This window comes from Littorina saxatilis, linkage group LG2, assembly GCF_037325665.1.
Source record: "Littorina saxatilis isolate snail1 linkage group LG2, US_GU_Lsax_2.0, whole genome shotgun sequence".
NCBI lineage: Eukaryota > Metazoa > Mollusca > Gastropoda > Littorinimorpha > Littorinidae > Littorina > Littorina saxatilis.
Genome location: NC_090246.1, coordinates 77,983,203 through 78,046,392, shown reverse-complemented (window position 1 = coordinate 78,046,392; position 63,190 = coordinate 77,983,203). Strand labels below are relative to the sequence as shown.

Genomic DNA, 63,190 nt, shown 5'->3' with positions numbered 1-63,190 from the left:
TCATACACGTACAAATCCACTCGTGCAAAAACATGAGTGAACATGGGTGTTTCAGCCCATGAACGGAGAAGAAGAAGAAGAAGAAGAAGAAGAAGAAGAAGAAGAAGAAGTGCTTCCAGGGTCCAAGAATGAATTCATTATGATCGCCTAAAAAGCTTATAGCAACAACAACAACAACAACAACAACAACAACAACAACAACAACAACAACAACAACAACCAATGAAAACATTCTTTTGCTCAAAAACTTCACTGAACGGCACAACAGGGCGGATGCCGAATTTTCACACACTCGTGGAGACAGACGCGACAAAACTGCGGCATCTCACCAACCCCATGAGCAACATTGCCATCGTTGACGGGAGGCAGGCAGTACTTCAGGTAAATGGAGAGTTTCTAATAGAGAAGAAAGCAACAACAATCTCTTCAGTAATATACAAAGAAACTCACATGAAGGAATAGTTACTAACATCATTGGTGCACTGGGCAGGTTCTCAATCTCTGTTTTGTCATCAGTCAAGTGAAGTTCTTCATCGTTGCTCTCGTCATCACCATAAACGTTATTATTTTATTTTATTTGTATATACCTTGATTTTCTTTCACTGATTCTTTTCCTTCAATTGCTTTCTCCCGTTGTTAACAGAACTCCTAATTTAACAAAACTCATAATTCAATCAAGGGAGTCTGGCGCAGGAAATGAAATTGTCTCGGGCAGGTAGTTACGTGTTTTGAAAACTGAGGTTAACCACTTTTAATCTTGCACTCAGAAGTACAAATCTGACAACTCCTACTCTTTGCAGGGAACAATTTTTCAAGAGAGGGAACAATTTTCCAGGAGAAAGCCCCCCGACACAGGTAACAGTAGGAAGTTGGATGAGACAGGCTGGTAAGGTAGGTAGGCCAAGGTGGTTTGACGTCAGCGCCAGGGGTCGATGATTTATCGGTGCTGCCGACACGGAGGTGGGCACACGGCGTGCTTGCTGACATCAAAGGGGCCGACGAGTGAGACCGTAGCGGGAGAAATTGGCTGTCAAGAAGCTGCTGAATGGGGAGGGGACTGAGGTTGGTGGAGAGGAACAACTTCCAGCTCCTCCGCCACAACTGCCGTCCCGGTGAGGGGAGGTTGCTGGATTGGAACAGAACAGTGGTTCTCTGCACAACTGCAGTCAGGTATATGAAGAGGTTGCATGCTGGATTGCTGGATTTCAATAGAACAGCGGCATCTCTGCACGACTGCAGACCCAGTTTAGCACGTCTGTATTACGGCTTACCAGCGCCACAAAACCTTGGGCTACCAATTTCACGTGAACATTTCAATTATCACGTGTTCTGTGTAATGTACAGCTAACATGTTCACCGACAGTGTTAACTACTAATTTTCAGTTGTGGCCTCGGGGTACTCGCGCCAAAAGCATAATTAAACATGATCACCCGACAATTACAATGTTTACGTTTAAATAAAAATGTACAGTTCGATTCCTGACGAATTGCTAGAGCCAAAACTAAATATCACACATGATCTTACGAAGAAAATGGTAATTTTCAGTGATATTTGTAATTATCTCATGAAAATTAAAATGTTCACGTGAACATTTTCAGTATCTGGCTTTGGCGATAGTAAACCTTCATTCCTCTGATGTACCTTCCGTCAGACGTGCTCATCAGTACTTTTTGCGTATGCCAGAACTGAACAGTGGTAGGTACATTTTACGTGCGCCTAAAACTTTCCTTTTTGCATACTACGAGTATTTTTTGCGTCCCCCAGAACTACCTCATGTGCCCTGAAGTTGTTTTGTTTTTGTGTTTTCTCGCGAACGTTAAAACTGTAAATTGGTAGGTTTTACGTTTGCCAAAACTATACTACTGACCATGAGGAATTTCTCCTACGCTAGAACTGACTCCGAATTACGTTCGCAAAACAAACAAACACACTTCTATGCACTTATGAATATTTTGACTACCTCCATTGGTCGCTGGGTCTTACGCAGGACAACACTTCTATGTTCATGAGTATCTTTGCGTGCGCAAGAATTACCTATAGTAAGGTTTACTACCTCTATAAAAAAAAAAATATATAAAAAAAAATCCCCCCCCCCCCTCCCTCTTCCTTGTCACAAGAACAGTCTCGAGTCTACGCTAACAATAGGCTTCTTCTTTCAATAAGCTCATGCTGCGTGCGTATGCGCGTGTGTTTGTGTACGTGCTCGCATATGTGTGTGTGTGAGTGTTTGTGTGTGTGTGTGTGTGTGCGTGCTTGCGTGCGTGCGTGCGTGTGTGTGTGTGTGTGAGTGTGAGTGTGTGTGTGCTGTCTTTTTTTCGAGCAGAAACCTCCTGCAAAGAAGATCAAGCGCAGAAATAGGTTGGATTGTTTCCAAGAAACAAAGTTACTGATAAAAAGAAAATTGAAAAAAACACCACCACACAAAACAACACGATCGATCAGCCGACTATGAAGGACACACCCACGTTCTATGTTAAGTGGTTTGTATTTATTATGGTCTTCTTGCCAAATATTCCTCTCCATATGTGAATGCATTTTTATAATTATATAAGTGTGCAGACACACCCCACGGAGCCTTTTTAAATGTCGGTAGTCGTTCGTTTCCTCTCATGACTTGCAAATTAAGAGCTTTAGTGATCCTAGTTGATACGCTGATGCATAATTATGTCTCTTAGCCTCTGCGGCGAATTCATCTTTCTACCATTAAGGTCAACGTCACAAATAAGCCTTGAATATTTTCCCCCCAGATGTATCGTATCTTTAACTTCTGAACGAATAAATAAGATTTAGTGAATCGAACTTGAGATTTCAATATAAACTCAGATCAAACATGAAATTGAACATATACACGAGTGCATCAAAACAGAATGAAAGTGTAAAGTTTGAATCAAGGCAATTGAGACAATCTTGCAAAGTCATCGACCCTTTCCATTAAGAAGACCGGAGTACAAAAAGTTGTGTTTGCACTAGCTCAGCAGTAAAGTCACTAGTAAATGCCTTTCTCGCGCACTTGAGTTTTTTCTTCTTCTCCTATGCTACTTTACTCCATGAAAGCGGTGGTATACTACATATAATACAGTGTTCCATTTCAAGTAAATTGCAGTACATTCTGTAAAATGGGCAACCCATTAAAAAAACCAAAGAAGAATAAATTAAGGAATGAATAATTAAAGTGACCATCTCAGGTCTGCTGCAACTGTGTTTTGTAAGAGCATTCAGGATCTCGCACAGCAGCCCAGCCTAAATCACATTCTGACCAGCACGTTACATTCGGAGGTTGTTTCAATAAAAGAACCCGAAACAAACGTCTTTACCCTGGACACGGCTTGACTCATGGTCATCTCCCGAACCTCAGTGTGGTGCATGCAGGCTTCATACATCACGAAGAGGACAAGGACTCAGCATGAGTGTGTTAAAAGAGGATAGTGGCTGTCAAGGGGGTGATGAAGGAGTGGTGTGGGGAGATGAGATGAGATGGGGGAGAGGGGGGTGGGCAAGTGGAGTGGAAAGCATGGCGGTCCAGGAGAGGAGCGCAAGAAGGCCATCAATTACCTCAAGTAGATGCCTGTAGTTCTTAACGCGGGCCGATAGACATGTAGCTCCACTCGTCAAGTCGTCCCAAGCAGCGGCTCAGTGCGGGTTAATGCGGGGCAGTTTAGGGCACTGCAGCAAGCTCCAGCCAGGGGGTTAAGCACGAGTCAGGTCGTTGGGTCAAGACGGATGAGCTACCGCGGTTCAATGAACGCCACCCAGGCCGACTCTTGACCCGCGCCTCTGCGGTCACAGCCGCTGACTGCCTCAGTCCGGCACGCGACATGAGGAGAAGAAATGAGCGTCTCGTGCTGACTTGTGTCACCTTCAGTTATTGGTTTAAACATAAGTTTATTTTAACAAAGTTTACAATCATGCCATGTATACAAAGTTCACAGAAACAGCAACAAGCTAGAAGCTTATAGTGGTGTTCCTGCATGACAGTACAACATAAGGCGGTAACGGCTGAACAATTTGTCTAAATAAACCAAATCTATTAATAACGTAATGAACGTTGCATAATGATTATAAAGAAAGACAGTAAAAGGAAGGAGGGGGGGGGGGGAGAAGATGAATAAAAGAAGAGGGATGGGTAGGAGATGTGCAGAAGTTAAAGTTGTTGTCCGGCTTGTAGAGCATTTATTCTGGTTTGCCCAAAGCGGCCTGAACGTTCAATGAACGAGTGTACGGTGGAAAAAATGTTCCTGTTCAAATCTAAAGAATACTGTCTGTCTCCGTTTAAAAGGTGGGGGAGGTGAATTGTGTGGTTAGGGAGGGTATGTATAGTTTCTTGACGTGCTTCGCGATGATTTGGACAATCGAGTATGAAGTGTTTTACGGATTCGGACGGGAATCCGCAGTCACAAGATGCATCTGTAGCAACGTGACGTCTCACTAGATCGTTATTAAGATCACTTTTATATAACCTGAGCTTACAGTGAATTATTTGTGACATGCGATCTCCAGAATAAAAATAACACGGCGGACTTAAATCGTTTTTTGACAAAAAGTGCTTAAATTCACTTAGGGAGTCACTAAGTTTTATATAGTCTGGTAAAGAATTCCAGAGTTGTGTAGTAGATGGGAGAAATGAGTTTCTGTATAATTCAGTTTTAAACGATGGAACTTTCCTGTCTAGAGGTCTGCGCCGGTGATATGGGTTATTAGTTGATAATTATCAATGGTGGCAATATCGCAAATAAGTAGTTTGGCACCTTGCGGTGAACGATCTTGTGAAATAATATCAATTTATGACGTTTACGCCTCTCTAGTAATGAAATAAAGCCTGACTCATCGTACAATTTTTGATGGCTTGTACCGCGGACTGCTCCAACAATGGTTCGAATTGCATCTAAGTGAATACGTTCGAGCTCGGTGGCTAACTCCTTAGGGCAGTTATCCCAGCTAGAGAACATCAGCATAATCAAAATGTGCCAATATGAAGGATTTGTACATTATTTCTAAAGCTTTTCTGCCTAGTCTATATTTATAAGATCGTAAGCAAGCTACTAGTGTACGGCATTTTGCTATAACAGATTTAATATGTAACTCCCACTTACCGTTATTCTGAATAATAATACCAAGATGTTTATGACTTTCAGTTTCTTGTAAAATTGTGCCACCGAAGTTTAAAGGGATGTAACCTTCAGTTATTGCTGTGCAGCTACGCTCAGCGAGCTACACCGGACCCCCCTATTAAGGCCTCTCGATTTAAGACTTTAGTCTTTTAAGACCCTGCTTCCTAAGACTTCCTGTCATCTTTATTGGTGCGCATCCAAGGACAAAGAGTTAAAGTGGAGCAGTGCATACCCCCCCCCCCCCCACCACCACCATCCCTTGCCTCGCCCCCCCCCCCCCCCTCCCACTCGGCCTCACCCATGTGAGACTTCCAAGAAACAGTTTTTATGTTTTACCTTTAAGTTGTTCGTGCGCGAACAGTGTGCTTACATGTAACTGTTTCCTTTCCGCGAGCATGATACGGGCATACAACCTTTTGAACTGATTTTCACACCAACATATTGTATGAAGCACAATTTTATAAATGTATTTGTATCTTCTGACGAACATGATCCTGCCAACATCAGCGGCCTGCCCCCCCCCCCCCCCCCCCTCCCTCCAAAAAAATTCGAAGCAAAGAGAGAAAAGCCGAAAACCAAAATCAAAGCCGATGCTCGAATGTCAAGTTTACAGCATTAACAAACTGAAACGACAAAAACCATAAATACAGCCAGTTCTTCTTAGAATTTGGCAAGGGAATGGGGACCGCGCACTTGGCTCGGAGTTCCTTCTTTTGAGAATATACTTGTACATAACGTTCTGTGCTTTATATTTTCCGCTTCATTTAAGTTTGAAAATGTTCCATGAAACCGCATGCTCCATTTTTTGTAACCATGTCATAACAGTTTGTTGAAATAGTTGAAAAAAAATGACAAAGTTTTGTCCTTTTATTGTTGTTGTTGTTGTTGTTATTATTGTTGTTGTTACAGCAGCTGTTGTTGTTGATAATCCAGTTGGTAATCTTTAAACAAGACGAAAGGTGTACATTCCGATGTTTGCTCATCCACCAAGCTATTCAGTCCCAGTAAAGACTTTATTGTGGGGCCGATCGAGCAACTTGGAAATATTAATTATTTTACATCAATGTGGCCTGATGCAAATATGGGTGGTTAGTTTCGTCCGCTCCGCTCTGTTCCAATTTCATCAAAACCTGATGCGTGGCCTCACGAATCGGAGTGACGGATAGTAAGACAGAAGGGGTCTATGTCGACCAAATATGGGTGCAGTCCCTGTAGTAGGAGCCTTTCCGGGTGCATTTCCTTTAGGAAAATAAGACACTGCTCAATCTCGCGCCAAGCGCGTGATTCATCTCAGCGTTGCTTCCCTTGTTACATCCAAAATGCAGTATAGGCTATATACCACACGAGGATTTGGTGGATTTTCTCATTTCTTCATTCAAACTGAATTGCAACACTGAATCGAAGCTACTTTGAAAAAAAAAAAAGGATCGAAAAATATCAAATGTTACCGATGTGGCTATATAAGCATCACGTGACTCTCAGTAGGCTAAGATCGGCGAAACGCTACAGGAAAAGCACCCGGGTGCATTCCCTGTATGCAGGAAAAACGCCCACAGGGAATACATCCACTTTTGGTCGACATAGACCCCTTCTGCGATAGTTAGGTGGAACAGTCGTGACCGGTCCTGCCTTGTCTTTTCTACCGGACCGCGGGACACAGAGACGCCAACAGATTCACCCAAGACCTAAATCCAGTTCACTGACAGGTCGCAAGGCCGGGCGACAAGCAGGATTGATGACAAGACATAACTGAGTGCTGGTCAGTTGAGCAGCGCTCTTTCGCTGGCAGCAGGGCGGCGACCATGGGGGTCTGCATAATGACCCTGGAGCATGAACGGCGCTCCAGAACTGGCAACGGCTAACTGGGGTCAGACTTGTGACCGCCACGTCCAATCTAGCATGATTTACAGCTCTCCATCTGCCCGGCACGGCGTGGGACAAAAGCCACCATCGATCCTCCCCACTTCGCTTACCGGTGTAACACGAGAAAATTACTCCCACGAGATTTGTACTCCGGAGTAAATATTTCGTACGAAAATGTTACTCCCTTTACGAAAAAAGTACTCCCCCATTACACGAGAAAATTACTCCCCACGACAGGTGAGTTCCGAGTAAACATTTCGTACAAAAATGTTACTCCTCTGACGAATAAATAACGAATAAATTACTTCACCTTAACACGAGCAATTTAACTTCCCACGCCAGGTGTACGAAATGTTTACTCCCTTGTCCCCTGTTAGTCTTGGTGGTGGAAGGGGTGGAGGGAGGGTAGCGCAACATTCGTTTGCGCGAGAACACATATTGGCATTATCCCTTCGCCCGCATCCCATTTTCGCGTACGAGATTTTTACTGGAAGTAAAAAAAAATGGGGAGTAAAAATTTCGTGGAGGGAGTAATTTTTTCGTGCCTTGGGGAGTTCTTTTCTCGTACGAAAGGTGTACTCGGAGTAAGAATTTCGTACGAAATGTTTACTCCGGAGTAAATTTTTCGTGGAGTAAAAATTTCGTGTTACACCGGATCTGTTCGAAAACCATGGGCTGAGTTTAGCAACACAGGCAGCTAACATTAGCCACAACCGGACGTGCGTCGTGGTGACGGTTGAGCGCCGGGGGCTTTGTTCCTGTTTTGTACTTTTTATCTTCCATGGATCGGATGGAACCGAAAAATAGCTAGCGCACTGTCCGGCACGGTCACTGACTGAGTTGTACTATTATAGTCTATATATATATATATATATACGACTAGTGTCTGTCTGTCTGTCTGTCTGTCTGTGTGTCTGTGCGCGATGCGCGGCCAAGGTTCTCGATGGATCTGCTTCAAATTTGGTGGGCTTATTCAGAGAGACCCCGGACACAACCTCATCGATGAGATATTTCAACAAGTGCTCTCAGCGCGCAGCGCGGAACCGATTTTGGTTCCACCTCAGCTATTTTGGTTCCACCTCAGCTTACCCGGGCCCCCATACCGACACACCATAGCCGCTACACCACATCACAACGCCAAAGTTCTCGGTGGATCTTTTTCAAATTTGGACACCGTATTCAGCTACACCCCGGACACAATATCATCGATGAGATATTTCAACACGGGCTCTCAGCGCGCAGCGCTGAACTCATTTTCGTTTTTGCGTTCATTTCACCATTATAAGTAACTCTTCCTTATCTTCTCCAGTGTTTGGCGTTTATCTCCCTTCCTTCGTGTGGCTTTCCCGTTCAGTTCTAAGTTACTATTACTATTTTTAGAATGTCACTGCGCTGTCCACTGCGCTGTCCACAACGCTTCCCTTGCACCCGTAAGTTGTTCTTACTGTCAAAGTGAAAAGGTCGAATCAATTTATAGCCACGCGAAAAATACACTCTCACCTATCTCTATATATTTATAGATACAGATATGCATATATATATACGGCTTCTCTGTGTGTGTGTGTGTTTGTGTGTGTGTGTAGGCAAAAACCTATGTATTATAGAGTTCTGTTTGTGATGGGGTCTAGCGGCTTTTGTCTGTCTGTATGTTCTGGCATGTGAGAAGCCACAGCAGATAATATAGGGCTAAGAAATAAGCTCTAAAATTCTCAATCCCGTTTGACAGGACTTCGCCTTTCAAAGGTGATTGTGGTGAACCGCCACGCTGTCTGTCTCTGTCGCACCGTTCACCCCAAATTCCCGTTTCTGAGGTACTATTTTTAGAATGTCACTGCGCTGTCCAGAACGCTTCCCTTGCACCCGTAAGTTGTTCGTACTGTCAAAGTGAAAAGGTCGAATCAATTTATAGCCACGCAAAAAATACACTCACCTATCTCTATATATTTATAGATATAGATATACATATTATATATATACGGCTTCTCTGTGTGTGTGTTTGTGTGTGTGTGTGGGAAAAAACCTGTTGATTGTAGAGTTCTGTTTGTGATGGGGTCTAGCGGCTTTTGTCTGTCTGTATGTTCTGGCATTTGAGAAGCCACAACAGAAAATATAGGGCTAAGAAATAAGCTCTAAAATTCTCAATCCCGTGTGACAGGACTTCGCTTGCAGAGGTGATTGTGATGAACCGCCACGCTGTCTGTCTCTGTCTCGCGATTCACCCCGGCGAAGCCGGGTATTCCTCTAGTATATATATATATATATATATATATATATGGTCCGTATACCCTACCTCATTGGACACGATTCGGAGGGACAGAACACGTTGTTGTTGCCGCGGGTGACGAAACTTACAGCGCTTTTCATGGCATGACGCCAAACGAGCAACGAACACGCACGCAGGGAAATACTACCAGTACCGTTGCTATTTCTTCAGTTGTCATGCGGCTAGTCCTTGGTTCAAGTCTGATTCCAGGATTTTGTTGTTGTTGCTTTTTTCTCAATCAGACTTGTTTACTTTGTTTTCAAGTTTTCTCTCTATTATTGTTAGGTGTTAAACGGTGTTGTGTCATTGACATATTTGCAAAACAGTCGCCATTTACACACTTGTTTGCTACACAATTTAAAAAAAAAAAGCGTGTTTTTTTTTACATGTATAACAAAAATAAAAAATTAGCGGACCATTCGCACAGAGTACTTGAAAAAAAATTAGCATGGCTGGATACAGATTTTTTTTTCCATGTGTCGAATCGACACAGAGTCCTATTAAAATAAGGGGCAAAATATGATTGACAATTTTCTGTTAAAAAAAGATTAAAAAAAATACCTGTATAAACGCATATCAATGGCGTAAACTAAATACAATATATATATGGTTCCACGCTGACATTGGTGACTGTGTCGGGCTCTGTTTCCATGTGCGCCGGTCGCGCTCGTTGCTCGTCCGACGTCATGACATGAAAACTGTGACGCTGCAAGTTTCGTTACCCCACACACTGTGTGAAACTGATAAACTCGGCTTCATGACTGATTGGATCTGTACCAGCAGAGTATAGGACGTCACTGAGTTTCACCTGACAAATACAACATCCAGACTCAGCGTATTGGCGTCAGTAAACATCAATAAATAGGGGAAGGTTGCCTAATATGGACCACATTTTTTTCTTGCTAATAACTAGCTTGTTTTCTTGCAAAAAAAGTGTCATTTTGTGTTTAGTAGTCCTTCTCTCTTCAGTTAATGGAGCGAATAACCTTTAATAGATATTCAGTAAAAATAAAATACAGAACCATTCACAAATGGTCCATATTAGGAGCCTGGGCGACTAATATGGACCAGTAAAGAGGCCATCACGAATCACTGTAAAAAAAAAAATAACCCACCTCTATACTTCAAAATAACATGATATAACTTAGTGTGCAAGTCAGACTAATTCAAATATGCTTTAGATTTATCTGTTTCGGGTTGATGAGCACATTATTTAAAGCACAACAGGAAACTAAAAAAACTTATCAAAAACAGAGAGAAAATAAATGACATTATCAACATCCACGAAAAGAAGACTATTTGTTATATTTTTTCAGTGAAAGCTCGAGGGCTAGTTATAGGTTTTTTTTAGTAAGTTTCTTAATGAATTAATAAAACCAGTCTTTTGATCTTATTTTACTTCTATTTGTTGAAGGTGGTTCATATGAGGGAACACACACATACTTTGAGATTTTGCTTTTATTTTTTGTTTGCGGTAGAAACTCGGGGTCAACCCTGTTAAAAATGTAACAAATAGTCTTCGCTGTCAAATATAGCAATTTTTGTGTGATAACAGCTTTGGCTGTGGACAGAATCTAGTCCGTTTTAAGCGTCAAATCAGTTTCAAGAGCCGCGAACGCTGCCAAAAGTGTAAACAAGTCGCGCAAGGCGAAAATACAACATTTAGTCAAGCTGTCGAACTCACAGAATGAAACTGAACGCACTGCAATTTTTCAGCAAGACCGTATACTCGTAGCATCGTCAGTCCACCGCTCGTGGCAAAGGCAGTGAAATTGACAAGATGAGCGGGGTAGTAGTTGCGCTGAGAAGGATAGCACGCTTTTCTGTACCTCTCTTCGTTTTAACTTTCTGATCGTGTTTTTAATCCAAACATATCATATCTATATGTTTTTGGAATCAGGAACCGACAAGGAATAAGATGAAAGTGTTTTTAAATTGATTTCGAAAATTTAATTTTGATCATAATTTTTATATTTTTAATTTTCAGAGCTTGTTTTTAATCCAAATAGAACATATTTATATGTTTTTGGAATCAGAAAATGATGAAGAATAAGATTAACGTAAATTTGGATCGTTTTATAAATATTTTTTTTCTCTCACAATTTTCAGATTTTTAATGACCAAAGTCATTAATTAATTTTTAAGCCACCAAGCTGAAATGCAATACAGAAGCCCGGCCTTTGTCGAAGATTGCTTGGCCAAAATAATGAGGGTGTGACAGTGCCGCCTCAACTTTTACAAAAAGCCGGATATGACGTCATCAAAGGTATTTATCGAAAAAAAAGAAGCAAACGTCCGGGGATATCATTCCCAGGAACTCTCATGTAAAATTTAATAAAGATCGGTCCAGTAGTTTGGTCTGAATCGCTCTACACACACACACGCACAGAGGCTCACACACACACATACACCACGACCCTCGTCTCGATTCCCCCTCTATGTTAAAACATTTAGTCAAAACTTGACTAAATGTAAAAAGGGAAAAAGTCTAACGGTTTTGAGGTTTGTGTTTCTGCAACTGTTTTGACATGAGCAAGGTATCCAGACTGAGTGTAAATACAGCGAATGAAATTGCTTTGAGCGTTCTAAGCACAGTTGAGTTTGACAAAACAGGACCGAGGTGGAAGAATATTAGGAAGTGGTCCTATATTAGGCAACCTTCCCCTATTATATGTGAGTGTGTGTGTGTGTGTGTGTGTGTGTGTGTGTGTGTGTGTGTGTGTGTGTGTGCGTATTTTTTGTATGTGTATGTTTGTGTATGTGTAAGGGAAAGTCGCCAATCCCGGAACAGTCGGCCAACTTGGAACACCTCAATATGCGATCAACGGGGAACAATTCATGAACAATTGTTTTGCAGAAATGTCTAGTGACATTCCTTGATATTATTTCAGCAAAACAAAAATGACTACCGCGGCAAAACAAAACAAAAATTTACGTTTTTTAAACTTTTCTTCCTTCTTCTTATTTCTACCGTCTACAATTCGTATTATTACTCTTTATCTAAACTTGGCCAAAAAATTATTGCAACAAATTTCAAACCCAAATTAACGCATTAATCCCCGTGTCATTTCATTAAAACTGTATATTCCAGTTAAGACCGTTCACTTAACCTCCAGGATCACCTTTTGGATTAAATATTTCTTTTAGAGGGATCACGTGACCGCCGCTCAAGTAAGGGTACCCTCAAAATCGACCACACACAAACGGAAGAGCCGAATGAAAAATTGACAAGAAATCACAATATGCAAAACTTTGCCATACGAAAAGAAAGTCAAACCAATTATCTACCCTGAATAGATTGTTTTGTTTAGCTACCTTGGGTATTTCGCGTGCTATGCTATTCCTACTGATGCAGGTGTCGATCGCAAGAGTAATTTTTTAGGGGTATCATGACAAAAAAGTCTGCACTTTAGCAATGATTTGGTGGATTGCTTTGAAACTTTCGGAATATTTTACCAACATACTAGAGATACTTCGAGCGAAATTATGGATTGTTACACGTGTTTGTTAAAATGTTATGCAATTTTTCGAACGAAGTTTTTAATCTCGTCATAGGATTGTTCCCTTGGGTCAAAAAAATTCATGACTTTGCATAATGAATCTTCTTTCAAAGACTCAAAAAGTGAACACAGAACACACACAAACGCACACGCACACACAAAGATCTTCGAATCGCAGTCTTTTAATTTCAGTTGCAAATTGCTTGGATCTGCGACAGCTGGGGTAAAAGCTGACAGCGTAAAAGGAACTGCATGTTCAAGAGAGTAAGAACAGAGCTAAAAGTCTTGCATTTGCATTTCGTTTAGTTATTGCATTACCCTCCAATTTGTGTGTGTGTGTGTGTGTGTGTGTGTGTGTGTGTGTGTGTGTGTGTGTGTGTGTGACTTAGTTTGAGCATAGATATAATAGACAGGATCGCCAACTGCGCGCTATATATCTATGGTTTGAGGAAGCAGGTATATGTTGGTCTGCACACTGAAACATCAAGCACGTTGTACAATGAATCATCTTTCAAAGACACCTCCCCCCCCCCCCCAGGCTACACCTGTTTTTGCCACTGTAATAAGGAGTGCAAAAAACAAAAACAAAAAGTCTGATGTTGATTCCAAGCTTATATTTAAATCAAAGCCAAGACATGTTGCACCAGTGTTAGTGTGAGGGAGGCAACACGACAAAAGCTGCACACAAATTCACTTAGAAACGATGCATTCAGTCAATATACCTAAACCGTGTGAAAATGTACAAAGATCTAGTGAGTACCTACTATATTTAGTAATACTCTCTTTGGTTTTCCTTTCTTTTATTGTACCTGTCACAACTCCAATTGAACCTGTCAGGGAAGGATAATATTAGCACCAACAAAAAGGTGTCCGGCCCATACAGTGGGAGTCCTCTCATAACAAAGAAACAGGTCAAATTCATATAAAATTATATGGTATATACATGGTATGTCCTACATCAGAGAGGCCTGACAATACAGTTACCAAGAGACTGTACATAACCAACACCCACAGTAGCTATAAGTGATGAGCATCAGAATAAGGACTGAAAACAAATACAGCTCCGCTGAAAATGTAAACTATACACGTTCACAACTGTACACTTACTTATGCTTTCATACAGGTCAGCTAACACCATGTGTGTGTGTGTGTGTGTGTGTGTGTGTGTGTGTGTGTGTGTGTGTGTGTGTGTGTGTGTGTGTGCTTCTGTAGTATACACTTGAGGCTTCCTCTCAGCACATTCATGCTCAGCTATCTTCTGAATTATCTTGTAGTTCTTGAAAAAAGGTTGATCCAGTTCAAAAAGGTCCCTCCAGCTCAGTTACTGCAATGGAACTTGGAAAACACAAACACACAAAACCATAAACAAACAAACAAAACAAATGGTGTCACAAAGTTCTCAAATGAATTTCTATTACATCTGCTTCACACACATTGTAGTCATTCAAACACCGTCTGTCCTCCACTTCACTTTTACGCAACAACCATTTCTGAGTGTCTGAAGGAATTTTCAACACTTTGTGCAACTCTTGTTTCAGTCTTCTTATTTCCGAGAAAGGGCTCAAGTCAAACTTCATGTGGTGCATGGAGTTTCTCTGAATCAACACCAGAGTGACACTAACAAAGGGTTCTCTTTCTCTCCTTGCCATGTTTTGTTCATGAATAGGCCTACTTCATGTGCAGCTTTCTCCCACCATTCAGGACCTGCAAACAAATATCTTCAGTTATAAGCAGGCATGAAAACTGAAAAATAAATAAATACTGAAAACAAAATTCGAAGGCGCGTAGCGCCAAGTTTCGCAGGCGCAAAGCGCCAAGACTTCTAGGGGGGTCCGGGGGCATGCCCCCCCGGAATTTGTTTTTTCAAGGGTGCAATTTGGTGCAATCTGGGGCTATCTGAGCCTTAAAATTGGATTCAAACATGGCCCCAAAACTATTTTACTATAACTATGACTAGGGGAAAAAAAAACAAAAAAAAAAAATTAACCAAAAAAAAAAGGAAAAATACGGAAAATAAAAAAAAATACGGTTTATTTTTTTCAAAAATACGGAAAATACGGAGAATTTTCATGCCTGTATAAGCTAATGGGTCAATGCAAGCACAAACCCTTACATATAAATTACATACATGTTATTAATAGCATTACTATTATAATCGTTATGAAGGTATCCAGGACAGTGGAACCTGTTTGCAAGAAACTGGCATGCATATATACAGTCGGAATCGTTTATAACGTAACCGGTTATAACGAATATTGGTCATAACGAACATTTTATTTTTTCCCTGCCAGCGCTGTTCTTAGTTATCACTAAAAACAAACTGGTTATAACGAAACCGGTTATAACGAGAAACTGCTTACAACGTCAACATTTCTTGTTCCCAGACCAGAAAAAGAACCGGTTAGAACGAAACTATGACGCAAATCCAACTTTTTCGTAACTTATGACGTCAACTTTGGGAAGTAATTCATACAACAAGATGGCGACTAAATATTGATTATAACGAACATTTTATTTTTTCCCTGCCAGCGGTGTTCTTAGTTATCACTATAACGAAACCGGGTATAACGAATATTGGTTATAACAAACATTTTATTTTTTCCCTGCCAGCGGTGTTCTTAGTTATCACTAAAAACAAACCGGTTATAACGAAAATGCAAAGCAGAAACAAAGGTATAACTTTTGCAACTTGAATTTGTTTGTTCTGTTATAGAGTCACGCTGCAGCTAATTTTCCTTATTCAAATGTATCGTTGCTGATCTGTGTTGACCATTTCATTTTGCGTTCATTTATGGGAAGATTATTATTTAACGACACTATTATTTTAATCCAACTGGATTGCTAGTGTCGCGATAGTTAAGCATTTGTAAACACTGTCAAGTTGTACAGGTTATTTTTGTGCTTCAGTTTTAGTTTGAAAAAAGAATCCATTTTTCCATAAATAGGTAGTTCCAAATGACAAGGATAATTAAATTCATTACAAATGAATTTATTTGAATTGTTTTCACCAGTTTCTATTTGTAAATTGCTTGATAGTTTAAGTAAACATCTAAGTGTTGTTTTTTTGTCTATTTTCTTTTCCGCCTGCAAAACAAAGCCATTATTTTGTACATCAATTTTTAGACACCAGGTCTTTTGTTGTTGTTTTTGTTGTTGTTTTTATTTCATTGTTACATTCTTGGGTACAAGGTTATGGCCTAATAAACAGATTTGTTGAAGAACAGAATTCGATATGTGTGTGTGTGTGTGTGTGTGTGTGTGTGTGTGTGTGTGTGTGTGTGTGTGTACGTGTGTGTGTGTTTATTGTTTCAGGCAAACTTTGGTATTTCTGTTGAAAACGATCTCTCTGCTTAATTATTCATTTATTTGACCGTTGTATAGACCACATAACAGTTGATAATTCTCCACTTGAATCTCCAGCTTTCCCTAGGCCTGTTGCATGCCCCATACCCCCCTCTCTCTCTCTCTCTCTCTCTCTCTCTCTTTCGCCATCTCTCTCTGTCTCTCTCTCTGTCTCTCTCTCTCTGTCTCTCTCTGTCTCTCTCTCACACACTCTCTCCGTGTATCTCTCTCTCTCTCTCTCTGTCTCTGTCTCTCTCTCATGTACGATTATGTATGTACCTCATTGAATGTTTTAATGATATGACAAAAAGATTACTTATGCAACAGAAAACAATACTTATTTGCCAACATTTTACCATTTTTAGGTTGAAAATGTGAAGAAACCGGTTATAACAAATTTTTTCCTCTTGTCTTCGTTATAACCGATCTAATCGGTTATAACGAAAATCGATTATAACGAATAAAAAACGTTTTCCCCTGAGATTCGTTATAAACGGTTTCGACTGTATATATATTACATAAAATGCTGCAAACTGTTCATTAAATTAAAAAGCTTACTTGCAACAAAACCATATTTCCACCTTTCCAGCAACTTCTTGTTTTTATCACCAAATCCTCCAACAGCACAAAAACAGCACAGACATAGATATAATATATGTATGTCTCTGAAAACAGTAACAACAGATCCTTTGTGGATACGGTACTTTCATAATAGTGATTAATACAGAAATCACACTGAATGATGGATTCAGTTAAATTTGGAACACGCAGTCATAAAAATGCGGTCTTTATACTTTGCCCAAAGCCGTAACTAGCTAACTGGTGGTAAGGGAAAAAACATATGAGGTTATCTTCAGAATTAGCACCATCACGTGGAGGTGACGTAACAATTAGATCGTGACTGCATACAGATTGCCACAAATTGAGGGGGGGGGGGGGAGTGGGCGGTCGGTTAACGTAAACAGGACTGACTGCAGTTCGACATGGAATTGTTGCTTTACTTAACCAAACTCTCTTTACACGGTGGTGCAGCGTAGTGTGTAGGTGACAGTGGGACCTGCCAGCAACCAAACCCGGAAGTAACGTTAGTCTGCTTAGAGTTACGTCCCGTGGCTCACGTGATAAACAAGGAAAATGGAGGTAGCTTTCTTTCGCTTTTTTGTGTGGGCACATTCACTCCATGTTGTTATTCTTCTTCCAAGGGGTTCTAACAATAAATTCAACGTTCCCTCGGAATGACAGCCCCCACATTCTATTAAACCCTCCTAATTTCATTTCTTTGCAACGATGATACAGACGCAAGTTGCTCCTGTCAAGCATTTTATCTATCAATCAATCAATCAATGAGTCTTATATCGCGCATATTCCGTGGGTACAGTTCTAGGCGCTCTGCAGTGATGCCGTGTGAGATGAAATTTTATACGGCCAGTAGATTGCAGCCATTTCGGCGCATATTTACCTTTCACGGCCTATTATTCCAAGTCACACGGGTATAGGTAGACAATTATTAACTGTGCCTAAGCAATTTTGCCAGGAAAGACCCTTTTGTCAATCGTGGGATCTTTAACGTGCACACCCAAAGTAGTGTACACGGGGGGAGGTTCGGACACCGAAGAGAGTCTGCACACAAAGTTGACTCTGTGAAATAAATTTCCGCCGAACCTGGGATCGAACTCACGCTGACAGCGGCCAACTGAATACAAATCCAGCGCGCTACCAACTGAGCTATATCCCCGCCCTATGGAACTGCGGACACTGTCACTGTGACAGTGACAGTGACACATGTTAGAAGGCATATTTGATGTGCATTTTTATGAATAAGGCATTATATCTTATCGCTAAATGTGTTGCGCATCATTGAATGATTTGCGAGCTATTTTCGTCGGGTACACTCAACACTAGTTTCAGTTGCAAAATTATTTGTGGGATGTACCCCTAACAAAACGTTCAGAGTAAAGCTGGATTTAATTTATTTATGATAAACTGCTTAATCAATAGTTTTTGTTGCTTTGATATTTTCAGGAAGTGAAAGGATACCTCCGGAAACTAATGAACCAGTAAGTGTATTAATTAATGCAGATCGAATAAATAACCAACACAGACAAAGACAAATTAACACACACATATATATTCACACCCAGTGACACACATGCACACACCCACACCCACACACCCACATGAAGTGATGCACAGTAACAGTATGTATCGTTCCTTCTCCCTTTTCTCTCTCTCTAGTATGATCACTTGATTAAAATGTGAAGTAAAATACATCATTTATAAGAGTGGATATCTATAAACAAAATGTGCAAATTCAATACTATACAACACAGGTTGTTTGTTTAGATGTTATTAGGATTTACTCATTTACTGGAACCAGTTCAGGTATAGAAATTCTCACTCATATCTTTAAACAAAGGGAATAGGGTACTTTTTTTCTGAATACAAATATGTGTATCTTTGTTACACTGACAGTATACAAAGAGTTTAAGAAGCATGTTACACAAACTGTCAAGTGTTTTGCGTTCTACTGGATTTGTCTTCTTGAAAATTGTATAACATCAATTAATAATGAATTCAAACAGTTGTTTCTAAATGTTACTTTCACTTGTTTCAGCATCACTGGTCTCCATGCAATCGTCATATCCGATAGAGATGGTGTACCAATGTTGAAAGGTATGCTGATCACGCAGTAAAATTAAGTTTTTTATTTTAGTATCGTCCAGGTTTATAAACTCAGAAATGTCCACATTTGGCTTGAAAATCAAATGAATGAAAACTTTGGTAAAATAAACATTTGGACACATGTTTGTAAGAGGTAAAGATGGATACATTTTCTGGATTGGAACTATACCCTGTAGTTAATATTATAAGGTACAGGTATTTTATGCAACTGAATAATTTTGCAACTATAAAATAGTTAAGTGTCCCCAGAAACTTTGAAGCTTGTTGCTTTGTTTCCAAAGAATTAAAAGCAGGTATTTTAATTTTGCTGTGTTTTTGTTGAAGCTGCATTAACTAACAAAGCCAAACGTATTGCAGTGGCTGATGAGCATGCACCAGAGCTGGCTTTGAGGCCGGCATACTTGAGTACATTCAGCCACATGACTGACCAGGCCAGCAAGATGGGCATTGGGAACAACCAGTCAATCATCGCCTTCTATGACAACCTCCAGGTAACTGTGACGATATTGATGATGTAATCTGATATGATGTTGTCATTGCACATGTGCACTTGTTTGCTGTGACGAACATTGGCCCCCATGCATGATCTCTGGATTAAAGAGCGAGAAGAAGTCTATCTTTGAAAGAAGAACATTCTTTGTCATGTATCCTGAATGACGTGAGAGTATCTCTATAAAACATCAGAGACGAGACTTACTTCTAAAAAATGCATGGACGCCTGCACGAGTCTATAGCCTATAGCCGACTGGCATACTAACAACAGTGACTATATATGTACGCAGAATGTATTTTGATTTCATTTCTACAGGTGGTGCAGATGAACAAGCATCCTCTGACGGTGACCTTCATTGCTGAAACAGAATCCATTACCGGTTGGTTCTTGTCTGAAAATTCATTGTGTGGTTAAGGAGGGTGGTAGCTACATGTAGTTAGAAGGGTATAATTCTAATGTAGAATGTTAAAACTGACCAGTCTGAGGTCATATTCATAGGTTTCATGTGTATTGTCCAAATCAGTTCTTTTGGTTTTGATTGTGCTGCTCTCCTAGAAAAACAAACATTGACTTGAGCAAATAATGTTATTTATGCAGTAATAAATGTATATTGTAATATTTAAAACTCACCATTTTTTCTCTGAGTTGATGCTTTTTTGGTTTCGTCTGTTCTGGTTCTTGTTGTTTGTTTGATTATTTGATTTAGTCTCGTGCATGGTGATTTTATAGCACATACAGGAGGACAGCATTCCCTTTTTGTTGCAGGGGAGATCCTGAACTTGGAGCTGGACCTACAAGATATTTTAGCGGAACTTTTAAAAGTGACTGAAATGCCACAATAGGTGCTTCTCATTGTCTCTGCCTATCTGTCTCTCTTTCTCTCTGTGTGACCTCCCTCTCTCTCTCTCTCTGTGAGTCATATGAGTGAATGAGTGTGAACAAGGCGAAGTATGGATAAAACAGAAATCACAGTGTGAAGTGAAACCGAAATGACAAAACATTGTAAAGGAAGTGTGTGCTTGTACATTTTTGAGTGATCGAGTGCCTGAATTCTGCTTGTAAATTTTGTTGTTGTTGTATATATACTGGTGATTGAATGGCTGAATTATGCAGATGAAAGACATAACTTTAAATTGTTAGATGTTAATAAACAGTCATCTGAGTTATACAATGTATAAAACTATAAGTACACCTAGTACGTGTTTTTTAAGATGGCAGCGTGTAAGAAAGACAAACAGTGCAATGCCAAGAAGTGTTGAAGTCTCTGAGGCTTCATGTGACCCCATCCTCTTTTTGCAACCTGATGTTGACTAGACTTTGATGATCTTAGAACATAACTGGTAATTTTAGTGTTAAAGTTCTTCTCTCAGTGATATATTCATCCGCTAAAGCATCTGTATGAAAAAAGGTATGGGTTGCACAGTGGTGCAGACTAATGTGCATTGCACAGAAGTTTGACACCAATACAAGTGATAATCCACTTTTCTTTATCTAAATGTAGGACAGATTGGATTATCAAAGCTATCTTAGATTAGAAGTTATCTAAAGTGCAAGATCTAATACATCTTAAAAAGCGTTCTCTGACTTCAAGTGCCCATGACCTTAATAAGGCAAAAAAAAAAAAAAAGGTGTGGTTAAGGTAACTTAGCCAAAAAAAATAGGGTAGGAAGGTAGGCAATCACCTTTTTTTTAAAACTTTTTTTTCTAATGTGTACAAATTAAACCTACTTGACAGGGAAATAAGTGTGCGACTCGAGCGCTTTCGCTTTCATTGCGTTTTCTGCACTTTTTAAAAAAAAATTTTAACAAATGTAATAAAAAGTTATAGGGTCGGCCCCTAAAAATAGGGTAGGTCGGGTTACCGTAACCACACCTATTTTTTTTTTAGGCCTAAGGAAAGAGATTTCTTGGAACAGTACAGCTGTTATGATGCTATGTTATCAATGATTTTTGAGTTTACGTTAGAAAAAAAATTGGTGACTTAAAAAAAGGTTCCTTGTTGTCCGTTTTTGCATTAAATGTTACAAAATGAAGTTTTGTTTTCTCTTTGCCTTTGCACAGTTTGTCAGTGTTTGAAGTACTGTATTACTATCTGACACAAAAACGTAAGCACATGGTGCTATGCAACATGCACTCACACCCTTTCTCTCTCTCTCTCTTTCTCTCTCAGCACAGACACACAGTACATACACATCATGCCATTAGCTCTACACACAAACCTCTTCACCTTCCTTCATGTTTTATAATGTCGCAGCTTATAAACATGAAGCACCTAAATTTAACAAAAGGATGAATGTGTAAGTTACAATTGTCCTGCAACATCATAAGCGGTGCCTGTCATAAAACTGAAAAGCAGAGAAAATAACCTTATACATCTTACTTCAGCAGGTGCTGACTCATTAAAAAAAAACATTTTCAAGGACGCCAGTCTCCCTGAAATGAAGAAATATGAAGCTGTCATGGGAATATAATTTTATTTTATTTGTATGTATGTGTGTGGGGACTAAACTAAAAGTCATCTTTGACGTACATGGCATCATCATCATCATTATCGTCTCTTTCCTTTTTTAATTTAAAAAAACAAACTTGTATGAGTACAGTTTACTTCTATTTCTCTTATTCCTCATCCTCTTATCAATACCGTGTAATGTCAAGAAAATCAATTTTAGGGGAAGTAAGTAAGTATACTATTTCTAGAAAAGTAAACTGACTTATGTCCCTTAGACCGTGAACATTAGTGGTAAGTCAGAGTTGTCTCTCTTAGTAGTCTTACTAACTTTGCGGGAAAATCAACGCTCTAACTGACTGTACTGACAGGAGCCTGAGGGAGGAGATCTTTGATCTAACAAAACTGAAAGTGTGTTTACATCGGCACAGTGCTGAAACGACTAAGGTAGGTGTGATTTTTCTGTTTAGAAAGATCGTCAGTAATAAGATCAGTAGGTAACGGGAAGAAAGATACCCTTGAGGGCCCCAAAGGGGGGGTATCATCACGATCACGGGAAGGGAAATTTTAGCTTTCACGATCACAGTTACCTTGATTTTTGTTTTCACGATCACGAACACCAGTGGCAAATCACGGTCACGGTAAAAGTTGTATGTACAGAAAGCACGTGTCTAAGTAAACACAACCACACAGTAATTCGCTCCTCTGGATCTATTGTTTATTCAACACAAAGTGACAACTGTTGCACTTTTTATTATTTTTTTAAATTCTCTTTCATACACACATAGAAATACATATCATGATTTGTAATCAGTAACAAGAAAGTTGTTTTCATTGTTTTTTCTCTCGCGCTCTCTCTCTCTCATACAGACACTCACAGGAATATTCACTCAGCAGGGGCGGAGCAGTTAAGCCAGAGGGGGGGTTACAACCTGGGATCCAGGGCAAGGCCCCGTTGGGGGGTCTGGGGGGCTTAGCCCCCCAAAAGCTGAAGAGATTTAGCTATTTTATGAACAATTTATGGCTTATCCTTGATTTTAAACATGATCAACTGGTGTCAGCAGCCACTCATTATTTCTTTTAAAGTTAGTATTATTATTTATTAATTTTTTGACAGCCGGGGGGGGGGGGGGGGGGGGTCCGGAACCCCTGTAACCCCCCCCCCCCCCCCCTAATCCGCCCCTGCACTCATACACATTGAACTCCCACACCCTCACTCACACACATGAATATATACTTGCACAATTTCACATTTCCAGAGCTAAATCTTTTAAACCCATTTTCTCAAAAACTATTGGGTGGATTGAAATTAAAGTACATGTATGTGTGATGGTAGAGTCTATAATAACAAAATCCCCAACAAACATGACTTTGGTCGAATTTGACATGAGGATCAAGTGACCCAAACTGGCACGTCTCCCAGCCATAGTTCCTGAATTTAACCCATTGTTGATAAGTTTACAGGCGCTAAAATAAATCCAAGCTTAATGCAAAGAAGCGACAATTAGAATCTATGCCAAGCGTGTCCACGTTGCTGGGATGAAAAACACATTTCTAGTTTCGGTTTTGGCTACACGCAGACTCGATCAGACTCGAGCCAGTCGAGGTCACACTGAGCGAGTGACAGCTGGACGTGGCAATGTCGACAACGTCAATGATCTCAATCAAACTCAAAGATCTTGAACCAATTTCAAGATCTTTGCCTACATTCAGAACAGTCATAGAGCAGCATAGACAGGGCCGGACTAGGGGGGGGGGGGGGGGTTACAGGGGTTGCGCAACCCCCCCCCCCCCCCCCCTGGCTTAAGCATGTACCTCCCAAACGCTCTTTTTTTGTGTGTGTGCGGTTGCATCTGGATCATCATGAAATCCGAGGAGAAATCGCACCTCTCACCCCCTTTCGAAAGACATTTTACTTCAACGAATTTTGTGATGAAAAGTACTATGAGTCCTTACAATCTCAATTCTTCTTCATTGCCTATACAGCTTGCTGTCGAATTTACCTTTTTCGTTCAAGGAGAGGCTTCCTTTCCCTCCAGAAACATCAACAAACTTTCAGCTTCAAGGGGGCGAAGCCCCTTGCAACCCCCACCAAGGGGGCTTCGCCCCCTGGACCCCCACCAAGGAGCTTTGCCCCCTGGACCCTCATCTGTAACCCCCCCCCCCCCCCCCCCTAGTACTTACCTAGTCCGGCCCTGATAGATGACATACCTTGACATTTCGTCTTCGGAAAGACGGACCCGTAGCCTGACCTTTCCACCAAGGAAGGCATTCTCGCCGCCTGCTTTGGTCTGGCTTGAATCCACAAAATATAACAGAAGTTCGATGACAGTACCGCTGCACGCCATTTAGGATCTTCGAATTCGAATTTGACTGAATGCACTCAAAACTTTAGCACGAAGCCCTTCCATTGGATGAAGTTTGGCAGACTTTTGCAATTCGCCTTCTGATTGGATCTCTTTTTTTGTGATTGGTTCTCTTAAAGGGAAGCAATCGCTGTCAAAATCATATTTCTGAATGTGTTGTTGCTTCCCTTCAATCGGGATTAGCTCCTTGACGAATAGAGGATCATACTCATAGAGTGATACGTACAGCTGTGAAAAATGTACGTTGAAAATAAAATGCTTTGCAATAATGCCCATCACGATCACGAAAACAAATGACAATCACGATCACGAGACTTGATTTTTTTGTCATCACGGATCACGGGCAAAGTCCCATCACGATCACAGAAATGGCAATTTCGGCAATCACGGTCACAGAAAGGTCACAAAACACCAATCACGATCACGATTTTAAACCCTTTGGGGCCCTCACCCTTGGCACACACTCATTTAGTAAAAGGTAATTAAATTTATATAGTCCCTGCATTTACAACGCTAGACTAGAGTTCAATGCGTCACGATGCCTTAAAATCAACCTTAGAACCTGTAAAGTCTGACCACATACACACACAGTCCGGACATTTGGACTTTCCATCCATGCATTTGTTGTTGTCGTTGCTGGTTCTCGAGTCTTGAGTCTTGACCTCTCTTCATCCCTAAAGTGGCAATAAATGAATAATGGTCCTTGTGGACTTTGGCTACCAACCTCGAGAAGTAGAACTCACCTTATCTAAGTAGCTAAGTGAGAGCATCGTTAGCGGTGAACTGAATGGTTGCTTAATTGGTCCATTTTTTTCATTTTCAGAAACATCCATTTGGGTACAACAACGCTGACTTATCTGGCCTTTTACTTATAGCAGTGCAGCAGTCACATAATCGGTGGAGATGAGCAGATCAATGAAGTCTGGTGTTAAGGCAAAGAAAGAAGTCACACCTTTTGAGACAGTAGCTGACACAAAGAAAACGTCAAGACAGAACACAAAATCTGAGACTAGTACCACTAAGACTGAAAAGGAAATACATGAAAATGATGATGGAGATGCTGATTCCAAACATTCAGATGAGGGAAGCAGATATTCCTTGAGAAAGAAGAGAGCCTTGACCAATCAGTGTGAAGGTGGAAGTGCAAAGAAAAGAAGCGTAGCAACTTCACAGCCAGCACCAGCACTGACAAAGAAGAACGGTTCCCCAGAGCCCAAAAGCAGGGGCACTACCCAGAAGCCCAGACAGGCAAGACAGCCTTACAACCAAGACAACCAAACTCCTCAAGGGCAGTCTGATGGCACTTATAACACCGAAGCGCCGAATACAAAAACTGGCTCCCAAGCTCCTAAAGCTTCAGTCAACACAAAGAGACAAAAAGAGAAAAATGTTTCTGATGATGAAATAATCTTGCCAGGTGGAACAGCTGAAAAAAGTGCTGGTGTAAAGCATGAAAATGGCCATGGTAGCAATGGGTGTACAATGACAGCATCATCAAAACTGGTTGGCGCTCATTGTTCAATCGCAGGTTGGTGGAATTTTGTAAATATCCCCTTGTTTCTTTTTTTTCTTCTTGCTTTTTTCCCCTTGGAAATGTGGGACTACTTGTTCAGTGAAGAAAAAAATCACTTTTTAAAATGAATGCCTAAATGATACTACTATGATCCAAAATCAAGTCCTGTTGATGATTCTGCAAGTGCATTAGTGTACACTACACTTCTGGTAAAAAAACCAATTCATAGTAATTCACATTGGTTCTTTTTGACCAGCAGCATTTAACCAGTCATGATACACAGCTAAGGCTAAGAAAACTAAAAACAAAATCAATGTTTCCTTTCCCCTGACCAACCTAATGTTTTCGTCCGGAACCAAGAGCTTTTTCAGATCCTTACAACATTTTATTAAAATTACAAATAACAATATTAAATTTTGCAGATTTTACAAGTAAAATTACTTTTCTCTGACATCCAGGAGACACAGCTCGCACAATTTCCAGCCAATAAAAAAACTACATGCACCTTATGTGCAAAATGAATTTTTTTTAAAAACAATAAAACTATTGACCCTAACTTTTTTGGCCTTGTCAATCTCATCGGAAACAAACAATGTTTGTTTGATTTTTTGCCTAAGCATACAATTTCACAGCTCTGATGGAATGAGGATAAAGTAAGTGTGTGTAATTTTTATCCACAGGTGGCTTATACAAAGCAGTTGAAGAGGCAGTGGCAATGGGTGGACGAGCCTTTGCTCTGTTTCTGCGGTCACAACGTACCTGGGCATCAAAACCGCTCGATCCAGAGGCTGCTGACAAGTTCAAGGCTGCATGCAAGGTGTGTCAAAAGATACAAACATGAGATTTCATTTGTTTTCCCAAATTTGTGCATTTCTCTTATTTTCAAAGCTCCAGAAATTGTTCTTGAGATCAAAAATTGTCCACGGCAGGCATGCGCTTTCAGGCTTTTCTTAACAATTTCAAGATCTCATGCCAGAAGATACCATGCCCTGTGCTAGGATGCTATGCTCCCTTTATAGCATTTATTTCATCCAAACTGTGTGTGCACTTCTGTTTTAACATTTGTTACACCAATGTGTCATCTTGGCAAGTACACTGTGCTACAAATTCATGTTGCTTTGAAAAAGTTCAAGGTTGCACGGAGGTTTCATTTTTGTCTTTGAAAGAATTTCTTACCCCCTCCCCTAAGTCTCTCTCTCTCTCTCTCTCTCTCTCTCTCTCTCTCTCTCTCTCTCTCTCTCTCTCTCTCTCTCTCTCTCTCTGTCACACACAGTTGGGCAGTATGATTACCATGTTTAAAAAACAAGACACAGAAACAATTGTAGATTTAGCAAAGTTTTTGTTTTTTGCATTTCAGTTAAGATTGTCAATGTTAAATAATAATGAGGATTAATTGTCGCTGAAGGTTTTGTTGTTGCTGTATTTATTGTTCGGTTGCATGTATATATATTAGGCAGCATTGATGTGCAAGATTATAGATAGAGGAAAGCTTGGAACAAACCACTGTGTATTTTGCATACGTTTAAATATCATGTTTTCTATTTTTTCCTGTGATTCATGTGTACCCCCCCCCCCCCCCTATTGAAAGGGGCTGTAGGCCCATATTCAATTAAACTGTGCCAGTGTCAGTGTCTGTCACACACACACAGACCTGAAGAAAACGACATCATTGCCTGGTTCAAAGAGCACTCTGGTATGTTTCAGTACCCCTGTACCTAATTTTTGGAACCACTGTACCTAATTTTCAGTACATGTACTTCTTTTTGTTTAGGAACATGGGTTTCCACCGCACTCAATCCTTCCCCATGGGTCATACCTGATGAACTGTGGGTCCCCCAATCCTGAGACTCTGCAGAAAAGCAGAGATGCCTTAGTGGAGGAGCTGAAGAGATGTGAAGCTTTGGGGCTGACACTGTATAACTTTCACCCAGGTATGCGTGTGTGTGTGTGTGTATATGGCTTTCCATATCTCTCTCTCTCTCTTTCTCTCCCTCTCTCTTTGTCTGTTAGTCTCTCTCCGATAGATCACTCTTTCCGTTATATGTTTCTCTCCCTCTCTGATTTCGCTCTCTCTATCTCTGATCTCGCTCTCTCTCTCTCAAAAAAAAGTTCTGAGTTCTGAGTTATCTCCTTGATCTGTTTCACGTTTGATGTTTTGACAGGTTCCACCTGTGGAGAGATTAGCATACCGAAAAGTCTGGACAAAATTGCAGAGTCCATCAACTTGGCACACTCTCAAACCAAGTTTGTAACCGCAGGTAGGGGTATCAGTATTTTAACCTAACCATCTTTGACATAGGGGAAAGGGAAGTAACAGATTAGTCAGGTTTTTCAGTTGACAAGTCTGCAATGTGATTTTCACAAGCATACCTCACACAGGATTTTCACAAACATACCTCACACATAAATGCAGAAAATCACATTTCAACAGGAAATCTAATACATTTTTTAATTTTTTTATTGAGGGCGAGTTAGTTGCCCTGTTGTTTGCACAACAGCAGTTGAAGACAGCACAAAGCAGAAAGTCAGCTGGAAAACTTGGTGTTTAGTGGCCATGGTACCTTTGATTCTCATCATGTTCCCAAAGCTGACATGAACATTGCGTAGGAAATTTTATTGCACCCATTAAATTGTTCACAACTTGCATGACTCAACTTAACCCCCAAGCATAATAAACTCCCCCAGGTTGGGGAAGAGGGGGGGGGGGGGGGGGTATTTACAATCCCTTGGTTTGAAAGTTCATTAAATTGATTGTTGCTGTTGTTGCTGCTGTTTTTTTTTTATTTTTTTTTTATTAATTATCATTGTATCTTTTGTGTGCAGTGATTGAGAACATGTGTTGCCAAGGTAACACAATTGGCGGTCGTTTTGAGGAGCTTAAGGGCATCATTGATCGTGTCAAAGACAAGGCTCGTATTGGTGTCTGTCTAGACACTTGTCATGCTTTTGCTGCTGGTAAGTCACATAAAGTTCACATCCATTTTTAATTATACTAAATCTCTTCTATTGTCATTGTTTGGGAATGTGGTTTTTTAGTTGTAGGGTACTCTTCAAAGAGCTTAACAACTTTTTTTGTGTCACAGGATTTGATCTGTCAACCAAGGAAGGATTCGAGAAGTTTGTGTCTGATTTTGAAGACATTGTTGGTTTTCAGTACCTGAAAGGAATGCATCTGAATGACTCGAAAGGTATGTTCAGGAAGTACCAGTGGTTAGCAAATCTTCCAGTATAATCTGTTAATGGAGAACAAAGAACTTTAGAGCCCTAAATGCATATTTTGTTAGATTTTACCGCCAGAAATTATGACATGTTTTCAAATAGCAAAAAGCATGCATTGTAAAACAGGCGTGGTTTAGTCAAAAACGACTTTGTATTCATCTACTCTACTCTTCCTAGTGTTGTTACTGTCACCACTCTGGTTAATTTGTTACACTGCATTCTTTTTTTCAATCTTTTTTAATTTAAATTTGTTATTATTTTATTTGGAAATAGAGGTAAATGACAGAGATTGTAAACATAAAATCTTAAAAAAACAAGGTTTTAAAATGAGGAGCAGTTATGGATTGTTTTGGGGGGAGGGGGAGGGATGGTCTTACATGGGGGATCCACCGTAACTTACTTTCATTTTCTGAAGGTTCGTTGGGATGTCATCTGGATCGTCACGAGAACATCGGTAAAGGGCAGATCGGACTGGATGGATTTCGACGCATCATGCAGGATCCTCGCTTCGACAACATACCAATGATTCTGGAGACTCCGCTGGGTGATTACAGGGGAGAAATTAGGACGTTGAACAAACTGGCCTAGCATCGTCATGAAGTTGTGCTGCAAAGTTCTACTTCAGTAGATTATGGACAAGTGATTTTTTTGTCATAAAGTTTGCTCATGATTTAAGCGAGTGCATACAATGTACAGCATCGCCCAAGACAGGGCTGGAGAAATTTGGATGTTGAATAAACTGGCCTTGGGTCGTCATTAGGATGTTCTGTGTCGGTTGCTTATGAATGTGTGCACTCATTGTCCAAGAGAGCCCTGTTAATCATTTGCCTGCTGGTGAGATGCTACCAAAGCTTTAAAGAAAGCCAAGCAGATCTGCAGGTATGTAATGGTAGCTCACTCCCACAGCTCTCCCCCACACACATAGACAGGACAGGAGTCATCCAAAATGTGAACATTTAAACGCATAGCTGCAAGATGAACTTTTTGTTTATTGCACCATTTCATCTTGTTCTCAAATGGTGGGCATATGACAATGTAAACAAATGAATTAATCTTTTTACTTTTTTATAACAAAACATGTTGAATTGAAATCACACCCAAATACCACAGACATACACACATATCACACAAATTTCTCACAAGCGACCTGTAAAATTGAGTTACATTAAATGATGTACATATGTCTGGCATAAAAAAAAGTAAAGCTTCTTATTTGCATATTTAATATCTGTCTATTTGTTCTTCAACTTGGCTCAATCACAAAGGGCAAATAATTGGGGAACACTCTTACTTTCTTCTTCACCACACAACCTTCAATTGCTAGCCAAGGAAAAATTCATTCAAACACACAGCTGAAAAAAATCTGTTCAAAGATGTCAGAACCACTGAGAACCTAATGACAAGAAATGACCAATTGGCAATTCCATGTATTACACTTTTGCTCTCCAAGCTAGAAAATTTCTGACCTGTACAACTACAGAAGTAACTAATTACAGTGATGAGATTAAAAGTGTGCCTTCTGAAAAGTTTGTACTTCTGACTCTAAAAACGTAATGATGGAGAACAGAGATGTGAATGCAGGTCAATCCTGCACAGGGTCAAGGTCAGGACGCTGCGACCTGAGACAAAGGACCTTCCAGATATTCTGCCAGCGCCTCCACCTGTCAGCCAAACATACAAATGAAAGAGAATGATGTATAACATATTTACAGGTTTTCTGGGGCAACACACACACACAGCTACAGAACTGAACACTTTTTCAAGTTGAAAGAAAGCTTTTTAGACATATGTTTCTTTCTGAAGTCCCTTTTTATGCGTAGGTGTACTGTCTTCACACACACACACACACAAAACAAACAAAGCTGTCTCCAGTTACCAAGAGTCTATCCCAAGTGCACACTCCACAGCAAAAAAATCAAGCTCACTGACATGAATCGTGTAACAGATTTACACAAGGTTAACATGTAAATTATGAAAATGTAAAATGCTTTTTGCAACCTTGTTACCACTGACCTTTAAAACAGATGGGGGGGATTAGACTCATGTCCTATTTTCTGCATTTCTACTGGTGGTGATACCTGTTCAGCTACTTTTCTTACTTCTGATAATGTAGGCGTTTTGACAATACAAATCAATCAATCAATCTCTCAGTTGATAAAAAGCCACTTACCTTTGCTTTCAGCATTCCAAATCCAACATTTTCCTTGCTACAGACACACAGCAACAGATTTGCTACCTTAGTGATGGCCACTTTCCCTTCCTGAAACATACAAAAGAAATATAGATGTGTAAAAGGTAATACTAATGCAGCATAGTAAAATATTTTACTTAATACAGTCAAACCTGTTTAAAAGTAAAACGACCACCCAGATCACTAACCAAAGGGTGTCGTTATCACAAGGTAAATTATAAGAAATTATACTTATATTAAAAAAAAATGTCACCAAGGATCCTTTAGGTCGTTTGTTATGGGCATGTGGCTGTTAATAACACTAACACTGGTTTTTGTGACAAATGTGTTAATATGATATATTATTATTGCATTGTGTCAGCTGGTTTTTGCGACATACGCCATATGGTACTAGTAATTGGTACAGGGCAAGTTTGTTTGGTCGGTTACTGTTTTTGGACCCAAAGATAACACAAAATTGGAACTATGACTTTTTTTTTTAATCTCTTTTACTTCGACGGTGGTATTGTACGATTATTAGGAATTGCATCAGGGTAAGGCTTCTGAGGTGGTCGCACGGGCATGTTCGCATGTTACTGTTCAAAAGGGCACAATGCACTGTGTTTTTCTCTATGCTTAAAGTCTAACCCATAAGTACAGTTCAGAGAAGTGTACAATGCAGGAAAAAAGAATGCAATAAAGTACAAACACACAAACAGTAACTTCAAGATTCAGTTGCGTGGATGATGTATAAAAGTTAACTAAACAGTAACAGTGCTACTGAAGAACTGATCACTTTCTGTGTCAAAAGGCATCTAAAACAAAGTTAAAGAAATTGGCCTAAAGTTGACTTCTGATTGCAGCTTGCTTTACTGCTATACACAGAATAAGAAATAAATTTAATACTTAATGTTTTTTGTTAAGCAATAATTAAGTAATGTGTCCTATGCATTTTAAAAGGTATCATTCTGCAGTGATTTAGCAGTTCAGCGCACTTGTTAATGTCGACTAACAGGATTAGAGGCCTGTGAGGACGTAAAGAAAATGTCATTTAGGATCTTTTTTCACTTAATCCTCATCATAATATTTAGTAGCATACCTTGCACTCTAACACAACAGATTCCAGTTTGCTGCCATCGAAGGCTTGGTTTGCACTCTTCACGTAGGCATTCCAGATGTTGCTGGCAATGGCGGCGGTCACAGACGCATCACGGTCAGGGAACCCTGAGTAAGCCAGCAAAGCCCCCTCATTGTTCAGCAGCCTGCACAAATTCAACAAAATTAATAAAGCAGAAGAACAGAAAAATATTTGATAAATTAATCAATATTGTCCAACCATGAAGACCTTGGTCAGCAGCACAGCCTGCTACACTACCGAGTTACTTGTCATATCAAGGGAGGGAAAAAGGAAGCTGTATTTGGAGAGTGAACTCCTGACAGTCGGTTCTCCATCGTGGGGGCTCCATAAACTTGTGGAAACAAACTTGAACATGCTGAAACACAGGCACTGTTGCTCATTATGTAAGGCACAAAAAAAAAAGTTGTATGTTTCTGGTCACCCGACCCTACCTAGTTTTTTCCCGCCAACCCTAGACTTTTTTTAATTGCATTTGTAAAAAAAAAAAGAAAAAAAAAAGCGTCAAAACGAAAGTAACAGACGGCAGACGACACAAGGGGGATAACCCCGCATCCCTTTTGTCTCATTTGTTTTGTAATGTGTTGTCTTTCTCTTTGTATGGTAAGTCCAGTCTCTTTGCGTCACTGTATAGTTATTTTCTACCCTGACCTAAAAACAAACAACAACAAGAAGAGCAAACGCTCGATCGAGTCACTTTCGCAGTTCTGAATATTATATGAGGCATCAGATGGACAGGAAGAAATTGCTATTCACAACACAATGAGTCACGTTCACATAAAATTTGAGCCCGGTCACTTTTATAGTTTCCGAGAAAAGCCCAACGTTAAGTTGTGTGTTGCCGAACAGAAAAGGCTAGTTATCTCCCTTGTTTTTCTGATAACGTTCGTAAAAGGCTACAGATGTAAATACTTTGATGTAAAGAATAATCCTACAAAGTTTCAATCACATCCGATGAACTTTGTCAAAGATATAAAATGTCTAATTTTTCCTTTGACGCTGACCTGTGACCTTGAAAAAGGTCAAAGGTCAACGAAACCATCGTTAAAGTGTAGAGGTCATTGGAGGTCACGACTAAACAAAATATGAGCCCGATCGCTTTGATAGTTTCCGAGAAAAGTCCAACGTTAAGGTGGTGTCTACGGCCGGCCGGCCGGACGGCCGGACAGACTAACACTGACCGATTACATAGAGTCACTTTTTCTCAAGTGACTCAAAAAACCTACCTACCTACCCTATTTTTTGTAGCCATGTTACCAGAAACATACAATTTTTTTTTGTGGCCTAATGGCAAAATGCAGCTACTCCCATTACAGGGACACCAATTATACACATCATTACATGTAAAAGTTATTAAATTAGACCCCATCAGCCAAATTTTATCCGGGACATGTGAACAAATAAGCCCAGGTCGTAAGCTCGCCTGCATTTCTGATAGTGTTTCGCTGATAGTCACGTGATGCTTAGCGACATTGGTAGAATTTGATGATTTCAATCTTTTGGGGTATTTCTTAAAAATTCAATCGGTTTTGCAATTGTATTGAGAGAAAAAAGTTGAAATCGGTAACTTATTAAAGAAATCGCAGCTAAAATATATTACGCGCAATACTGCAGAGCGTTCCTCAGTCTTGTGCACTTCCATTAGACGCCAGGGAGTAACTTCAAGCTTACGAGAGTGAAAGTGAAAGCAATTAATTCAATGGACGAGAGTACAATGTGGTGGAGAGATGGGGGTTTTTCAGATTTTTCGTCTTTCTCGCTGAAGCATGTAAGCTTGGCTGAATGCTGCACGCGAATTCAGGAATTCTAAAAGAGTCTCCCCTCGAAATGCCGTTTTTAAATTAAAGGGGATCAGCAACGCTAAGTAATTCAAATTGGTTTACTGCAGTCAGGCGCTTGGAGTGAGATTGAGCAATATTGTACTTTCCTACAGGGAATGCAGCCGAATGCACCCAGTTGTATTCCCTATAAACAGGAAAAACGCCTACAGGAAATCCACCTACAGGGAATCCACCCACTTTTGGGCCACATAGACCCCCCCCAAGCCAAACTAAGTGATAAATAATTCTACAATATAACGGAAAATAATAAATGTAATTACTGCTGTGATGTAACTGATTTCATTGAACACTTCTTTTTTGAATGCCCGGTTGTATACAAATTCTGGAAGTTTATTGAAGAATTTATTTTTCGTACTTTAGAAATTAAGATTATTTTGAATGTTAGTGATGTTTTATTTGGTATGCATTTTGTAATGGTGAGAAAGGCAACTATGTATAAATTGAACCACATTATCTTAATCGGAAAGATGTGCGTTAGTGTGAATGTGACAGTATGCTAGATAGACTTGAGTGCTGTAAAATTTGACTGTGAGGACTATGGGTGATGTGAACTGTGATGTGAGGACTATGGGTGATGTGAACTGTGACTGCGGAAGGACAATGAGTGCTGTGAACTGTGACTTGGAGGACTATGGGTGATGTGTAGTAGGTGTGAGCGATGGTAGAGTAGAGGACGGGTGGGGGGGGGGGGGGGGGGGGGGGTAAGAGTGAAATGTTGACGTCTGTTTACTTTGTATGATGGGGGGGGGGGGGGGGTTATGATGTAATGTAATGTATGATGATGTACTATGTGTTGATTGCGTATGTATGGGGGTTATGATGTAATGTATATGTATGATGATGTATTCTGTGTCGATTGTGAATGTATGGTGGGGTGGGGGGGTATGATGTAATTTAATGTACGATGATATATTTGGTGTTTGATAGTGTATGATTGTTTGTTAGTTGTAGATTATAGTACGATGTTTGATGTTGTAATGTTTGTGCGTGTGTTATAATGCAATATGTTATGATGTAATGTGTGATGATGTATTCGGTGTTTGATAGTGGATGTATGCTTGTTAGTTGTAGATCTAGTACGATGTTTGAGGCTGTAATGTTTGTGCGGGTGTCATATGTAGCCGTACGAGGGTTCCAGTGTGTGAGTTGTGCATGGCCGGGCGCTAGAGTGCTGCATGAATGAGTAAGTGCATGTGGAGTTGTATGGCTGGGTGAATTGTGGGTTGCGTACGTCCGAGGGGCACATGTAGCCTGTGTGTCTGAAGTAGTGGGTATGTGTGCGTAAGGGTGTGTTGATATTGAACTTCAGTTGTTGCTTTGTAAATGTCTATGTATCAGTGTATTATGTCTTGCCACACACATGCCAAATTTCCTTGTATTGATGAGGACAATAAAATTTCTTGTATCTTGTATCTTGTATATAAAAAAACAAATTCGTTTTTACCGTTGGAAAGTATTTTTAATAGGCAGTTACAGATAAGAAGCATTTTTGTGTGAGTGTTCGAAGAACAAAACTTCAAAAAAGTTAGCTTGCTGTTCTCGATAAGTTGTATTTAATTCATTGTATGAGATATTGTTAATTGTTGTTATTTATGTGAATAAAATTGTTGAAAAAAAAACAAAAAAAAAAAAAAAAAAAAAATAAAGTCAAGGGATCAATAAAAAAAAAAAAATAAAAAAAAATTCTACAATATACTCAGTCATAAACACTTCTTGAATGTTTGTCAACGAGGTGTGAATAACCATCACTTTCAGGACGGGCGCTGTGGCGGGGTGGTAAGACGTCGGCCTCTTAATCGGAAGGTCGAGGGTTCGAATCCCGGTCGCGGCCGCCTGGTGGGTTAAGTGTGGAGATTTTTCCGATCTCCCAGGTCAACTTATGTGCAGACCTGCTAGTGGCTTATCCCCCTTCGTGTGTACACGCAAGCACAAGACCAAGTGCGCACGGAAAAGATCCTGTAATCCATGTCAGAGTTCGGTGGGTTATAGAAACACGAAAATATCCAGCATGCTTCCTCCGAAAGCGGCGTATGGCTGCCTTAATGGCGGGGTAAAAACGGTCATACACGTAAAATTCCACTCGTGCAAAAAACACGAGTGTACGTGGGAGTTTCAGCCCACGAACGCAGAAGAAGAAGAAGACCATCACTTTCTCGTCAAGAGGTTTACCATGATACTTCTCAATCATAGATCTCCAGAATGACTGGTCCGCCCACAGGCGGAAGGTATCGTCCACTGGACGACGATACCTTCCGCCTGTGGTCCGCCTAGAACAGGCTACTGCATATAAATTATAATCTAGGCCTATGGCAAAACTCACAGGGTGCAACTCACTCCTCCCGTATTTGCCTGGCTTAGAACCTGAGTCAAAGCCTTTGGCTTCAACATGTTCGAGATTTAAAAGAAAACAACAGCAAATCGGGCTCAAATGTTGACAGTGGAGTCCAGCTACTTCTCAGCGATCTCATGGAAAAACGAAAACACACACACCGGAAGTTCCGGTATCACATGATGCAAAGACTATATGTACCAACATTGGTGCATTTAGGCCTGAGAGGTTATATGTACCTGACATTGATACAGATCGAATGTTTGGCAGCATATTAGTCTCCATCTGTCACAAGAAAACGTAATAACTTCTACGAGGATATTATACTCAACTAGTCGGTCAGTCGTCATTTGTGAAAATACATCGCGTCCACTCGTCTATCGATTTGTGCAAATATCTAGTGTTATGGGTTAATTTAGACAAGTCGACGTCGATTGGTTCATTTCTTGATTACTTCCGTATGTAGCAGACAGCATGGCGGGTTTTCCACAAGCAAGACGGCTTCCAGAAGACGTCTTGGAATATTTGCTGATACCACAGCTCCCAGAAAGAATTGAAGAAGACAATGTTGTACCTTCTTTGGAAAGAATCAGTGACTCTTACTTGGGACACATCGGACCAATGGTTATTGACTACATTTGGCAAAATGAGGGATTTACTTTGAAGACTGTGGCAGCACAAGGTTCGTTTCGTTCTTGTCATTCCTGTCCCAGTTGCTGCAACTGTTCTAAAAATCAGGTCGCTAATGCACAGATTTTGTTTTACTTTTTTAAGATGTGATATTCAAGTAAGCTGTTGCAAATGGCCAATGCTTGCTGACGGACGTACGTACGTACCTCGTCATTTGTCATTATTTTGATCATTTTGTTGGTGCCATGCAAATTCTGGACTGTATATATATCTAATTTTGAAGTCGATTCATTTGTGAAACCTTATTTCATTTTCAGGAAAGTAGCTACGCAGCTTGTCATTAAGGGTTCAGTCATAATTTCTGAATATGAACTTTTATTAACATGTTTACATGTTATGGACCCCCGAACCTCCACCGCTCCTTTGTCCACATTCAAGCACTGAAGCCGTGAAGGGGTCGAATACTCGGCCACCCGTATTTTGGGCAGACCCCCGATGCTTGCCTGCTTCAACATTCACTATAGATTGGCTCATTTTTATGATGTTTTCTTTGGTTCACGTTTATTTGCATAGTACTCATTCAACCTAAATTTGCAGAATCCAACCTTTTTTTACATTTACTGATTTAGTCAACTTTGACAAGAGAGATGGAGTCAAAATTAATTAAGTTTTGGCAGTGTCAGTCATCTTTCTGGCTTGACAATTCCACAGCAACGAACTTGCAATAAATAAGTTTGATGGTTTGGCTTAGGCCAAAAAAAAAAATAGGTGTGGTTACGGTAACATAGCCAAAAAAAATAGGGTAGGTAGGTAGGCAATCACTTTTTTTTTTTAAACTTTTTTTTCTAATGTGTACAAATTAAACCTACTTGACAGGGAAATAAGTGTGCGACACGGGCGCTTTCGCTTTCATTGCGTTTTTTGCACTCGTTTTTTTTTTTTTTTTTTTTTTTACAAATGTAATAAAAAGTTATAGGATCGGCCCCTAAAAATAGGGTAGGTCGGGTTACCGTAACCACACCTATTTTTTTTTTAGGCCTTACCACAGGTTTTAGTAGTCTCGACGAAGACTGATCCCAGGTTTTCAGTGTCGATCTTCTACTTTCAGGCCGATAGATTGACTACATTTTTTGAAAGAGCATGATGAGACTTGTTTGTTGTTGCTGTTGTAATAGTGCATTTGTTAGGGATTTTAATTGATGTGTTATGAAAGTCACTTAAATTGTGTAATTATAGTTTATACCCATTACTAACCATCTCACCAATTAGCAGTTGAAGTGGTTGATTTCAACCCTATCAGCAAGACTGAATACATGCAACAACAACAACAAAAGGGGGGGGCAGCCAATATTCAAAACAAAAATAAAACACAAAAAAGTTGAGCCGAGCACTATAACATTTATTAATCTGTCAGCCAACTGAAATTAAAACATCAACACTGAAAACCAGTCATCACCAAGACTACATGTACTTACTTTAAGGCTTTGGCTAGCCTAATACCGAGACGGATTGCGCTCGTCTCGGCGAAGCATGCAAACGTAGTACCTAATAAAACTAATGCATTCACTGATTATCTTTAATTCTGAGCACATTTTCAGTTTCAAGTTCAACATGACATATTTGTATATTTTTGGATGCAAGAAATGAGAAGGAAAACAATGCAATTACATGTATTTTTTAATTTGTTCATGAAAATTTGATTTTAATGACACCTTTAATGAGCAAACTAACTGATTAATTTTTAAGCGTCTATGTTGAAATGCAATCCCATAGTCCCGATTGAGTCAAAGATTGATTGTTTTACCAAAATTTTAATCAATTTGGTTGAAAAATGATGTTGTCACAATGCCGCCCAAACTTTCACTGAAAGCCGGATATGACATCAAAGACATTTGTTGAAAAAGTGAGAGAAAAATGTGGGGGGGTGTTATCTGGAAGAATTGGTATACAGATCTATATCATGAAGATTGGTCCTGTACCTTTTTCAGAATCACTATACACACACACACACACACAAACCACCACCACCATCTCCCTTGTCTTGATTCCTGGTCTATTTCAAAAACATTTAGTCAAAGTTTGAATAAATCAAGGAAATGTAAAAAGAGAAAAACGTTAAAGGGGTGAATAGCACACAATGTGTAGAATGATTGATAGTTCTTATGCTGCATGATCTACCTCAGGGTGATGATTGTACTTGTAGTCATGCCTACTAGTACTACACTTTGTGATTCATGGTTTTCCCGTGGTTTACTGGTGAGTCAGCTGTTCTGAATTATTTATCTTTGTCACCAGGAGACATTCCTCCGCATCTTGTTGGTAGAACCAACTTTGGGGACAACATTGAGGATGAATGGTTCATTGTGTACCTGTTGTATGAGCTCAGCAAGAGCTTTTCTGACCTAGTCATAAGGTGAGTAGACTAGATTTGACAAGATAGTAACAGCTGTTTATCTGTATGTGTGTGTGTGTGTGGTGTATGAGCTAAGCAAATACTTTCCAGACCTATTCATAAGTTGAGTAGATTGAACAACAGCTGTAACTGGAGAGAGAGAGGGTGTGTGCATGTGTGTGTGTGAACACGTGTGCGTGCATACATTCTTCTGAATCAGTAATGTATACCATCGCTCAAGGACATGTTGCCCTAGTTCATATGGCTTTTATCTTATTTTTTAAGATTCTTACTGAATAGTCTCTTTGTTTTAATCTATACCTCTCATGTAACTCGCTGGGTGCAAGTTTTTTTTTTTGTTTTTTTTTTTGGGGGGGGGGGGGGGGGGCTTTATTTCACATATTTACTAATTTAGCCTATAGTTCTGAGAGTGACCCATCTTTTGAAATATTTCAAAACTTTGGCCCTGTCATCGAAGACAGTTACTGAACTGTTGAGATGATTAACTCTGCAAATGGAAGACTACCATTAATAACTAGCTCATCTGGGCAATTATCTCAGAGATTGACAGTACACCCCCATCCTGACTGAGTACACCCCCTGCCAGTCCTATCAGATATATAGTAGTAGCACCATAACTGTGCCCATGCATTACCAGATTAATTAAGCTGTCTCGTTTTTATTGATGACTGAATTGAATGTCTGTGTTTCAGGGTCTCAGACAATGATGAAGAATTTCTGCTGATTGAGGCTGCTGACCACTTGCCCAAATTGCTCAATCCTGAGACTGCTGAAAACAGAGTGATTAGCTCTCTGATTTAGTTTTCAATTATGATAATTTATATGTTAATTATTCTGGAGGGTAATTCTAACACTTCTAGCTGAATGAATTTGTTGAGGCTTGATGGGAAGTTTTTTTTACAGTTTTTTTTAAGCTGTAACAAAGATTTGAAAAAAAAATATAGTACTATATTTTGTGTGCTTAATTTTTGTGTGTTACTGAAAATAGTCTGGGGTATTAGTATTCTTTGATCTCTTTGTCCTGTTGTTAATTTTAACTCTTTGCAAAGTGATTCCAGTTTACATCATCAGCACTTCTTTATTGATGCGTCAATGGGTGGTAAAAGATGAAGAATTGATGAACACATTTTGTTACGAATTTTTTTTTAAATTAAATTTTTTTTTATTATTTGTGTTTTTCTTTCTTTAAACAGGTGTATATTTATGGTGGGAAGCTGCACATAATCCCAATGCCACACAACCCAGGGCAGGTGTCAGCTTTTCCCTTGTTCACGCCTACGGTTGAAGAGGCTGTAGCCCTTATTCGCAACCCTGCACTTGACACATGTGCCTCGCAGCCCATACAGGAATGCTTGTCCAGACGTCTCGAAAGGTGATTGCTGCAGGTGCTCAAAGCACTCATACAGTGGAACCCCCATTTAAAGACCTTAAAACATTTGAGAAAATCAGGTTTTAAAAAAGAGGCAGTCTTAAATGGAGGCAAATTTACAGAAAAGAACAAAAATCAAGTTGACTAAAATGGGGGTGCCACCGTGCTTTCACATGCATGAGCACACTGCACATATGTAGTTATTTTAAACACTGTAGATGTAGACACAGTAACATTAAGTGCTTCTGTTCACTGGTTTTCATGATGTTACACAGTGCCGTGTGTTTGTGAATAATCTGTTTTGGCTCATGAAACAGTAAAGCCATAACAATATAGAATGAAAAGTTTCCAAAATTAGTAATAAAAAAATTTTTTTTAAAAAGGGGGGGTGTGGGGAGGGGGGTTTAGCAGGAGAAAATTTAAAGGAGGGCAACCCCCCCAAAATAAAGAAGAATCGTTAATTTTGTCACATGCGCCTGACTCCACTTCACCTAAGAGAAAATATTCAGCTGTGCATATCGGTATGGATTTTAGTATACATGCAGTCAGAGGTTGAAAAAGGTGATTTGACCAACCTGTCAAAAATAGTATGTTATGATCATTGGATGAATGATTAGTTGCAATAGTTTTGTGTTGTTGAAGATGTAGAGCATAATAAGTAGAAAACATACATTACATGTATTTTATATATTTATGTCTGAATAATGTTCTGCATTTTTCTGCATTTTATTCACAGGTGCAGAGCCAAATTAGTGGATAACACACACTATGCAAATACCTATGTCCCTGTCAGTGTTGCGGCACTGCTGAAGGAGAAACCACAGCTAGTTTCATCAGCTGTCCAGGCCTTTTACTACAGAGATCCAGTGGAACTCAAGGTTTGCATACAGGCTCATTTTCTTTTTTTCATTTTCATTACTTTATTATCCCATCGCTGGGAAATTCGGGTCGCTTCCTCCCAGTGGAAAGCTAGCAGCAACAGAGTGCCGCTACCCAGGTGTGTGCGTGTTAAGGAGTTTTCAGCCACCTGCACTTATGGCAGAATGACCAAGGTCTTTTACGTGCCATTGTGGTGACACAGGGGTGGGACATGGCTTCCGTCTCTTGGTCTGCACATACAGTTGAACCGTGTCCGTCCCGGCCCGAATTCGAATCTGTGACCTTCCGATCACAAGTCCAGTGCTCTACCAACTGAGCTAACGGGCCCCGGGCTCATGCAGATGCACTAAGTACTAAAGTCAATATGGCATTTAAAGATACTGTCCTTCACATGTAAAAGGTTGTTTGCAGCACATATCAGTTCAGGCTTCTTCATAAGAGCAACCTTCATCTTAGATGCAAACCACAATTTAAAAACCCTGGCCGCTGCTTCCTTTGCAGAGTGGGAATGTTTTGCTGAATTAATTTTGCAGATTCACAGATGTCGGTTATGAAATTAGCTTATCAAAACAAAACAAATCCACTCTCTACAAAAAGCACCCAGGCTTTGGCTGTTGATTTTTGGTTATGTGTCAAAATAAAAGGATACTTTTTTCCCAGTTTAAAAGCGTGGGCAGATCTATTATGAGTTACAAGATGGCCTGCGCCTTTTAAAACAACAAAGAAAGACAAAAAGGTTTTTTTTTGTTTTTGTTTTTTGTTTGTTTGTTTGCTTAACGCCCAGCCGACCACGAAGGGCCATATCAGGGCGGTGCTGCTTTGACATATAACGTGCGCCACACTCAAGACAGAAGTCGCAGCACAGGCTTCATGTCTCACCCAGTCACATTATTCTGACACCGGACCAACCAGTCCTAGCACTAACCCCATAATGCCAGACGCCAGGCGGAGCAGCCACTAGATTGCCAATTTTAAAGTCTTAGGTATGACCCGGCCGGGGTTCGAACCCACGACCTCCCGATCACGAGGCGGACGCCTTACCACTAGGCCAACCGTGCCGGTAGACAAAAAGGTGTGAATTACAATTTGTGATAATGTGCCAAAGTCAGCAGAAACTTTAACAGAGTATAGTTCTTGTGTCTAGATATTTGTCTTAACAACACTAATAAAAGGAACAAAAGTGTGCATTAAAATTTCTATATGATATGGCAATAATATAGATGAAATGAAAACGAATTTATATAATATAAAAGGCTAATGACTTATGTGTGTTATTTCAGGTCTGTCGAACTATGAATCACTTCAAGCCGGAAAACATGGTGGTCACAAGGGTGAGTTTAAAAATAAATGTACTTGTTTTTCATTCTATAAACGTGAAGAAAAAATGAAAGATTGTATGGTATTTTCTGGCCAGTACAAGGAGCACCTGTCATATCTGATGCTATACTGATGTTGGGGTATATTTTTAATATGACTAAATAGATGGAATTTTCCATATAGCTGATCCTCCTTCGTAAAACAAGTAATAAAAACATTGGAGATAAATGAACAGGTAAATATTTTTAACAACCTTTTGTATTGCAGAATTACAATTTTTGTGTAAAATATGAGGGTTGAGGCACTTTCGTAGCATGACTTTAATTGACATATTAAATTACATATTCTTACTCCAATTCTCATGAATGCATTGACTTCAATCTCACATGCTAGATGTCGAAAAACTACTCAAATTACCTGCCCTTGCAAGGGTGGTAACCAAGCTAAAAACAGACGCCATAGCCGTTGCTATGCCCTGTCCCACCTGGTTACCCATAACCCATCGCGCACCATGTGAGCGCCGGCATCCGGAATAATCATTCTCGACTTTCGACGACACACGTCAGACGTGCGGAATTCGTCTGCTCACTTGGCTTTCCCTAGCCCTTGTCTTTGTGACGTTATGGGCTCTCAGTCTATGCCTCTATTGTCCTTGCCTGGCAACCGCCCCTCCCCCCTCGGGGTGGGTGGGCGGTGGGGCTACTGGACGTTAGCAGATGGACGGGTGGGGGTCTGCCGTTTACGGTTGCGTCTCTCACCCTGTCTCCCCCCTCCAGGGGTTTACTGCTGTGACGAGCCACCCCCCTCCCCATCTGGGGCGCAGCGTGGCTCAAGCCAGTCAGCACAGCGGGGGTGCCACGTACGGCCTTTCCAGGCTACGTTACATACTCCTCCTCTGCCCCATTTGGGGCAGGGGGCTGTGTTAGCTGCCCGCACTCGTCGCGGGTTGGTTGAAACTGGTCAGACCGGTTTTGGCGGCTGGGGCCAGTCTCTCGCACAGCGGTCGGGGAACAATGAGCTTGGCTCTCTTTTGTTCTCGGCAGGGTATCTCGCACAGCGGTCGGGGAACAATGAGCTTGGGTCTCCTTTGTTCTCGGCAGGGTGCTGTGCCGGCTGCCTACTCCTCTATCCCCTTGGGGTAGGTGAGCGGTGGCGGTGGCAGGCGGAGACAGAACATGCTCTTAACTCTCCTTCTGACACAATGGATGGTGGGGACTCGGACTACAGTATCGCCTTGCCAGTGGTCATTGTCCTCAGCCTGCATCTGTCACCAACCCCAACCCCCCCCTCGGGGTGGGTGAACGGTAGGCTACAGGATGTCTGCAGGTGGACGAGTGGGGGTCGGCCGTTTACGGTTGCGTCTCTCATTCAGTCTTTTCCCCCTCCAGGGGTTACTGCCGTGACGAACCACCACCCTCCCCACTCGGGGCGCGGCATGGCTCAAACCAGGCAGACTGGTTCTCAGCACTGGGACGCTTCTCTCGCACAGAGGGTGGGGTACGGCTGGCCGGTCTTGGCTTTGTCTCGTACCCCCACTCGCCCTCCTTCTCGGCAGGGCGCTGTGCCAACTACCAACCCCTCTCCCTCCTCTTGTCAGGTGGGCGGTTTGGGTTGGCAGGCAGAGACTGATCACGCTTTTCACTCTCACTCTTGGCGGTGTTATCAGCAGGAGTTTTAGTGCGCTGCCTCCCCCGTCTCCCCTCCTTGTGTTTTGACACAACTGCTGGTGGGGATTCGGACTCCTCGGTTGAGGAGGGAGAGTGTGTAGCGCTGCCTACTGCTTGTAGGCTTGCTATGCAAAAAGCGGCTGCTGTGGCAGCTTACTTTTTCCCGGATGGGGTGGCGGATTCAGAGCAGGATGTCTCTCTTCCTCCCTCTTCCGCGGATGACTTTGGGTTTACGCGGGCTTACTCGCAATCGTTTCGATTTGCAGAGTCTCCGGTGATTGCCTACCACATGTCGCAGCTCTTGGCTTGACCCGCACCTCAGGGTAGTGGTCTTCAGCCTACACCTTTCCTGCTGCTTCATGCGCATGGTCCTGCTCCTCCTTCTGCTAGCCAGTGGCTAGCTTCTGGGTTTCAGGCTGCTTCGTTCTCACTTTTAGTGCGGAAGAAGATAGGTTGGAATGTCAAGTCTCAGGATCTGATCCAGACATTTTCGTTTCCAAAGGCTAGTTTTTCTGCTCCGCCGGAACTAGTCTCTTGGCTTCACAAATAGACCACTGGGAACGTGGGGTTTCGAGATGTTACTCCTCCCTCTCCTCTCTGGAGGAGGTGGGACGGCATGGTCTAGAGTTATCTGCTTTTGCTGACTCTCCTCTGTGCTCTCCTACGAGCCATCTTTTCCTCCCTGGACTCGTTTTGGTTTAGGGAGGATGCCTCGGATAGGGCCGTAGCCATGCTGCTGGCAGCTCTGGCTAGGGTCATCACCGAGCAGATGAGTTCGTCAGTGATGTTCTATGCCCACACTGTCTTCACCAGGTGTGATCTCCTTCTGTTACAAGGGGTTTGATTTCACACCGGTTACAGGAAGAAAGGGACAGGCTTTTTTCGGGGTTTTGATAAAACCTACTCAGAAGCCTCAGTCTTGCCCTTCCTTCATAGACAAGTAGCAGCGCATTGATGCGCTCCCGGTCACAAAGTGGGTGTTTCGTTCAGTGACTCCTCCCTCTCCTCTCCGGAGGAGGTGGGATGGCATGGTCTAGAGGTATCAGCTTTGGCTGAGATTTTCCTCTGTGCTCTCACACGAGCCTTCCTTTTGCGTCCTGCAGACAGGAAGTGGCTCCGTTTCTGCTGGGGTCACCAGGTTTTTTCAGTTCAGGGCTCTGCCCTACAGGCTGTTGCTGGCCATGACTTGTTACCATGGTGGGCATTCAGTCGGTGTTCTGATCAGACGGAGAGCTATTCGTCTCTGGACGACCTCGGGGACTGGTTGATCTTTTATCAGAGTCAATCAGCTTGCCAGCTGCACTTTCAGATGGTGTTGAACCAGGCTTTTTGCCTGGCGTTCTCAGTAAACCAGGCAAAATCTGAGCTGTCCCCATCCCAGGTTTTTTTACCCGGGCATACCACTCGACACTGTCTCTTGGAAGGTTCGTCCTTCACAGGAGAGAATAGAGAGGCTTTAGGCTCTTATCACTGCCAGACTGGCACGAGAGCAGACCTCTGCGAGGTCCTTAGCCTTGATCCTCGGTCAGACGGAATCGATGGCTATGCTGGCCCTCTAGTCTTTCCTCAAGTCTCTTTGGGACTCGGCCTCACAGGTCTGGGACAAGAGGGTCCTCCTCCAGGGTGGGTTCCTCCACGCGAGTAGGTGGCTGGAATCCAATTGGATCGCTCAGGGCTTTTTCCCTAGCTTTGTTCCCCCCCTGACTTAGACCGCTTCATGGATGCGTCTCTGTCTGGATGGGAGCCTACATTGGCAATTACAGTCTTGGGGCTGTGGATGTAGACTCAACTCCTTGGGCATCTTAATTGCCTGGAGTTAGGAGCAGTAGCTCTCAGTCTACTAGCCTTTCTTTGTGGCTATATACAGGCATGTCCGGTTGCATACGGACAATATTTCTGTTGCTTCCTATGTGAACTAGCAGGGAGGAGCAAGTTCTCGCTCCCTGTCAGACAGAGTTTACGGGATTCTGATTTGGTTTCTTTCACAATAAATCAATTTCTCAGGGGAATATCTCCCCGGCCGGCTCTATAATCTGGCCGACTCGCTCAGCAGGACCTCTCAGGGCTTGCACATGGGTTGGGTCATCTGCATACAGGGCTGGAGGTTGTGCTGTTTGTGTTACAGATCGTGGGTTTTGACTCTGGTCTTGGTGCATGAAGCACATAGGTCCTCCACTTTCTCTGTGTATGCCCCTCATTGGCCTCCTTGGCCAATTGGCGTATAGAGCCGGGGTGCAACTCCTTAGCGCCCCTCTCTCAATCCAGGTGGTTAATCACCTCTGTTTCTTTTTTGGCTCTGGGCAGCTTGGCCTCTTCTTGGAGGTTCCGGCGTCTCGGCTATCTCAGCTACTTTGAAACAATTAGGCCTCTCTTCTGATGTTCATTGCGCTTTTGCTGACATGATCAAAGGACCTTGTTTTAAGAGGTTTAGAGGCGTCCCCTTGTATAACGCGTAGGACTTTGTTCTTCTTACTCTGGGCCTCAGCCCCGGAGGGCAGTGAGGCACATGCGTTGTTGGGGTTTACCGGAGGATGTAGCCTTGGAACTTATAGTTCCGTTTTTTCACGTTATTTCGGCCAGATTTCCTTGAATCAGAAACCTGGTTAATCTCCTCTGGAGTTTAATTCCCTCCTCTCGGGAGGATTCTCGCTCCGGGCGATTTGGATTTTCTAACTGTCTGGTTAGAGTTTAAAAATCCTTTTTAATCTGGGCTCAGTCAATTGGAACTAAGAGCCAAAAAGCTCATGTTCTTATCTCTTTACACTATAGGTGAAAGAGTCTTCTCTTATTTGACGCTCACAATTAACTTTTACTGACCCTTTGCTGTCTGTTTTGAGCATTTACTTCCCTTTGGTTTTTACATTTAGTCAAGTTTTGACTAAATGTTTTAACATAGAGGGGGAATCGAGACGAGGGTCGTGTGTCTGTGTGTGTGTGTGTGTCTGTGTGTGTGTGTGTAGAGCGATTCAGAGTAAACCACTGGACCGATCTTTATGAAATTTTACATCAGAGTTCCTGGGCATGATATCCTCAGACGTTTTTTTTCTTTTTTTTGATAAATGTCTTTGATGACGTCATATCAGGCTTTTTGTAAAAGTTGAGGCGGCACTGTCACACCCTCATTTTTCAATCAAATTGATTGAAATGTTAGCCAAGCAATCTTCGACGAAGGCCGGACTTCGGTATTGCATTTCAGCTTGGAGGCTTAAAAATTAATTAATGACTTTGGTCATTAAAAATCTGAAAATTGTAATTAAAATTAATTTTTTTATAAAACGATCCAAAATTACGTTCATCTTATTCGTCATCATTTTCTGATTCCAAAAACATATAAATATGTTATATTTGGATTAAAAACAAGCTCTTGAAATTAAAAATATGAAAATTATGATTAAAATTAAATTTCCGAAATCGATTTAAAAACAATTTCATCTTATTCCTTGTCGGTTCCTGATTCCAAAAACATATCTAGATATGATATGTTTGGATTAAAAACACGCTCAGAAAGTTAAAACGAAGAGAGGTACAGAAAAGCGTGCTATGCAGCACAGCGCAACCACTACCGCTAAACAGGCTCGTCAATTTCACTGCCTTTTGCACGAGCGGCGGACTACGGTCATTGTGAAAAAATGCATTGTGTTCAGTTTCATTCTGTGAGTTCCACAGCTTGACTAAATGTAGTAATTTCGCCTTACGCGACTTGTTTTATTTTATGAAGGCTATAGCTTTTGCCCTTTTCTCTCTCTCCAAGGTGAGGTTCACGCGATGTCTCTATGCCCAGCTGCTTCAGCAGAAGTTCAGGCCCGACAAACACAGTGGGTTTATGCTGCCCAGTGCCTCAAACCCCAAATTCAAGGAGCAGGATCTTGGCATGAAACTTGTAAGTATACATTTTTGGGCTTGTAACAACGATATGAATGATTCAATGCAATATATGACGGTACAACAAAGATTTCCGTCTCGTGGATAAATACCAAGCCTCGTGACAATCTAGCTTTAGAGTTTCCTCTGTCAGTCTTAGTTTTGGATATTTCTGGAGGTTGGTGCAGCTCTATGCTGCAAGAAGTTTTCAACTTCATGTTTGTAAAACATTTTGAATTGAACAGCAAAAGAGCGAACGGGTAGTTATATGTGTACAATAGGAAATCTTCTTTTAAAAATCTTAGAAAATACGTTTTTTGGAAAGGACAGAGGCTATGAAACAGAAAATCTGAGAAAACTGGATCTAAAAAGGGAGGTAGTCTTAAATCCGGGAGTCATAGACCCTTTGCCTCCCACACGGAAATGTGCTATCTCCTTTGCAGTTCCTTTGAGATATAAATGAATAATCTAATAAAGCAAGGCTTGCACTCATCCTCTCTAGCCATGCTGTCTCTTGGCACGAAAGGGGGAAATCAATTTTGCAGATGTTTGATGCGTTTGTTAAGGGATCTGCATATGGATTATCTAGCGGGCGATATTGGGTGCTCCGGTAGGCTGTTGGTTAAACGGGAGGTTCCATTGCACATGAATGTATCAAGCAGTATCCTGTATCCTTGCAATTAATCAAACTCCTCTGTGCAGTCACATGGATTTGAAATCCTCTGTGCAAGATGTAGAAGCAGCAGCAGCAACGGCAGTAACAACAGCAACAGAACGCAACACACTGGCAACATGTATGACGTCAGATGGTCTCGCTTCCTAACATCTCTGAACCACAAAGGCTATTTCAAGGTAAAAATGGATACAAGCATGAGTTCAGTTTAGATATAGCAAAATATGTAACAACTTTTGGTTTACTACTGTCCGGATAAAATGACTCACAAAATGACGTAGATATTTTATTTGTTGTTGTTAAAGAATCATCACTGGTTCATGATAACATGGTTATACTGACACTTTAAAGTCGAGAAGTGGTCTTAAATTGTGAATAAACGATCCCAATTAAAACAACAACAACATATTAATGTATATATTTTCTGATTACACATACACACTGCTGCACTTACAAGTCTAACCTGACTGTGTACCAGGGATGTTGCTAGTATTACATTTTTCAGCAAATTTGCAAAAATAGTCACCAAAGTTTCTGCAATTTATGGAAATGTAGGGCAGTCTTTCGCATCGCCTTTCCCCCCATCATAAAAAAGTACAGCAGATCTGATGAAATGACAGCAACAAATTTTGAGATTTGAAAGAAGTTTTGACATTTTGTGGACTTCCAATGCCAAACGAAATCCATGTTGTACTTAGTGAAAGTTCATGTCCCATTGTATAAGCCAGTTGTGTTATCTAACCACACAGACTGATAGTTTGACATCAAGCTTTGCTTTGCTACTCTTTGTGCAGGGAGAACTGGAGGGATCGCAGCTCTACAAAAGTCTTCTTGAGAACGCAAAAACATTCTTCCTGTCACAGCTGACAGATTCTGAACGGTGAATGAATTTGGCAAACTTTGTTTTGTTCAGTTAGGGTGTCTAATTTTGCCAGGCAGTGAAAACTTTTGCGTTATAGTTCAGAGATAATTTTTTTAGGCCAGTTAATTGTTCATATTGTAAACAAGCCTTTGGACTTGCGAATGCTCATCAAGCCTCAGTTCCACTGATTTGGAATGAAATTTGTAGCTGGCAACAAAGGGTGACACAAAGCTCTCTTTATTTGGAGGTTTCCTCTCATCACGGGTACCAGTCTGTAATCTGAAAAGAAAATGATATCTGAAAAGAAATTAATCTAACCTGGTTACTGGTGTGCTTTCTTTTTATTTAAGAAATTGACAGTGTGATTTGATGAAATCTTAATGTTGGAAAATCCTGTCCTCTAGGAATGACTCTGACTTGGCGCGGGAGATTGTGCAAATGCTGCCAGACCTTAGTACTGATGTTGGTCCGTGGAAAAAGCTGGAGAAAACACTGGCACCATCTGATGGTGGGGATTGATTCCATGCAGTCATAACCGTGTGTGATGCACAGATGATGAGACATTTTCTTTTGATAGTTGTGTGGTGTTATGTGTTGGTGTGTGTGCATGCGTGTGTGTATGGTGAGAGATTGGTTGGTTCATAGGCGAAGAAATCGCATTTTTTTGTGGGCTGGTGATGACAGACAATGTTTAACTTAAACTCTTTTTAGATTGCAACACATAAGTGATAGAAACTACAAACAGGTAGACAGTCAATGTTTTAACTCAAGATTCAAAAACAAGAAGTGGTAATTTTTGTGTGTGAACATTTTGTGCATTATTTTGAATGCAATGGTTTGTTCATTAGCTTTTATGTTTTTTTAATTTATTTTTTTACATTAGTGATAGAAGAATATGTGAAAGTTCTCAAAATAAACAGCGTCTCTGAGTCTTGGTGCCATTTTGTGCAGATGACACCTGGCTGGACCTGACACCAGACAATCTGGATGCCATGCTTCAAAGCAGTGAGGGTCAGCAAGGCAGCAAAAATGCTGATGCCTCTGATGTGGTCAACAGTATGAATGCCTTTATCAACAAGGTGTCAAGTGTAGATGGTGTGGAATTCCCTGAGTAAGTCTCACTCTGTCCCTCTCTCTCTCTCTCTCTCTCTCTCTCTCTCTCTCTCTCTCTCTCTCTCTCTCTCTCTCTCTCTCTCTCTCTCTCTCTCTCTCTCTCTTATTCCTTCTATCTCTATCTCTCTCTCTCTTACTCCCTCTCTCTGTCTCTGTCTCTCTCCCACTCTCTCTCTATTACTCCCTCTCTCTCCATTACTCCGTCTTATTCCCTCTCTCTCTCTTACTCCCTCTCTCTCTCTCTCTCTCTCTCTCTCTCTGTCATTGTCTCTCTCTCTCTCTCACTCTCTCTCTCTCTGTCTCTGTCTCTCACTCTCTCTCTCTGTCTGTCTGTCTCTCTCTCTGTCTCTCTCTGTCTGTCTCTCTCTATCTCTATCTCTCTCTCTCTCTCTATCTCTCTCTATCTCTCTCTATCTCTTTCTCTCTCTCCCTCTCTCTCTCTCTCTCTCTCTCTCTCTCTCTCTCTCTCTCTCTCTCTCTCTCCGACTCTCCTTCTGGTGCTGCTTTTGCTTTCTCCTAGAGTTGGGCCTTATATAAGGCACTTCAAGGTTTGTTGCTTGCATAAAACTTTCTACAGTGGACCCCCCCCCCCCCCCCCCCCCCCCCCCCCCGTTAAAGACATTGCTTTCTCAGATTTTCTCTTCATAACCTATGTAAATTAACTTTTACCTTAAGACTACCCCCTTTTAAAGACCTGATTTTCTCAGACTTTCGGAGGAATTTAAAGGTGGGGTTGGACTGTAGTACACTGGAACTTGCGATGTGAGGCCCCTCCCATGAGAGGACACCTCCCATGAGAGGACACCTTCAGTTTTTTGTTTTTTTGACCTTCAGTTAACTTTGTCTATTATTCTCTACTATATATACCTGTCATGAAAGGCCACCTGCAATGTAGGGACACTTTCAGTTGGTCCCAAGGGCGTCCTTTCATCGCAGGTACCACTGTATACATGTAGTGCTGACGGGTTAGTGGTTTTGTGCTTCTTAATCACTGTGGGGGTAATGATGAGTTTGTTCGCCCGGCTTGACTTTTTCAAAATAACAAGGGTGTTTTCTGCTCCGTCTTAATTTTTGTCTGACAGAAATGTGTTAGGTAGTATACCCACTGTGATACAATATGCCTTATGACAATTAATGTTAAGATATGTATAAAAACCCCTTTGCTTTTTCGCAGGAAACACAAAGGCGATGAGGATGGGGAAGGAGATGTAGACTTGGATGGAACAAGCTTTATTCACGCCATGCAGAAAATATTTGGTAAGCTTGAATTGCAATCAGAAAGTCAGTTGAATATTTGGTTAGTTTGTGTAAAACATTTTTTTCTCCAGTTGCTCCAGCCATTGGTGGGGCAGTATTTTGTGTGTGTGTGTCTATCATTTGTTTGTCCATCCTCCAAGCGTCGTCCATTGAGTAATTTTACCTAATAACTCCCTCACCTTTCTGATTTTTATTCTTTTTCAATCTTGGCTAAGTAAGACTTGACAAGCACAAATGAAATTTACCTTTTTCTAGACTTCTTTTGTCCCAAGTTATACATACCCAACAGTTAATGCTGCAATTTGGATATGACTGTCACTAATAGGACACTTACTTCAGCTCTTTGGGTCTCTGTTTGTGTGTGTGCTTGGGTGTGTGCACATAAAAGGACTGAATCACAGTCACTGAATGTCTCCATTAAAAATGATTTTGCAGTTATGAAGGAAAGACAGTCTAAAACTGCTTTATTTTATGCGCTAGTTCATTAAGATCAGTTCAGAGTGGGTCCCCAGTAAAATAGTACAAACAGTAGTGCCCCAAAAAATGCACAGTATGCAAATTGTTTGCTTATTTTATTAAGTTTATACATGTACAAATATGTGTGTGTATTTTGAACAACTTTCAACATTCTGTCCTCTGATTATTGCAGACTTCAAGGATGACGATGACGGCTCTAGCTCAGAAATGAGCGAGTACGACTGGGAGGAAAACAGCGATGACGATATGGGCCACCAGGAGAGAACGCCAGGTACTCGCCCAGCAATGCCAACAGCAAAACCAGTGTCTTTAAAACCCCAGACACGACCCACTTCCAAACCTCCCGCCAGACCAGCCAAGCCCCCAGCACTGCCCCCCAAACCTCCCGCCAGACCCTCCAAGGCTCCCAAACAACGCAAAGACCCTGAGGTGGTAGCAATCATGGAGGCTATGGATCGTGAGCTTGCGCAGACCGAAGTGGGGAAAAGCTTTGAGAGAGATCCGCCCAGGGTACGTATAGGCATCTTGAGTTCATTTTTGTTTTCTTTGACTACACATCTTTAATATTCCTTGGTCTAAGTTTTCAAAGAGGAAAAAAGGACATTCTTTGAAGCACGCGTCCATCCTTTTTACTTTATTCTCTGTGAAGATGTTTATTTTCAACAGAAAAGTATAATAATAAACAAATATGATTTCCTTGACATGCATTTTGGTTCAGGGATTCACTGTTAGGCTGCTTTTCAGGGTAATATGTTATTTTTGACTTTTTGTGTGGTAGTTGTGTTTTCTTTGAGTTCATGTTTTAAAAACGAATAAAGACAAACATATCCCGAAAACACCTAACCTGTGAATGATTCATTATCACATTACTTTTTAAGGTTATTTTTGGCTCACGAAGTGTAGCCTATGCGATCGTAACTTTGTCTGTCTGTGCGTTTGTGCGTGTGTGTGTGCGTGTGTGTGTGTGTATGTCTGTGGTAGAAACTTTAACATTTCCGAGTCTATGTGTGAGTGGTTATCCAAGACTATGGATAAAGCTCGCATAAGATTACGTCACGGTCAAAAGTGTTTGACGTCAATTAATGCATCATGACGGCATGCCTCCCTGTCGTCTTTCTCTCTCGCGTGGTGTGTGTGGTCTCGGTCATTGTTATTTTGAGCGGGCCGAGACTATTTGGCAGTCGTGTCCCTGTAAGTAGGCTACATGCAGACACAGACAGATCTAGATCTAGTGTCTCTCTTTCTTGCACAGTGTCACCTAAGCTTACTGTGTGTGTGGGTGTGTATGTGTGACGGAGTGATTGAGTTTGTGTTACTGTTTGTCTATTTCTTACGTGAGCCTTGAAGGCTTCGCCTCTTGTTTATATTTGGTTGCCTTCTTGTCGTTTCAGCCCAAGCCGCTCAGATTCGACCCAAAACCAAAGGCAAGAAACACTAACCCCACAGCCACCACTGCTGCTCCTACTTCTACTTCTGCACCACCAACACCTTCGTCCTCTGGTGGCGCCTCCAAACTTGTGTCCCGTCCCGCCAAACCGACAGCCTCTCGTCCCTCCAGGCCTCCGCCCCCTGTCCCCCGGAAGACCTCTTCGTCGGTAGATGTGGAGGATGAGGACGATGATTTCCGGCCTGTCAGCATCGACATCAACGTTGTGAAGAACACTCTGGAGTCTCTGCGAGCCCAGCAAGGTCTGCCAGGACCCGCGTCCAACATCTTGCAGAGCATGGGCATTGCTTTGCCGACGGAGAAGAGCGAGCCTGGTGCACACTGATTTACAGCTTCAAGCAGAACTGTATTCCACTTCCCCCCTTCCCCCTCCCAGCAAATAGACTTATGCTCTGCAGGGTCCTGCGTTCAACATCTTGCAGAGCATGGGCATTGCTTTGCCGCTGGAGTAGAGCGAGCTTGGTGCACACCGACTCACAGCTTCAAGCAGAACTGTATTCCACTTCCCCCCTTCCCCCTCCCAGCAAATATACATCAGCCGAGCTTGGGCATTGCTTTGCCGCCTGAGAATAGTGAGCCTGTTGCACACCGACTCGGAGCTTTAAGCACAACAGTATTCCACTTCCCCTCACCCACCACCCAGCAAATGAGAAATGTATGTCAGCTGTTAACTCGTAGATTTAAGGACTGCGAGGACCTGCCGCTAACACTTTGCAGAACATGGGCATTGGTTTGCCGCCAGAGAAGGATGAGCCTGGTGCCCACTGATTCACAGCTTCAATCAGTATTCCATTACCCCAACCCTTGCCCAGGAAATGTAGATCAGGTATAGTGGCTGTAAACTGATAGACTTGTGTACTGCTGGGACCTGAGTCTAACACTACGCAGAGTTTAGGCATCACTTTGCCGCCGGAGTAGTGTGCCTGGTGTACACTGATTCACTCCTTGACGCAGTATTTTGTTTACCAGCCAATAAGGCCGTCATTGATAATCAACACAAATACTGTCATGGGAGTTATACAAGGATGTACGTATACATCTTGCCACCAAAGGAGGATTAACCTGTTGTGCATTGATTCACAGTTTCAAGCAGTAATCCATCCCCATCCCCCACCCCCTTCCTGACAGAAACTGCACATCAACCATAATGTTAGCTCATAGACTGATTCACAGCTTAAAGCAGTCAGCTTATTTAGGGTGATTGTAGTTTCAAACTGTCAACTTATAGACTGATCTACAGCTTCAGGCATTATCTCCCCTTCAATGTTGTACATTAACCATGGTAGCTGCTTCTGATAATCAACTCACAGACTGATTCATAACTTCAAGCAGTATTTTGTACATCAGTCATATAATAGCTGTCACTGATAATCAACTCTGACTGACTCGCAGCTTCAAGAAGTATTTCCCATAAAATGTTGTATATCAGCCAAAGACAGTCATTACTAAAAATCAACTCATAGAATGATTGTGGGTTAAGCCGTAGGCATGTATTTACCACCAAATCTATGCATTGATCATAATAAGATTTTATTATTTTTGCTCATGATGAAGTCATAGGCTGATTTGCAGCCTCAAGCAGTATTTCTTGCAAAACATTGTACATGAGGCATAATAGTGGTTACTAATAATCAAATTATGGATTGATTTATAGCTTTAAGCAGCATCCCCCCTCTCCGCATTGTAATGTTTATCAGCCATGATAGCTGTTACAAATCATAGAAATCATCAGAGAATTTACACTTTTTCCTGAACATTACAGTTTGTAATGAAGGTCACATTATCTCTGTTGGAGAAAAGAAAGGCAAAGAATACATTTTAGTTCAGTTTATCCGAGTATTTCAGCTGATGCACTAGCAAATGCACTGTACATAATACTCGCAACTCAACAATTGTAAATACAGCAGACTTCCACTAACTCGCGGTCTTTGGGGTCCAAACATTTTTGATCGCGATATATCCGATTCGCGATGCAGTTTGGGGTCCAATTAAAGGGAAGAAACCGCGTTCTCTTCCGAGTCAGAGAAAAACGCGGTTCTTTCCCTTGTTGGTCACAAAAAACCTGTGCAGCGTCACGTTGGCGTGTGTGCGTTTGCCGTGTGAGTGCATGTGTGTGTGTGTGGGCACGCACGTCTGGCATGTGGTTGTGCTACAATGTTCATGTGTATGTGTTACTGCGTTTCTCGCAAGTGTGACGCTTCTGTTGGCAACTAAGTTCTCACTGAAAAGATTAACTGCGATGACACGTTTTCTTTTATCAGCAGATGACGATTTCTTTTCTTTTTTCTCCGACTCATACGTCGTCACAAACTTACTAGTTAATCAGACCATATATGATCAGACACGGACAGACACAGACGCACACTGTACGCTGCACACACACACACTAACTATGCTGACAATGAACAGAACGCAAGCCATGGTGAATTACCACATTATTTTATTTCGTTTGGAAACGCAAGAAGCTGACTGACTGACTGACTATTAGGGTTTAACGTCCTCTCAGACCAACTGGTCTATATTGGGACAGGTATTGGTAATACGCTGAAGATATGGTGTGATACTTTGATTCGAACAAGCCCGCTGTGGCTGTCTTCTTCGACACACCAGCATTGGGTTTGTCTCGTCAAAGTATCGAAATACGATCATGATAATCAGAGACGAGAGATGATGCATGCGTGTCTTCGTGTTTTCCAAGCCCTGAGACTTTCGCTGTGAACGTGGGATCTTTTTCGTGCGCATGTGTGCACACGGGGGTGTTCGGACACCGAAGAGAGTCTGCACAAAGTTAACTCCGAGAAATAAATCTCTCGCCGAACGTGGGGATCGAACCCACGCTGATAGCGACCAACTGGCTACAAAGCCAGCGCGCTACCAACTGAGCTACGTCCCCGCCCCGCAAGAAGCTGAAGCACTTCACGGCGCCTGTAGAAAATCCGGGGCGTCTAGCTGAGATCGCGATTAGCGGGACTGAGTCAGTGTTAAATTGCATAGATTGCAGAAGACTGAAGCGCAGTTTAAGCACTTGATTGGCGCCTGTGGCCACCCGGACCGTCTAGCAGAGATCGCAATTAGCTGGACTCGAGTGTTCAACTGCACGCCTGACTGGCCATACTGACTGGTCAGACACTTAACCTCTATAGGCACGTGGCAAGGACCTCTAGTCGTCCTTGGCACGTGGCCAATTTGACGATACCGATCGTGGCATGAAAGTTCTTGACTGAGTGGGGCACGTGCGCGTGAAAGGTTTGTTTTTCTTTTGTTCGCAGGTCTCGATCAACCCGTAATGTACACAACCTGAAAACACACACACACCTAGAACACTATTTGGAAGACTGAGGGAGAGAAAGAGTAATATTGCAACCGTAAACAGCGCAGAGTCTTCCCATGCTGACAGGCACTCGTGTTTGCAGTTAGATCTAGATTCTTCTTCTTCTTCTTCGTCGTTCGCTAGTTAGATCTAGATCAAAATCGCGCTGCTGTTTCCCATGTCTTCGTCATCAGCCGAAGGCACGACTGATAAGATGAAATGACAATTCAGTAATGCATGATGAAAGGCCATCAGACCCAGAGAGAGATAGCGTGGTTATGATAGAACATTTTTTTCATGATCTGTACTATTTTTTGGCCTTTACGTGACTAATTTTGTAAAAAAAAATAATATAATTTTTTTTTTTTTTTAAGATCGTTCCTGTTTTTTTCGGGGTCCAAGAGGTCTCCGCGATATAGCCGAATTCTCGATTTAGTGGACCGCGAGTTAGTGGAAGTCTGCTAGCAGTCATTGATGCTGTCAAAAAGGTCAACCCAAAACCAAAAAAAACTATGAGAAGTATGCATTATGTTTGTTGATTTACTCTCAAAATGTAAACTCCCAAATAAAAAAAGTGTAAATTGTAGTCATAAATACTTTGTAAAAAGTTGGTTACCAAAAATGGAACAATGAAGAGTAATTGTTGTGTTTGTGAATTTACTCTGAAATGTGCATGTCTAGACATTATGTTGTGCATTGAGAATAATTACTTATTTTATGTTCTGTGTTATAGCTCATTATTTGCTTATGGCAAGTCTTACAGGCATCATTCATGGACACAATCTGTTAAACTTAAAATATGTTTGGATCAAAGCCTGCCAAATGTTATTTAGAAGTTGCAAAGTAGTAAGGAGGCGACATGTTTTAGATGCAAAAGCGTTGTGACTATTCTACTAGTTCGTTTGTAATTAGATGTGCATTCCCCCTCTCCCCGTGATACCTTTAAAATTCAGGTCTAATTATTGTTTCATAAAAGTCTATTTGTCACATATTGAGCAACATTGACAAAACCCTTACTTGTGTTTTTACTTTTTTGTATTTTATCCTGTTACACCTGTAAGATCCTGATGCTGTCGCAAACTTATACTTGTATTGCATGCAATTGTAGTTGAGTGAAGTACTTATAGGTACCATAGTTGATAATCAAATGTTTTAGCCATGAACCAACTTGTTGGTTACAGCAGCAGTTTGAAGGTTAGATGATCTGTAAAGACATCCATAAAACATTTGTATGTTGTGCACTTTTTGCTCAAACCCTTTAGTACACAGGACAACAAACCATTGATGGTTAACCTGGGGTGGGGCGGGGATGTAGCTCAGTCGGTAGCGCGCCGGATTTGTATCCAGTTGGCCGCTGTCAAGCGTGAGTTCGTCCCCACGTTCGGCGAGAGATTTATTTCTCAGAGTCAACTTTGTGTGCAGACTCTCCTCGGTGTCCGAACACCCCCGTGTGTACACGCAAGCACAAGACCAAGTGCACACGAAAAAGATCCTGTAATCCATGTCAGAGTTCGGTGGGTATAGAAACACGAAAATACCCAGCATGCTTCCTCCGAAAACGGCGTATGGCTGCCTGAATGGCGGGGTAAAAAACGGTCATACACGTAAAATTCCACTCGTGCAAAAAACACGAGTGTACGAGGGAGTTTCAGCCCACGAACGCAGAAGAAGAAGGTTAACCTGGGGTGGGCACTTGGTCAGATGTGGCATTTGTTGTGACATGGCAAACTGATGTTGCGACAGAGCAGTGAGTGACAAGCAATGAAGCCCATGCCAAAGCCTCCCTTGCAACACTAGGCATGAGATTTGTTTTGCCAATTGTCAGATTTACACCATTTTCAAAGCTTCAGAGATCACGCTTGAGATCCCCAAGATTGCAGCATTTAAAAAAAAACATTTAGTACAATTTCATGATCTTGTGCTTGCTCGGGTGTACAATAATTGACATGATTTCGTCCATTCTCGGAGCAGCTAAGCTCAGCAAGTAGCTTACAATCATCGTGCTTAGCAAAATTGGTTACGTGTCCTTATTGCAAGGGACATAATTGAACCTTAGGACCATCACATGGGACCAAAAACCAACAGTAATTTGGTTCTGATGATGCCAACAGTGTGGCTTCACACAAATGACTTGCATAATTGAACAACTTATGCCATGACATATACTTTTATCTACTAACTGAATTGAACAACATAATTATGCCATGACATACTGACGTCTACTAACTAAATTGAACAGCATATGTAATGACATACTGACGTCTACTAACTGAGTTGAACAATATTATGCCATGATATACACTACATGTAACTGAAAATTAACTACTATCAGTTAATTTAATTACATGTACTCACACACACACACACACACACACACTCACACTCACACTCACACACACACACTCACACTCACACACACATGCAAGCACATATAGACACACACACACAATCTCTCTCTCTCTCTCTCTCTCTCTCTCTCTCTCTCTCTCTCTCTCTCTTCAATAAAAAAAAATTGATTGATCAGAAAATCAGCAAGTACATTTAAACGCAATAGCATGGATGCAATAGCTTTTTTATGCTTATAATGGTTGTGAAAAAAAGATGGGAAGAAATTCAACACTGCGGGGTGTCTTTAATTATTTATAATGTCAATTCTGAGTTATGCTGTTCACAGGGTTGTTTAATTGAAACAAGTGAATACTACCTATAATATTACCCTCTAGACACAATAACTGTTGCTTGTCTGTCGACAATAAACATTACCTGTGAATTATTGATTATAGACATAGTAGTGAAAGGCAGCGAGCAAAACTCTTTTTGTAATAATAAGACTGTGTTTGAGTCTGTACAATCTTTTAGAAGTAAAACTGGTCGATTATGTATACTGATTGGAATGTGTGTGTGTGTGTTTGCCTGCGTGCGTGTGTGTCTGTGCATTTATCCATGCAAATAACTTTATTTCCCTTTTATTATGCAACTGTATTTTGTGTTGTGAATGGGATGATACACTATAAGCCAACAGGGTGAGTCTTCAACTGAATTACAGCTTATTTGCTAACAAGTATTAAAAGCTCATGCAGTATTTTTTTTTAAATTTTCTATGTGCTTGCCCCTAATCTCTATCTTTACCCCATCTTGTTGTTGTTTTATATTTGCTGTGTTTGTTTACGTTTTGGTTAATTTTGTCATGTGTTGTGCATAGTATATTCCAATTGTGTTGCTTCTGCTATCCTGACCATTTGGTGCTTTGTATTTTTTTGGACCATTTAATATATAAGCTTTTGCTTTAGTTTGCTTTTCTAAATGTATTATTATTTTTGTATAATGACTGACTTCAACAGAATAAAAGCTTTCATTTTATGCAAAACCCTAACAAGCCTTGTAAATTGTCACAGTAGCAGGGTCGACGCAAGTTCCTCTTTCAGTTCACCAATTAGACAGGCGCTGTGGCGGGGTGGTAAGACGTCGGCCTCTTAATCGGAAGGTTGAGGGTTCGAATCCCGGCCGCGGCCGCCTGGTGGGTTAAGTGGAGATTTTTCCGATCTCCCAGGTCAACTTATGTGCAGACCTGCTAGTGGCTTATCCCCCTTCGTGTGTACACGCAAGTACAAGACCAAGTGCGCACGGAAAAGATCCTGTAATCCATGTCAGAATTCGGTGGGTTATAGAAACACGAAAATACCCAGCATGCTTCCTCCGAAAGCGGCGTATTTGCTGCCTAAATGGCGGGGTAAAAACGGTCATACACGTAAAATTCCACTCGTGCAAAAACACGAGTGTACGTGGGAGTTTCAGCCCACGAACGAAGAAGTTCACCAATTTCATCAGTTCTTTTAGGAGACATAATCAGACACAAAACAGCATGCAGCCATTAAGTATCAGCACAACCAAGTCTGAATGTGCATAGCAAATACATGGAGAACTTACTCACAAAATTTGGAATCGGGTTTTAATTAATATTGTAGAAACAACACACGTGTGCGTGCACACACACAAACACATTTTATATTCTTCTCCATTACCGTGAGGGGGTCGGGGAGCTTGTTAGCTAACTGTGCATATGTCTCTCACATGAAGGGACTTGTTTTTCACAATAAATATATTCCATAGACCGTCGCGATATAACCTTCGTGGTTGAAAACGACGTTAAACACCAAATAAAGAAAGAAAGTATTCCATAGAACATGTACAATTATTTCAACACATTGCTGAAATATGTTCCCTCTTTTGCACAACAGCTTCAACTACACACTGTAACAACAATTAAAGCGTCCAGACTTGATCACAGTTATAGTCTTAACTGAAATTAAGTTTCTTCTCACTAGACTTGAATTCTTCAGCAACAAATTAACCGGAGAGATTTCATTAAAAAGTCGGACAAGATGACTAACAAGCCAAAACAACAACACAAGAAGAAAAGGTCTCCAGGGGAGGCAACCAGCTTGCTTCCTGTTGAAGGGCAACTTACAGCGGTTGTTTCCCTGCTAGTTTCTGATTCTTGGTGACGAGTTGAAGCTTGAGTCTACCCCTCGCAAAATTGATAAGATGTTTTTTACTGTAAGTTCAAGTAGTTATAATGCCATAGATAACAAACAAAAAATAGTGCTTAACGCGCTAATTTCTGAGAACGAAATATAACGTGTAAAAGATCCTTTAACATGATAAATGTTGCACTGAAATGCTTCTACTACCCATACCAATTTTGACAGGCAGCTTCCAATCTTCGCTTGAGAAAAAGTAATTAAAAGTGACATGACAGTTTTGAAAGATAGATTTATGTAAGTTCAAAGATTGCCAAGGAGAGAAATAAAACGAAAAGCATGCGCTAAGCTCTTCATTTTTAAGGATAATGTATGAAACTTGAGTATGGGGTGTCAGACTTTTGCACAAGAATCCATAATGAATAAATTATCAGACAAGACCGAATTCTTTCATTTTTGAGTCACTTGAGAAAAAGTGACTCTATGCAATCGGTCAGTGTTAGTCTGTCCGGCCGCCCGGCCGTCCGTAGACACCACCTTAACGTTGGACTTTTCTCGGAAACTATCAAAGCGATCGGGCTCATATTTTGTTTAGTCGTGACCTCCAATGACCTCTACACTTTAACGATGGTTTCGTTGACCTTTGACCTTTTTCAAGGTCACAGGTCAGCGTCAAAGGAAAAATTAGACATTTTATATCTTTGACAAAGTTCATCGGATGTGATTGAAACTTTGTAGGATTATTCTTTACATCAAAGTATTTACATCTGTAGCCTTTTACGAACGTTATCAGAAAAACAAGGGAGATAACTAGCCTTTTCTGTTCGGCAACACACAACTTAACGTTGGGCTTTTCTCGGAAACTATAAAAGTGACCGGGCTCAAATTTTATGTGAACGTGACTCATTGTGTTGTGAATAGCAATTTCTTCCTGTCCATCTGATGCCTCATATAATATTCAGAACTGCGAAAGTGACTCGATCGAGCGTTTGCTCTTCTTGTTTAAAAATTATATAATTGAACAACCAAGGAGTAATGACAAACAAAGCAAAGATCGAACGCAGCAGCGACAATTTAGCTAGAGTGTGTCAAACGTGACAACCCTCGCAAATGGAATTCACAACAATGTGAATCAGTGTCAATAACGCGTGTGCCCTCCGTTG

General features: G+C 41.2%; 4 protein-coding genes and 1 long non-coding RNA gene across 7 annotated transcripts; 3 read left to right on the top strand and 2 right to left on the bottom strand.

Annotated features, from left to right (window-relative positions):
- Positions 1 to 12,901: 12,901 nt before the first annotated feature.
- On the bottom strand, positions 12,902 to 17,194 carry LOC138959791 (uncharacterized). 2 transcript variants are annotated; one of them, XR_011453798.1, is made up of 2 exons: positions 17,098 to 17,194; positions 12,902 to 14,439 (listed from the first exon to the last, which is right to left on the bottom strand). It is a non-coding gene; the product is annotated as an uncharacterized lncRNA (long non-coding RNA). The 2 variants fall into 2 exon arrangements; XR_011453799.1 differs by lacking the exon at positions 17,098 to 17,194 and adding an exon at positions 16,636 to 17,043.
- On the top strand, positions 17,112 to 21,285 carry LOC138959790 (ragulator complex protein LAMTOR3-B-like). Its single transcript, XM_070331403.1, has 7 exons — positions 17,112 to 17,217; positions 18,100 to 18,134; positions 18,692 to 18,750; positions 19,117 to 19,250; positions 19,568 to 19,631; positions 20,018 to 20,862; positions 21,148 to 21,285. Exons 1-6 carry the CDS (start codon positions 17,212 to 17,214, stop codon positions 20,092 to 20,094), a joined length of 375 nt encoding a protein of 124 aa, XP_070187504.1. The 5' UTR covers positions 17,112 to 17,211; the 3' UTR covers positions 20,095 to 20,862; positions 21,148 to 21,285.
- Positions 21,286 to 22,020: 735 nt separating this feature from the next.
- Positions 22,021 to 29,552, top strand: LOC138959788 (probable endonuclease 4). Of its 2 annotated transcripts, none has more exons than XM_070331400.1 (8): positions 22,021 to 22,145; positions 24,888 to 25,592; positions 26,258 to 26,394; positions 27,349 to 27,508; positions 27,740 to 27,835; positions 28,401 to 28,532; positions 28,661 to 28,765; positions 29,212 to 29,552. In XM_070331400.1, exons 2-8 carry the CDS (start codon positions 24,968 to 24,970, stop codon positions 29,382 to 29,384), a joined length of 1,428 nt encoding a protein of 475 aa, XP_070187501.1. In that variant the 5' UTR covers positions 22,021 to 22,145; positions 24,888 to 24,967; the 3' UTR covers positions 29,385 to 29,552. The 2 variants fall into 2 exon arrangements, with proteins under 2 accessions (XP_070187501.1, XP_070187502.1); XM_070331401.1 differs by having other exon boundaries at positions 22,022 to 22,145; positions 24,943 to 25,592.
- A 213-nt stretch (positions 29,553 to 29,765) lies between these two features.
- On the bottom strand, positions 29,766 to 36,447 carry LOC138959789 (ragulator complex protein LAMTOR2-like). The gene is made up of 4 exons (XM_070331402.1): positions 36,263 to 36,447; positions 32,066 to 32,228; positions 30,967 to 31,056; positions 29,766 to 30,457 (listed from the first exon to the last, which is right to left on the bottom strand). Exons 1-4 carry the CDS (start codon positions 36,328 to 36,330, stop codon positions 30,401 to 30,403), a joined length of 378 nt encoding a protein of 125 aa, XP_070187503.1. The 5' UTR covers positions 36,331 to 36,447; the 3' UTR covers positions 29,766 to 30,400.
- Positions 36,448 to 36,534: 87 nt separating this feature from the next.
- On the top strand, positions 36,535 to 58,839 carry LOC138959784 (protein ecdysoneless homolog). Its single transcript, XM_070331396.1, has 14 exons — positions 36,535 to 36,953; positions 39,197 to 39,314; positions 40,007 to 40,094; positions 40,508 to 40,686; positions 41,420 to 41,561; positions 42,843 to 42,893; positions 48,298 to 48,426; positions 49,110 to 49,259; positions 49,875 to 49,960; positions 50,347 to 50,450; positions 50,894 to 51,053; positions 52,230 to 52,312; positions 52,962 to 53,299; positions 54,181 to 58,839. The coding sequence occupies exons 1-14, from the start codon at positions 36,746 to 36,748 to the stop codon at positions 54,559 to 54,561; spliced, it is 2,217 nt and encodes a 738-aa protein (XP_070187497.1). The 5' UTR covers positions 36,535 to 36,745; the 3' UTR covers positions 54,562 to 58,839.
- The last annotated feature ends 4,351 nt before the right edge of the window (positions 58,840 to 63,190 follow it).

Coding starts and splice junctions, on each gene's coding strand:
- LOC138959789 (XM_070331402.1), bottom strand. CDS start 36,330: ATGTTGAAGCCAAAGGCTTTGACTCAGGTTCTAAGCCAGGCAAATACG. Junction 31,057..32,065: donor CTGTTGTGTTAGAGTGCAAG/GTATGCTACTAA, acceptor TGTATGTTTCAG/GAAGGGAAAGTGGCCATCAC. Junction 30,458..30,966: donor TTGGAATGCTGAAAGCAAAG/GTAAGTGGCTTT, acceptor TTTGGCTGACAG/GTGGAGGCGCTGGCAGAATA.
- LOC138959790 (XM_070331403.1), top strand. Junction 18,135..18,691: donor CTCCGGAAACTAATGAACCA/GTAAGTGTATTA, acceptor CACTTGTTTCAG/CATCACTGGTCTCCATGCAA. Junction 19,632..20,017: donor TGAAACAGAATCCATTACCG/GTTGGTTCTTGT, acceptor TTTTTGTTGCAG/GGGAGATCCTGAACTTGGAG.
- LOC138959788 (XM_070331400.1), top strand. CDS start 24,968: ATGAGCAGATCAATGAAGTCTGGTGTTAAGGCAAAGAAAGAAGTCACA. Junction 27,836..28,400: donor AACCAAGTTTGTAACCGCAG/GTAGGGGTATCA, acceptor TTTTGTGTGCAG/TGATTGAGAACATGTGTTGC. Junction 28,766..29,211: donor GCATCTGAATGACTCGAAAG/GTATGTTCAGGA, acceptor CATTTTCTGAAG/GTTCGTTGGGATGTCATCTG.
- LOC138959784 (XM_070331396.1), top strand. CDS start 36,746: ATGGCGGGTTTTCCACAAGCAAGACGGCTTCCAGAAGACGTCTTGGAA. Junction 42,894..48,297: donor AAAACATGGTGGTCACAAGG/GTGAGTTTAAAA, acceptor TCTCTCTCCAAG/GTGAGGTTCACGCGATGTCT. Junction 51,054..52,229: donor GATGGTGTGGAATTCCCTGA/GTAAGTCTCACT, acceptor GCTTTTTCGCAG/GAAACACAAAGGCGATGAGG.